Raw genomic sequence first — 72,089 nt, 5'->3', positions numbered from 1 at the left:
AACTCAAATACGCATAAAATAACGTCGAACCTTAAGTGTGCAGACCCTGCGGGTTCGAGAACTATGTAGACTTGAGCCGAGAGACTCCTCGGTCAATATCCAATAGCGGGACCTGGATGCCCATATTGGATCCTACATATTCTACGAAGATCTTATCGTTTGAACCTCAGTGCCAAGGATTCATATAATCCCGTATGTCATTCCCTTTGTCCTTCGGTATGTTACTTGCCCGAGATTCGATCGTCAGTATCCGCATACCTATTTCAATCTCGTTTACCGGCAAGTCTCTTTACTCGTTTCGTAATACAAGATCCCGTAACTTACACTAAGTCACATTGCTTGCAAGGCTTGTGTGTGATGTTGTATTACCGAGTGGGCCCCGAGATACCTCTCCGTCACACGGAGTGACAAATCGCAGTCTCGATCCATACTAACTCAACGAACACCTTCGGAGATACCTGTAGAGCATCTTTATAGTCACCCAGTTACGTTGCGACGTTTGATACACACAAAGCATTCCTCCGGTGTTCGTGAGTTATATTATCTCATGGTCATAGGAACAAATACTTGACACGCAGAAAACAGTAGCAACAAAATGACACGATCAACATGCTACGTCTATTAGTTTGGGTCTAGTCCATCACATGATTCTCCTAATGATGTGATCCCGTTATCAAGTGACAACACTTGCCTATGGCCAGGAAACCTTGACCATCTTTGATCAACGAGCTAGTCAACTAGAGGCTTACTAGGGACAGTGTTTTGTCTACGTATCCACACAAGTATTGTGTTTCCAATCAATAGAATTATAGCATGGATAATAAACCATTATCATGAACTAAGAAATATAATAATAACTAATTTATTATTGCCTCTAGGGCATATTTCCAACAATCTTTGCGCAGGTATTTTTCATATTTTCTAGAAATATTCTCCGTAAATTTTCAAGACGTTCCGAGAACTTTCATTTCTGCACAAAAACAACACCATGACAATTCTGCTGAAAACAACGTTAGTCCGGGTTAGTTCCATTCAAATCATGCAAATTAGAGTCCAAAACAAGGGCAAAAGAGTTTGGAAAAGTAGATACGATGGAGACGTATCAACTCCCCCAAGCTTAAAACCTTGCTTGTCCTCAAGCAACTCAGTTGACAAACTGAAAGAGAAAGAAAAACTTTGACAAACTCTGTTTGATCTTGTTGTTGCAACTATGTCTAACTCATAACCAGAATTTCAGCAAGATCACAAGTTAACCACATAAGCAAGTGACACAAAGGTCTCACGGTAAACTAATATCAATGGCATAAACAGCTAGCGAGCAAATAATAATGAGTTTCAGATACCAACAATTCAATAAAACAAGCATGAAGCAATATGAATAGGTGGTACCTCGCTAGCTCTTTCTGAGACCGCAAAACATAAATGCAGAGCACTTTCAAATATCAAGGGCTGACTAAACATTGTAATTCATAGCAACGAAGATCCAGTCATAGTCATACTCAATATCAATCAAAAGCAAGGCATAGAAATGACAGAGGTGCTCTCTAATTGGTGCTTATATAAGAAGAGGATGACTCAACAAGAAAATAAATAGACAGGCCCTTCGCAGAGGGAAGCATTGATTTGCAGAGGTGCCAGAGCTCAAGCTTTGAAAACAGAGATAATAATTTTTGGGTGGCACTACAGGAATCAGCTTCTTTGCCGTCTGCCATCACAGACGGCAAAGACAAAATCCTGGACGGCAAAGACAAAATAGCAGACGACAAAGATTCTCACGGCCAGCAAAATTTCTGCGTCAGCCTACGACGGCATAGGACCTTCTTTGCCGTCTGCCCCCCCCCCCCGCCCAAAGCGGACGACAAAGCTCTTTGTCGTCAGCTTTCCTTAGGAGCAGTCGGCAAAGTGCTCGAGACGGCAGCCGACAGGCGTTGCCTCCGTTAGGGGTTAACGGAGGCTTTGCCGTCTGCCTCTTCCTTTATCTTTGCCGTCTGCCTCCCCCTTTATCTTTGCCGTCTGCCTCCTCCTCCCCCCCCTCCACTCTTTGTCGTATTCCTTCCCCTCCATCTTTGTCGTCTGCCTACTCCTCCCCTCCCCCCTCCACTCTTTGTCGTCTGCCTCTCCCCCCTCCACTCTTTGCCGTCTGCCTCTCCACCCCTCCACTCTTTGCCGTCTGCCTCCTCCCCCCCCTCTGCGCCCTCTTCTTTGCCGTCTGCCCACCCTGGAGGCTGACGGCAAAGATCCTATATACACACCCCAGGATGCACATCTGGGTGCCACGTGGCAACTTTGCCATCTGCAAGCTGATGGCACAAGTCTTTGCCATCAGCTGGCAGACGGCAAAGAGCCCATATAGTACCTGTTTTTTTTGTTTTATATTATTTCACAGCACATATATATATATATATATATATTTGGCAACACATTTATATAATTCACCACACATATATGATATATAGTTCACCACACATATACTTGCCAACACATATATATAATTCACCACACATATATGATATACATATAAATCAATGTACATCCCCATATATCGGAAGAACCAACATACAAAGTATTGCACTGTTTATCCATATATACATATACATATAGTTCAACATTGTTCATCAACTCAAATAAAAACAAGATAATATACATATAAAGTTCATCCATCGACATTGTTCAACTCCATGAATGCCAGCTTCCATGCATGTAGTATATCCAATCTGCAAAAATGTGAATAAGAAAGTCAGAAGAAGAACAAAATATGATGTTTTTCAGCTAATTATGTCATTTTTAGCGGAAAACAAGCTAAGAATATAATATTCATGAGCTAACCAAGGTTCTTATGCCATTTTTAGCTTATTATGGCATTTTGGAGCTAAATGGGTTAATTAAAGCAAGGATAATATGAAAGAGGAGAAGAAAGAGGAGGAGGAGGAGAAGAAGAAGAAATCAAGGAGAAGGAGGAGGAGGAGAAGGACAAGAAGGTCCTTGGCCTTCTCCTCCTCCTCCTCCTTATCCTTCTTCTCTTCTTCTTCTTCTTCTTCTTCTTGTTTCTTTTCATTTTGCCTATTTCTTCTCCTCTTCTCCTCTTGTTGGAGCTAAATTACCTAATGTCTTCCCATCTATGTCGAACAATGTACCAAAAATAGCCTCTCCGATATTCTTTTCAGTGTGCATCATGTCGATATTGTGTGGAAGAAGGAGGTGTTTAAAGTAAGGCAGATCCCAGAAGCATGGCTTGTGAGTCCAGGCGTGTTTTGAATTATACCCCTTGAAATACCCTGGACGCTCTGGATCAGGCTCGAGGGCGTTTAACTGATCCAGGATCAGTTGGCCTGTGAACGGAGGTGGTGCCAAGTTTTTGACAACTTTACCTTTGGTAAAGTTCTTCTTGTCTTTTCTAAACTGATGGTCAGGATTCAGGAATTGTCTATGCAAGTCAAAGCAAGAATACTTCCGACCCTCCTGCAACCAATGAAACTGAAGAGCTGCCTTGCATTGGGGGCATGGGAACCTTCCATGCACACACCATCCAGAGAATACTACTGATAATTTACTAGGGCATGTTCTTATATGTGTAACTTATCTACATCAAATGTGAGCTCATTTCATTTATCCAATTCCTCTCAATAATTTTTACAAGTTTCTGTCCATAGAAGAGCATTGTGAAGGAAGTGCCACTTTGGCATGTCCAAATGGTATAAAAACGTACAATACTTTCCTATGCCCAAATCACCATCCTCCACCAAATTGTAGATCAATCCAAGCATTCATTTGAGCCCAGATTCAACATCCGTATTTTTGCCAAGTGTGGTACTTTGCAAACCAAGTGCCACCTAGACTCCTTCATTTGAGCTAAAAATTTGCCAAGACAGTCTCCTTAGTAGACGATCATCCTCACTCAAAAATCAGGCCCATTGGCCTTGTGAATTTCCCCCACCGCTAATCAAACACTTGGCTGTTAATTCATGTTTGAGCTTATTTCAGTCTTCTCGTGAGATTTTTCTATTGTATTATTCTTACTAACACCTAACGGGGGAGTGATAAACCCACCAGACATGCCTAGACTTCCCAGAACGCGCGACAATGTCACAGTCACGCGGTGACCACGCGGTTGGCATGCTCGTTTACACGCTCTAGAGTTGGGGCCCTCAGACACCATCCAAACCTCGATGTCTTGCCACCACACCATGTATCTATGATTAAATGGATACTTATGTACCTAAACATGAATTTTGGGAAAAATAAAGAGTAAAGTATAATGCAGCTGCAGTTCAAATTTGACGTGCTTCCATCTCAATCGGTGGAAATTTGTCTTTTTCAGGAGCGGTGGATAAAAGATTTTGAGACCCAACAATTAGGTCAATTGTGCATTAAATATGGACTAGTATTTTAGAAAACTGATTTTGTACAATTTTGCAACAAAATATGGTAGATCCTTCACAAAAAAATTGGGCATTAGAAAAATGGAAAATGCATTTTTCGTCCAAAGAAAATGAAAACTTCCTTAGGCAACATTGTTTTCCATTCCAATATGCACCATTGTGCATAATATGAGATTATTTGAACAAAATATGCAATGAATGTGGTCATAAGATTGATCATTTGGCTTGAAAGCCATGAATCTTCACACATGATAACTCATTTCTAAGAATATTTTTTTAAAATAATTGTCATATTACAAGTTTATTATTTTACCTGATAACTTTGTCACATATAATGACACAATGTGAAAGTTTTCCATTTTTTTGATTTGTTTTGAATTTTTCATGCCCATTTCAATATGCGGTAAAAACGGCGGGTATAACCGTTCCTACCTAGTGGTTGAATTATGGAAAACTTTCGGTGTTTCTCTGATTAAATAGATACTTCTATACCTAAAAATTCATTTTGGAAAACATAAAGAGCAAACTATAAGATAGCTGCAGTTCAAATTTGATCCGCTTCCACATGAACCGGCGAAAATTTGTCTTTTTTACAAGAGGTGGATAAAAGCTTTTGACACCCAACCATTTGGTCAATTGTATATTAAATATGTCCTAGTATTTTAGAAAAATGATTTGGTCCAATTTCGCAACAAATATATGGTAGTTTCTTCACAAAAAACTCATTTTGGGTACTCGAAAAATGAAAAATGAATTTTGCGTCCAAAGAAAATGAGAACTTCCTTAGCAAACATTGTTTTCCATTCCAATACGCACCCCTGTGCACAATATGAGATCATTTGAACAAACTATGCCATGAATTTAGCGATAAGATTGATCATTTGGTTTGAAAGCAATGAATCTTCACACATGATAGGTCATTTCTAAGAACACTTTTTAAAAATAATTGCTATATTACAAGTTTATTATTTTACCTGATAACTTTGTCACATATAATGACACAATGCGAAGGTTTTGCATTTACTTGGTATCAGTATTTTATATGTATCAGTAATTATATGGAGAAGATCCATAGGTTCAACATAATTTCAAGAGCATAAGGAGAATATCCATAAGTTCAACATAATTTCAAGATCATAAGGAGAAGATCCATAGGTTCACCATAGCAGTACATAAGTTCAATATCATAAAAGTGCAGATGCACTTGGATAAATAGTCAAATATGAACTCAGTTTTATAGGTTCAAAGAGCAATTGTTTTTTTATAGGGGAAAGGAAATAACAAAAAGTTGTTTGTTTTGTGAGAAAGGGTTCCTTTTTCATATACTTTCCCTCAATAAATAAAAAATTCAAAACAAAAACCGCTACTATTCAGATAAGAATGACACAACTGCAGTTTTACATTAAGGACGTACCCAAATTCTCGTAGTGGGCCAGCCCATCGTCGTACTTGAAGAATCCATTCATGCCCAATGCTTACATCACTAGTGGGGACAGGGCCTATAGACCCGGCCCGTAAGGGGCTTTAGTCCCGGTTGGTGTCCCGGGTCTTAACACGGACCGGGACTAAAGGATCCGTCTATTTATTTTGTTTGTTTGACCCCAAAAGGTACCTTATTTATTTATTTTTCAAATTTTATTTTTGAATATTCTTTGATTTGTTTTTAAGTTTTATTTCAATTTTTAAATCTTTGATTTATTTGACAATTTAATCTCTAATCACCCATCCTCACTGCTCTAGCGTAGATTACTCATTTCAAATCGTCTAACTTCTCGGCCGGTCACCCCTCCTTTCAGTGCTTCAGCCCGAGCACGCTTAACTTCCTAGTTCTATCGCCCCTAGTTGCCAAGTTTGCACTTGTTGTTCTCCTGACAATAGTAAGCTATCAATCCTAAACAACCTAGGTTTGATGTCATGTCACATGATTTAATTTTTTGAATTCAAACAATTATTAAAATAAACAAAATAAGTAATAATAATAGTGAATTTCAATGAGAACAACCTAAAGATTTTAAATAAAATTATTTTTTCTTATTTTTATGGAAAAAACTTCTTTTTGCCATAACTTTTTTTACATTTGGAATTTTGAGCATCTGAGAAAACTTCACCGGGCAAGCCCCGGTGAAATCGATTCCCAATTTTCTCTAGTTTTTTTTATATATTAAACTTTTTTTATGTCGTATGCAAAAGTTATGGCCGTTTTACATTTTTCCCTTTTTTGAAAAAACGGTCAAAATTCATATCTCAAAATTTGTATACCAACTAGGCACTAAAACCTAACTACATCTCAAAGGATTTTATTTTTTGAAGATTTTAGCATTTTTGTTTATTTTCTACAAAACTAAAAAAGACGGTCCAGGGAGGGTAGAGTTTGAAAATTTCAGAATCCCCTTCAGCCAAGAGTCCAATCATACCCGTCGACTACATTTGCTAGCACCGTCCCCGCCAGAATCACAACTAAGGTTAACCAAGCCAGATTTAACCCTTTCTAACTTTATTTGCTATGTTGAGCCAAATGACCCTGAAATTGAAAAGAACTATAATGAACTCTGAAAATGTTGAAACTTGGCATGGTATCATCATTTCATCAACATAGCTTGTGTTAAAAAGTTGAGAGGGTTACGACAAAAACTGGATGCACTTCGTGTACAAACTGGACCATCTCCTTCGAAGTATCACGGTTTCGGACGAAAACCCATCTGCTAGAAAGATATATTATTTTTTACTTATTTCAACTTTAGACATTGTATGCATTTTGTGCATTCAATATAAACCATTCAAAACCACATCCTAAATTTCGACCCTTTATAACTTCATTTGCTATTTTTCATGCATTTAATGATTTTTTGACCTAAATGACCTTGAAATTGAAAAGCCCGACAAATGAACTCTGAAAAGGTTGAAACTTGGCATCGTATCATCATCTCTCCCACATAGCATGTGCTAAAAAGTTGAGAGGGTTACGTCAAAAACTGGATGCACTTCGTGTACAAAATGAACAATCTCTTTCGAAGTATCAGGGTTTCGAACGAAAACTCATCTATTGCAAAGGGATTTCATTTTTTCGAACTTATTTGAACTCCATACTTTTTGTGTGTTTAAAATACACCATTTAAAGCCACATCATAAATTTTCAATATTTTCTGACTTCATTTGGTATTTTTCATGCATTTACTTACTTTTTTGAGCTAATTGACCCTGAAATTGAAAAGCACTACAAGTGAACTCTGAAAAGGTTGAAAGTTGGCATGGTATCATAGTTTCACCCACATGGCATGTGCTAAAAAGTTGAGAGAGTTACGATAAAAACTAGATGCACTTCGTGTACAAACTGGATCATCCTTCGAAGTATCAAGGTTTGAGACGAAAACCCATCTGCTACAAAGGCATTTTATTAAAATGATTTTAATTCCATACTTTTTATGCATTCAATATGCACCATACTATAACATGTTAAAATCTACAGAAAGTACTAACAAAAAATAATAAAGAACAACAATTAAATGGCTAAAACAACTATATAAGCAAAACAATATTGTTTTAATTAAAATCTAAATTTAAATTATTCTAAAAATAACCAAATAAATCTTACTGTGATAACAATCTAACAGATGACTAGGAGAAAAAAGAATTAAATTAAAAACTATTTGTAAACTCAAGTTATTCACAATTTGGGTTTGAAGCAAATTTGAACAAATTCAAATTTAAACCATTCAAATTTAAAAACTAATTGCACAAACAAAAACTAGACAAAATTTTGAATCTAATGAAAAAAGAATCACTCAAAAAAATTAAATATCCTAAAAGATATAAGCAATTTAAAACAGAAACTACAAACAGAAATAAAATTTAAAAACAGGAAAAAATAAAAATACAAAACCCCTTTAGTCCCGGTTCGTGTCTCGAACCGGGACTAAAGGTCTACCCTTTAGTCCCGGTACTAAAGCCTCCAAACCCTTTAGTCCCGGTTCGAGACACGAACCGGGACTAAAGGTCCCTTTTGAACCGGGAATAAAGACCGACCGGCGCCCTTGTCGTTCGAACCGGGACAAATGCTAACATTAGTCCCGGTTCGTAATGGAACCGGGACTAATGTGTGAATTGAGCTGGTACGGAAGCCCTTTTTTCTACTAGTGCATACTTTTTTTTGGGTGTATAGTGAAGTAACTATTGTACTACATTGCTTGGCATGCCCTCGTCTCGCCTCTAGCTCTCCGCTAATGGCCTGGCCCAACATTGTAGCTCCTTAGAGCAGTTTTGGAAAGGTTGCATGGACAGGTTTTGATCGGTTTTAAAACCTTCTCTGCGGTTTATTCTTCTTCCATGTTTCAATGTGATTTCCGTAACGATCTCATCTTTTTCTCAAATTGGTTTCTTTTTCTCTGTATGTCTTTTCTCTTTGTTCTTCATTTTTCAAATACATGTTAATGTTTTTTATACATGTTGAATATTTTCTTAAAACATGTTGAATACTTTTCTAAAATACGTGTTGAACATTTATCAATTCACATTGATGAAAATATGTAACACAAAACTTTTATTTATTAATGTGAAAAGCATTTTTTTAATGTTTAGACATTTTTTAAAACGCCATGAACATTTTTCTCAATGGTACGAAGTAGTATATTAAATTGTGTAAGAATTTTTCAAACATCTCATGAACATATTTTTTAAACCCATGAATATATTTTTTTTAGAAAAGGAGGTTTGCCTCCGGCCTCTGCATCAGGGCGATGCATCCAACCATTTTATTTAATGAAACGAAGCAAACATTCAGCGGTTCCGAACCAGGTCCAAAATAACAGAAAATTACATAAATGGATAATAAAAAGCCACAACCGGCTACAAATATAGGCCTAGATGCCTAATCATCTATCCTATTAGTGGACCGCCATCCAAACCGGTTGTATATATCTCGTGCTACCATCTCTCATCGGATAGACCAGGTAACCAAAGGCTCCCTGATTTTCACAGGTGTGAGTAACGACCATATACGGATCCACGCCGATGCCGTGTGGAGTACCTGCAAGAAATTGACATTTGATAATCTGTTAAAGTTCACATCATTTCTGCAATTCCAAATAGCCCAGATCAATGCACATGCTCCTATACGAATATGTGTGGCAATATACATGTTTACCCCATTTAGCCACGTCCCAAACAACGTATCAATGCTATCCGGTGGTGTAATGTTGAAAGCTATATGGACTGTTTGCCATAGAATTTTAGCAAGTGGGCAATGAAGAAAAAGGTGTTTGATAGTCTTCTCATGATCAGAGAAGGAACAACGTTTATCCCCGCCCCCCAATTTCTCTTAGCCAAATTATCTCTGGTTAGAATCACCTTCTTATGGACAAACCACATGAAAATTTTGATCCGTAAAGGGACTTTAACTTTCCAGATATTATTGGACTTGGGAATAGTAGATGTATTTATGATGCTTAAATACATGGACTTCACAGAAAACACTCCATTGGGCGTTAGCTTCCAATGAAACTTGTCCGCCTCCTCCGATAAGCAGACATCCATGAGTCTTGTAACTAAATGCAGCCATGCATCCCATCTATGTCCTATCAATGCTCTCCGGAACTGAATATTCAAAGGATTAGACTGTAATATTGTGGCAACGTATGGGTCCTTACGTTGAACAATATTATAGATAGATGGATAGTGTATGGCTAGAGGCAAGTCCCCCATCCATGTATCCTCCCAGAATCTAGTTGACTTCCCATCACCTACAACAAATCTTGATTTTTGAAAGAAGGTTGTTCTCACTGACATCAAGCCTTTCCAAAATGCTGAATCATTGGGATTTAGTAGCACCTGAGCTAGAGTTTTAGTTTGTAGGTACTTATTACGCAAAATTTATACCCACATAACCTCCGTCTCCATAGAAAGTCTGAACAGCCATTTGCTTAGCAGACATATATTCTTTACCTCTAAATTTTCAATTCCCAACCCTCCCTGATCTTTAGGCCTGCAAATAATATCCCACCTAGTAAGTCGGTATTTTTTCTTAATTTAGTCACTTTGCGAGAAGAACCGAGATCTATAAAAGTCTAATCTTTTTCGTACCCTGACTGGTACAAGAAAGAAGAAGGAAAGAAGGAACACATTGGCATGCTCGTGAGAACCGAGTTAATAAATTGTTAATGAAGCACACGACATTGGAATATATATATATATATATATATATATATATATATATATATATATATATATATTATTGTATGTCATTTTCAAATCAAGGAATTGAAAGTGTATGTACTGAAATGAAACACATGACAAACTTCTTAGTAGCACACCACACCACACCACACCAATCAACATGAAACAACACAAAAGGTAGTGAATTGAAACACATAACTAGCTAGGACTCATACGACTTAAACATCACCAGGGGTGTTAGGCATGGCAGCCTCTGGCCGGCTGATGAACCCGAGGTGGGTGAGTAACGCCCACAGAAGTGTTATCAGCTCGCCACCCCGCGCAATGGCCTCGGCATGGGCGGCGACATTGTCCGACGGGGCGGCATAGAGTATCATCTCAGACCAGAATTCTGCGAGGAGCTCCCATGCCACCTCTTCTCCTTCATTTCCCGCCAGCTCCACCAGCTTCTTCCCGAGCTCCGCACCATTCTTGAGCAGGTCGTGTGCCTCTTCAGACCCGGCACTCAGCGCCTGGACCAGCGCTTCAGGACTCAATGACGCCTGCCCGGTGTTGCCGGATGCCGCGAGTGCGCGCTTGGCTTTTTTCTTGATGCCCTTGTACAAGCTTTTGCACCACTCGTTGTTGTCGGGGAGTAGATCTGGGACATAGGCTACCAAGTAGGCACAATAGCGTGACAAGTGTGTGGCGGCAATCTCATTAGCAGAGTCAGCCTGGCGGAGTGGCTCCGATGTTCTCACTTCAAGGATGCTCGTGGCAATGTGGGCCACAAGCATGGTATCAGCTACACCTTTGACGCCATTCGATGTTGAGAGCGGATTGTTGTCGGCCTGCAGTTGTAGCCTTGTACAAAGGGATGCCACGCCATTGCTTCTGTTCTTCCAATTGGGGCTTCTAAGTGGCTTGAGGAGAGCTGCCTTCACTGCTCTTGGTACCTTCTTCCTGTGAAGCAGTGGGATGAGGCGTCCGAGAAGAGGCACTGGGGTTGTGCTTGGGTGGAGTGCCAAGACTGAGCATTGGTTCATTTTGTCCACCCAATGATTTAGCAGCTTGCATTTTCTACGCAGCACAAGGCTAAGCATCTTCTTCTTCCAATGTGATTTCTGCCACGAAGAAGCATGCCTAACATAGGAGCAGATCAGGAATACTTTAGTCCAGTTAGAGCAGATGTAACAAGCAATCTCCCGCACCTCCGAAAGCACAACTAGTGCCGCAAGCAAACCCACTGGGGCAAGATCGAAGAAAATATTTCCATATTGTATCTGGTTCGAAGAACTATAGAAAAAATCTTCATGTTCATTCTGGAACGAAGGATGGAAATTCAGAAAACACTGCATCTGTCCATGATGTGGCCATCCCATAAAAGCATACAGCAAAATCACAACTGTTATGAGCAATAGATATAATAAGCTCAAACCCATGGTTAGAAGTGAAATAGATATGCTCAAAATGGGTAGCCAACTGCTTGAATATGAGGTTGGGAGAGATGAATAATAATAATCATGAAGGAAAGAAAGCTCATGTGCAATCATCCCAAGTGATCTTTCATCATCAACATCCTGGAGCAACACGTGTGACAATAAGTTATGGGCCTTGATGAAACCAAACTCAGCAATTGTATGCCTTGTAAATCGACATCTTAACAACTTGAACAATGCAAACGAAAAGCATATATCTTTTAGCTGCTTGGTTGAATACCTCGGAAATATATCATCCTCTAACCTCCAAACTTTATCAGTGGTCACTAAATTGTTGTTGTCTATCCCTGTCCCATCAGCTTGGTTAAATAACCATTTGATACTATAACCATGAGGCTCCTTCTGTACCAATGTTGTGTCCTCTCCCGTAACTATGAGTGGAGGAAGGGAATGCTCACTTGTTAGCTTGGCTTTTAGTTGCTCCATGTATCCAACAATGAAATGAGGATTGCGCCCAAATGCTAATGACCTGCTTGCCCCATACCAAGCATAATATTTGAGAAGTAGCTTGGCAATGAGAAGAGAAAACAATGGAAGAACCGGTAATCCATTTGCAAGATCCATATGCTTTATGGACCATTGTCTCGTTGAATAATATCCCCCTCCTAGGTAGTACACGACAATGTACGAGGTCCATATTGCTTGAACAAGCAGTACAGTGCCAGGAAGGGTAATGTTTCGTCCTTTGTTGTCATCACCAGCAACTATTGTAGTGGTGTTGGCGCCAGCAATCTGAACAAGACTAGCCCATACGAACACAGTGTAAATGTGGCTACGTGTACTGCACCACCCTGGTATTATGTGTGCATCGGAGGAAATAGTGACAACACCTAGATTACTATCGACGGTAGAGACAACATAGGAGAGGATGGGCACGAACAAGGTGGTGGCACCAAGGAAGAGGAAGCTGGTAAGTGGATGGTGACGGTAGCGCTGACCATAGGCACCGATCCCAACAATAACTCCTATCACGATGGTGCTGGCCACCAGCAGAGCGTTCACTCTCATCAACTGCCCATCTATGTGCTTAGAGAAGTCAGTGGTTGCTTGGTCGGAGCAGTTTCCGACGCCCATAATCTGCTTAACACACATATCAAATTCAAACATCAGTACAAGTTGAAGATGTTGACAAACACGCAAAAAGAATACAACCATTCGTCCAATGATGCTATGCTGCAATGTAAGCATTCAATTGATTCACTGATAGAACAACATTAAGACCAAACTAGCTCATAGATTCTTGTACTAAAGGAAATGATAAGCTTACACAAGGGTGGCAATCGGACTGCTGGAGTACCAGAGTATTGTTTCCTTGAGCGTCGGTTTTCAACCATGCGTGCTACGAGGTCATGGAAATATGTGTGTTATCTATTGCTACTAGCAGTCCATCCTGACATTTGCAAATGCACCATTCTCCTGATATAACTAATATATGCCTTTTTTTTCCTTTTTGTCTTTTTCATTTTTTCCACTTTTCCTTTGTTCCCTTTATTCCTTGGATCTGGATGCTAGACATGTTCTTTATTCCATGGTTCTTTGTAAAAACAAAAGAGCAAAATAGCTTTGGTACGTATCTGTTCGTCTCACTCACACTTTTTCATGTACTCAAGATTACCTTCACCCGGTGGCTTGGACTACATGTTGCTATGCACAGGAGCTCCATAAGATTCAGCCCTTGTTGAAATACGCTGCACATCTTTCTCATTCGCTTACGCTTATAAATAAATGTGTTGGTCGGTTAATGCAATTCAATCAAAACGGCACGGAGTGACCAGCCCCGGATTTTTTGAGCTGAAAACAGCTGAGCATTTAAGCATGCAATTCAACATGGCTAAGGAGATCGGCGCCTAATTTAAGAAGTGAAATTTTTTAGTGTAGCCTCAATTGATATATGAATCCTCCCTGATCTTCCTTTTTCCTCATGCATGTGAAGATAAAATAAAATCGAAATGTACAATAAATAAACTATTTTTCTGCTGTTTCCAGATAAATATGGTTCTAGTTATGATTGTCCAAATGTATACCTTTTTGAGTTAGACCAAGTTTTCACCGTAAATAGAAAAAGGAAAAAAAAGGTTTCACAAATTAATAGAAAATAGACCAAGTTCTCAGAAGAATGCATCAACATGTACAAGATCAAATGAAGAGATTGTGAACATATATTTCATGATTGATCTGAATCTGATGGAACTGATTGGATGTTATAAATTTTGGTAGTTGAATCATATGCACACCGTCTCTCGTTTGTTAGCACATCAAATTCAATTGCGATGATTCCGCGCGCTGGCAAGATGTCCTATCGCTTTATGTCCGGCTGTGTGAGTGTGACTGTCAAGTGAGCTAAATTTGTGATACTTCCTCCATTCCACAATGTAGTGCGCATGCGCTTTGCGAGGTCTAAATTTCACCATAAATTTAACCAATGAGACAGATTGCGATGGGAGCAAAAGTTATATTATTGAATTCGTATATGAATGAAGTTTTTGATGGTACAGTTTTTCCTTCCGTTGCAATCATCCACATTGATTAAATCCATTGTTAAACTTAAAACTTAAAAACCGAGGACGCACTATATTATGGAATGGAGGGAGTAGAAGCTTTAGACAGTAGGAGAATCATGTGTTCCAAACTCCAAAGTGTGAACAATACGGTATTTGGCACTTTGGCCTCCCTTTGATCGATGTTGTCTTCGATCCCTGACGTACTCCCTTGTATCTAGTTGCCGGGCTTCATGGAGCCCTTTATTAGAAACGTTCAAAAATCACATTCTGAAGCTTTGAAAAATAAAAAATAAACCATACATTAACATATGGGTGTATACTATATGCATGTAAATTTTGAGGATAAAATACATTGATTCGTAAGATACACAAAAAAATGAAAATCATTGGTTTTATATAGGGAACGGTGCACAGTGCACCATGCTGTTCACTATTTTCAAAATTAGCAATTTTTCATCTTTGTCTAGCTCACGATGTCAATGTATTTTCTCATGAAAATTTGCACCCATGTACAGTATACATTTGCATGGCATTGTGTGCCTTTTTTCAGATTTTTTAAAAACTTCAAAATATCTGGTTGACTTTTTCAATAAGAACAAGCATCGACAAAATGCATTTCTTATCTATTTATTGACTTCTAGAAAATGAAAACCAGTTCAGGCTGGCTTTTGCTTGCTTGTTGAAAAAGTTTTTGATGGTATCTTTTCTGAAAACTGAGCTCATTTATACATAACCGTCCATTTGGACAATATGAACGGGCATTCTCCCTTGATAAAATAAAATAAACAATTAGACCTATATATATGTGATGATGACTAGTGGGTGCGACTTGTCTCACTTATAGCATGATATGGTGCAGCCTCACATCAAGCAATGCCAAAACTCGCGGGGAGGCCACCGCGATGGGATCCCGCGGCTGCAACCTAGATGCAGCTCCCGCGCCGCGCCATCGAAGACGAAGCGGGCGAGCAGGGAGAAGAGCTAACACGGGAAGGGTGAAATACCGTAGAACGATTGTTATGCGGTTTGAGTTCAAAAAAAACACGGGAAGGCTGGAGAGGAGGTAGAAGAAGTCCCGCCGTTGCCACAGGCCGGCTGAAGGCCGCCGTCAACGGCGGCAAGGAGAGGCCTAATCGCCCCCGAGTCGCCCCCGAGTCGCCTACGTGAGACGACGCGAGGGGGGGTGGGGAATCTTCACCACCCTGGTATTACTACCAATATTACATATATTTAACCCAAATGATAATGCCCACACGTGTGACATGTTTCTACTTTGCCCTCATGCCAACTCTTATTTTACCCAAATGATAATATCCATTCTGTTTTGCATGAATCTTCAAGGAATCTGTTGAAATTTCAGTGCAACGTAGGCATCATCGTGTTTGTGGGCGTTTGAGAGTTCGCCCACACGACCCGCATCGTGTGGTAGACAGCTACGATCTGTGGGCAAACCAGTTTCTGTCCACATAGTCACCACCTAGTCCACGCGTGTGTGGGCGAACTGTTTTTCGCCCACACAACGCTCGTCTGTTGCTAGATGGCAACTGTGTTTGTGCGTATGTGGCAACTAGGTAAACTCACATGGCAACTATGATTGATTGCTAGATGACAACTGCAGTTGCGCGTACGTGCCAACCTGATAAACATATGTGGCAACTATGATTAACATACATAACAATTATGGTTGGACCACATGTGACAACTAGTTAAACACATATGAAAACTATCTCCGGATAACTAAAGTGTCATCCCGGAGGTCACTATAGTTAACCAAAACAGAGCGAGTTGTCATGTTTTCTCAACTACATTTGCCACCTCGGATTACTAAAGTTGTCATTCTTGAGGGATAACTAAAGTGTCATCCCGCGGGTAACAAACGTAGTTGCACCACACGCAGGGATGGGAATGAATAATACTTGTTGGGAGTGTGGTCCAAAGTAGTTGCGCCTACACGCGTTTTAGAACCGAACAGGTTCCTCTTTCTTACATGACATGTTTAACAGCCATCGGCTTAGAACATAACCAATATAACTCCAAGACAATCTTCCTTGCCCTTGGCAAACAAAGAGAGAATCGGCTCAAGGGCATATGATGTGACTTGTGATATAGGCCTTCCAACCGCTTTTAACAAGATAATTAAGCTACTGTAATTTAATTTGTGGTAGCTTTAGAAACACCATCTATACTACTAGTAAATATATGTAATCTTGCAACAGACTGTAAATACTAGTAAATATATGTAATCCCGCTAGAGATCCGGTCAGCGGCACAAAGCATGGTGGTGGTCTTCAACATGGCCTTCACCTTCATCATCGCCCATATCTTCATCATGATGCTCTACCACTTCAAGTTCGGCCCCTTCTACTTCTTTGGCGTCTGCGAGCTCCTCATGACCGCCTTCATCTAGTTCTTCCTGCCGGAGACCAAGGGCATCCCCATCGAGGAGATGGGCCGGATCTAGGCCACGCATTGGTACTAGAAGCGCTTCCGTGCTTTGTTGAGGGCAATGGCAGACTCCGAAATGTCCACTTGACGTCATCCAACGCCGTATGACCAACATCGATGGACTGGCTCAGTCCATCATAGTTTTGATGATTGATCTCCTTTGGCTAGATATATATCCCTAGTGTGGTCGTTAGCTAGAGGATGTTTATCATAGAGTTAGTTATTAATTAGTTTGGGGAAAACCTAGTTAATTATGTGGATTAATGTTGATGCGTAGCAGGAATTGAACGACTCGACAAATTAATCTACTACTACTGTGCCGATCCTGGTAAATAATATACCACGACTTTGGTGTTTAGAGATTGAAGAGCGTCCATTTACGACGTACAAATCCATATATATGTAACCAAATGTTGGGAAGCAGTAAGTTATAATTATATGCCCTTAAGCAGCAACACAACACCAATCAAGATCAAATCAAACAATCAGAAATTGTAATGAAGCGAAACACATGACAACAACAGTTCTTTTAGTAGCACACCACACCACACCACACCAATCAAGATGAATCGAAAGAACAAAAAAGTAGTGAATCGAAACACATGACACGGGCAGTTTTTTAGTAGCACATCACACCAGACCACACAGCACCAATCAAGATGAACGACAGAACAGAAAAGTAGTGAATCGAAACACATGACTAGTAGTACTTGTGTACGACTTAAACATCACAACGAGCGTTGTTAGGCGTGGCGGGCTCTGGCCGGCTGATGATCCCGACGTGGGTGAGCAAGGCCCACAGGAGCGTTATCAGCTCCCCGCCCCGCGCAATGGCCTCGGCGTGAGCGTCCGAGGGGGCGGCATAGAGGATCATCTCGGACCAGAAGTCCATGAGGACCTCCCATGCCTCCTCTTCTCCTTTATCCTCCAACAGCTCAATCAGCTTCTTGCCGAGCTCTGCGCCATTCTTATGATCAAAGTAGGCGCAGTAGCGTGACAAGTGTGTGGCGGCGATCTTATGATCAAAGTCATCCTTCCCCGATCTACTCACTTCCAGGATGCTCGTGGCAATGTGAGCCACCAGCATTGTATTAGCAATACCTTTGACGCCATTGGACTGTGAGAAAGGGTTGTTGTCGGCCTGCAGTTGTAGCCTTGTGCATAGGGATGCCACGCCATTGCTTCGGTTCCTCAGTGGCTTGAGGACGGCAGTCTTCACAGCTGTCGGTACCTTCTTCCGGTCAAGCACAAGGATGAGGCGATGAAGAAGAGCCAGTGGAGTTGTTCTTGGGTTGAGGGTCAATACTGAGCACTGGTTCATTTTGTCCACCCAATGATTTAGCAGCTTGCATTTTCTGCGTAGCACAAGGCCTAGTAACTTGTTCTTCCAAGGTGATTGCTGCCAAGAAGAAGCATGCCTAACATAGTGGCAGATGAGGGATACTTTAGTCCACTTAGAGCAGATGTAAGAAGCAATCTCCCGCAGCTCGGAAAGCACAACTAGTGACGCAAGTAAAAATACGGGTACATCATCCAAGTACCACTTTCCATAATGTTTCCAGGTCAATGTATCACATTCCATGATACATTCAATCTGTGAATCATTCCATGAAGCTTCCCCCGGCATATAAAGAGTTTCATCCAACATATAGAACAAGCTCTAACCCATGCTTAAGAGAGACATAAATATGCTCAAAATGGGCAGCCAACTCCTCGAATATGAGGTTGTGAGAGATGAACAATAATAATCGTGAAGGAAAGAAAGCTCAAGTGTAATCACATCAAATGCTCTTTCATCATCACTATCCTGGAGCAACATGTGTGGCAATAAGTTATAGGCCTTCATGAAACAAGTCTCAACAATTGTATGCCTTGCAAATCGGCATCTTAGCAGCTTGAACAACGCGAATGAAAAGCATAAATCTTTAAACTGTTCCCTTGAAGACCTCGGAAGCATGTCATCCTGCAACTGCCAAACTTTGTCAATGGTCACTAAGCTGTTGTTTTCAATCCTTGCCCCATCAGCTTGGTTGGATAACAATTTGAGACTGTAACCACAAGGCACCCTTTTAAGATTTATCAATCTTATGTCCTCTCCTGCAACTATGAGTGGAGGAAGGGAATGCTCAGTTGTTGGCCCGACATGCTGCTTTTCATCTTTTAGCTGCTCCATGTATCCAACAATGAGATGTGGATTGCGCCCAAATGCTAACGAACTTCTTGCACTGTACCATGCATAATATTTGAGAAGGAGTTTAGCAACGATAAGAGCAAAGGATGGAAGAAGGACCAATACGTCTCCGGGCTCCACATTCTTTAGCGACCATTGTCTCGGTGAATAAAAATCCTTTCCTAGCAAATTAACGGCAAGGTAGGAAGTCCATATTGCTTGAACAAGCAGTACTGTGGCAGGAGGGGTGATGTTGCGACCTTCCTTATCATCACCAGCAACTATTGCAGTGGTGTTGAGGCCAGCAATCTGAATAAGACTAGCCCATACGAAGACAGAGATGATGTGGTCCTGTGTGTGACAACTCCCTGATATGATGTGTGGACCAGAGAAAATGGCGATGACATCTTGATTACCAATGGTAGAGTTAACATACGAGAGGATGGGCAGGAACAAGGTGTTGCACTGGTGGAAAAACAGGCTTCCGTCCAGCCCCATAAGTCGCGAAGCTGTAGGAACCGCGACTAATGGGACGTTTAGTCGCGCTTCTGGAGGTGAACCGCGACCAAAGGCCTAGGCCCAGGGCGCTCGGTGGCCAGCTGGTGCACGTGAGGGGCTTTAGTCGCGGTTGGCCAGGACAACCGCGACTAAAGGCCTTCGGGCACCTTTAGTCACGGTTTGCCAGGCCAACCGCAACTAAAGCCCCTCCCCTATATATACCCATCCAGCAGCCAACACTTAGCCATTTAGAGCCATTCTCTTCACACTTAGGGTTTAGGTTTGCTTTTGGTTCCTCTTATGCACATAAGGTGTTTGATGAAATGCCCCAAGAGCATGAAACAAACATGACATGAAGTGTTGGAGCCACACTCCTCGATCGCGGTTAGCAACTTGATGAACCTTTGATGTGTCATTGATAAAATATGCATGTGTGTAGTTCATTGTTTAATTTATATTGTTTGTAGCTAGTTAGTTTAACAAATGCATGATGGTTAATTATATATTTTATATTATAATAATGCAGATGAATCGGCAATGGATGTACGTTAACCGACTCTCCGGCGAGTTCACTACGGGTTTGAAAGATTTCCTCGTAGTGGCTAATGCGAACAAGCGGGGGGGTTTTGTTATCTGTCCATGTGTTAACTGTAAGAATCAGAAGGGTTACTCTTCCTCAAGAGATGTTCACATGCATCTGCTTCGGCACGGTTTCATGCCAAGCTATAATTGTTGGACCAAGCATGGAGAAAGAGGGGTTATAATGGAAGAAGATGAAGAAGGGGATGATTTCATCGATGAAAGCTATCTTGCTCATTTCGGTGATACTTTCATGGAGGATGCTGAAGGTGAAGGGGAAGGTGAAGAAGAGGCACGTGATGATCCCGTTGATGATCTTGGTCGGACCATTGCTGATGCACGGAGATGCTGCGAAACTGAAAAGGAGAGGGAGAATTTGGATCGCATGTTAGAGGATCACAGAAAGGCGCTGTACCCCGGATGCGATGATGGTCTGAAAAAGCTGGGCTGCACACTGGATTTGCTGAAATGGAAGGCAGAGGCAGGTGTAGCTGACTCGGCATTTGAAAACTTGCTGAAAATGTTGAAGAATATGTTTCCAAAGGATAACGAGTTGCCCACCAGTACGTACGAAGCAAAGAAGGTTGTCTGCCCTCTAGGTTTAGAGGTTCTGAAGATACATGCATGCATCAACGACTGCATCCTCTACCGCGGTGAATACGAGAATTTGAATGAATGCCCGGTATGCACTGCATTGCGTTATAAGATCAGAGGCGATGACCCTGGTGACGATGTTGAGGGCCAGAAACCCAGGAAGAGGGTTCCCGCCAAGGTGATGTGGTATGCTCCTATAATACCACGGTTGAAACGTCTGTTCAGGAACAAAGAGCATGCCAAGTTGTTGCGATGGCACAAAGAGGACCGTAAGTCGGACGGGGAGTTGAGACACACCGCAGATGGAACGCAATGGAGAAAGATCGACAGATGGTTCAAAGATTTTGCAGCTGACGCAAGGAACATAAGATTTGCTCTAAGTACGGATGGCATGAATCCTTTTGGCGAGCAGAGCTCCAGCCATAGCACCTGGCCCGTGACTCTATGCATCTACAACCTTCCTCCTTGGTTGTGCATGAAGCGAAAGTTCATTATGATGCCAGTGCTCATCCAAGGTCCGAAGCAACCCGGCAACGACATCGATGTGTACCTAAGGCCATTAGTTGATGAACTTTTACAGCTGTGGGGTGGTGTCCGTGTGTGGGATGAGCACAAACAAGAGGAATTTGACCTACGAGCGTTGCTTTTCGTAACCATCAACGATTGGCCTGCTCTTAGTAACCTTTCGGGACTGTCAAATAAGGGATACAATGCATGCACGCACTGCTTACATGAGACTGAAAGTGTACATTTGCCAAATTGTAAGAAGAACGTGTACCTTGGGCATCGTCGATTTCTTTCGAAAATTCATCCAGTAAGAAAGAAAGGCAAGCATTACAACGGCAAGGAAGATCACCGGCCGAAGCCTGCGGAACGCACTGGTGCTGAGGTATTTGATATGGTCAAGGATTTGAAAGTCATCTTTGGAAAGGGTCCTGGCGGACAATCAGTTCCGAAGGGAGCTGACGGGCACGCAGCCATGTGGAAGAAGAAATCTATATTCTGGGAGCTAGAATATTGGAAAGTCCTAGATGTCCGCTCTGCAATCGACGTGATGCACGTTACGAAGAATATTTGCGTGAACCTCCTAAGCTTCTTGGGCGTGTATGGGAAGACAAATGATACAAAGGAAGCACGGCAGGACCAGCAACGTTTGAAAGACCCTGATGACCGGCATCCGGAATGGTTTCAAGGTCGTGCCAGCTACGCTCTGACCAAAGAAGAGAAGGTCATCTTTTTTGAATGCCTGAGCAGTATGAAGGTCCCTTCTGGATTCTCGTCCAATATAAAGGGAATAATAAACATGGCGGAGAAAAAGTTCCAAAACCTGAAGTCTCACGACTGCCACGTGATTATGACGCAATTGCTTCCGATTGCTTTGAGGGGGCTCCTGCCGGAAAATGTTCGAGTAGCCATTGTGAAGCTATGTGCATTCCTCAATGCAATCTCTCAGAAGGTAATCAATCCAGAAGTTCTACCACGGTTACAGAACGATGTGATCCAATGTCTTGTCAGTTTCGAGTTGGTGTTCCCGCCATCCTTCTTCAATATTATGACGCACCTCCTGGTTCACCTAGTCGAAGAGATTTTCGTTCTCGGTCCTGTATTTCTACACAATATGTTCCCCTTCGAGAGGTTCATGGGAGTATTAAAGAAATATGTTCGTAACCGTGCTAGGCCAGAAGGAAGCATCGCCAAGGGCTATGGAAATGAGGAGGTAATTGAGTTTTGTGTTGACTTTGTTCCTGACCTTAAGCCGATTGGTCTTCCTCGATCGCGGCACGAGGGGAGACTAAGTGGAAAAGGCACGATCGGAAGGAAATCAACGATATGTATGGACGGCCATTCTCTGACTGAAGCACACCACACTGTACTGACCAATTCCAGCTTGGTGGCTCCGTACTTTGAGAAACACAAGAATATTTTACGCTCTGACAACCCGGGGAAGCCTGAATCCTGGATTAGGAAGGCCCACATGGAGACTTTCGGCAGTTGGTTGAGAAAACATTTAATGAATGACAATGATGTTGTAGATCAGCTGTACATGTTGGCCAAGACACCATCTTCGACTATAACGACTTTCCAAGGGTACGAGATAAATGGGAATACATTTTACACGATCGCCCAAGATAAAAAGAGCACCAACCAAAACAGTGGTGTCCGCTTTGATGCAGCAACCGAGAATGGGCAAGAGGTCACATATTATGGTTACATAGAGGAGATATGGGAACTTGACTATGGACCCTCCTTTAAGGTCCCTTTGTTCCGGTGCAAATGGTTCAAGCTAACAGGAGGTGGGGTAAAGGTGGACCAGCAATACGGAATGACAATGGTGGATTTCAACAATCTTGGTTACCTTGACGAACCATTCGTCCTAGCGAAAGATGTCGCTCAGGTTTTCTATGTGAAGGACATGAGTAGCAAACCGAGGAAACGGAAAGATAAGAAAACGATCAGTACATCATGCGATGATCCAAAGCGCCACATTGTTCTTTCAGGGAAAAGAAACATCGTGGGAGTGGAGGACAAGACAGACATGTCAGAAGATTATAATATGTTTGCTGAAATTCCGCCCTTCAAAGTGAACACCGACCCAAGCATTAAGTTAAATGATGAGGATGCTCCATGGATACGGCACAATCGTAAGCAAGCAGGGACACAAGGGAAGAAATGATGTGTAATAATTTATTGTACCAAACTTTGTTGAATGGATCATGTGAATTATATTACCCGTGATGTGTTTGGTGTCCATTTTCGAATGATTCGAGATACCACTGATGATACATGAAATTTGGAGTGATTTAGTCATACTCCTTCCTAGGCGTATAATATGCATACTCGTAGTCTTCATAGCCGCCGTCGTCGTTGTAGTGGTAGTCGTCGCCTTCTAAGTTGCCGCCGTCGTCGTCGCTGCTGTCGTCGCTGTCGTCGGGCGGCGCTCGTGGCTCGAACTGAGGGTAGCGCAGGCGGGGGATATCGCCGGCCGTGATGTAGTCCATGACGCTCTGCAGAGTCCGGCCGTACCACCATAGCCGACGGCCGGCCTCGTGGAAGTTCCCAGGAGGCAGACCGTCCTCCTCATACCTGGCGAGCGCCCTCTCACGCCGATTGATGAAGAAGGCGTCCCAAGTATGCTGGTTATCGGGATGCCAGCGGGGATTCATCCGCTGCTCCGGCGTGAGGTCGAGGTAGTAGTGGTTCGTGATGGCCGCCCGGCGCGCAGTACCCTGAGGGACGGGAGGGACCGGCACGCCGCCGGCGCTTAGGCTCCAGCCGGTGGGGACGCGGTAGCCCGGTGGACAAGGGTAGTTCGAGGCGCAAAGCTCCTCCACCTGCTGGTAGGTTAGAGTGGGTGCGGTGGAAGCCATGAGAGAGTGATGAGAGATTGTAGAGATGTGATAATGCTGGCCAAGCCGGGCTACATATATGTAGTGAGAAATGGCGGGAAAAATGGGAGCGGGAAGACAGGAGGCGGGAAGACAGGAGGCGGGAAGAAAGTGGCGGGAAGAAAGAGGCGGGAAGACAGGGAAGAAATGGCGGGAAGAAGAGGAATCCAGAGCTGGTCATCTAACCTTTAGTCCCGGCTGGTTGGTGCAACCGGGACTAAAGGCCAGACCAACCGCGACTAAAGGTCGTTGCGCGCGGGGAACGCAAAAACGACCTCTCAGCGGGCGGATAGGAGAAGAAAGGGACGGCGCGCTCACGGCTCGGGCGAGAGGCCTCTCAGCGGGGCATCACAGCCACCGCACCAGGCAGGCGTGAGCAAGATGGGTCGAGGCCGAAGGCCGGCCCAGGCCGGGGGGGAGAGAGGCTGTGGCCAATGTTCCCTTTAAATGGATTCTCTTTTTTCTGTCCCGTTTTAGGCAGATTCAATGTATTGTCTCTATGCATATTTTTCCTACGAAAATATGCTTAGAAAACAGAAAATAAAATGTTTGAAGTTTCTATAAAAGCAATGATGATTTTTCTGAAAAGAAAAAGATAAAAGGTTCTGAAAATAAAAGAAGATTTGGGGGGGGGCCTTTAGTCGCGGTTGGTCTGGCAAACCGCGACTAAAGGTTACCCTTTAGTCGCGGGTCGCCTCCCCAACCGCGACTAAAGGGGGGGGGGGCGCGGGAACGCAAAAAACCCGCCAAAAACCCTTTAGTCGCGGTTGGGGAGGCGACCCGCGACTAAAGGGTACCTTTAGTCGCGGGTCTCGTCCCCAACCGCGACTAAAGGGGGGGGCTATAAATACAAGTGCGGGTCGCCTCCCCTGCCGCCGTCTTCTCCATCTCTCTCGTCTTCTCCGATTCTCTGCCGCGCGCGCCGAAGGCCTGCCGCCGCCGTCGCCCTCGCCCTCGTCGACGCCGCCCGCCGTCGCCCTCGCCGTCGTCGCCGCCCGCCGTCGCCCTCGCCCGCGACTAAAGGGTTCACCCCTATCCTTTCATCTTTCCCGCGCCGCGCCCGCCTTCCTCGCTTCCTGTCGCCGCCTTCCTCGCTTCCTCCGCTCGAAGCATTGCGCTCGTCGCTGCGCTCATAGCCGCCCTCGTCCCCGCGCCCATCGATGCCGACAGGGCTCGCAGAAAAAGAACGTCTTGGAAGAACGTCTTGGAAGAACGTCTTGGAAGAAAAAGAACGTCTTGGAAGAACGTCTTGGAAGAACGTCTTGGAAGAAAAAGAACGTCTTGGAAGAACGTCTTGGAAGAAAAAGAACGTCTTGGAAGAACGTCTTGGAAGAAAAAGAACGTCTTGGAAGAAAAAGAACAGAGACTATCTATTTAAAAGTTTCATCGAATATAAAAAGTTTCATCGAATATGAAAAAGAACAGAGACTATCAAATATGAAAAAGTTTCATCGAATATAAAAAGATCATCGAGTTAAAAAATCATCAATTTAAATAATTAATCAATCTAAATTGAAAAAAATTAGCGAATTTGGAAAAGTTCACCATTTTTGGTTGAGTTTAAGACTATCTATTTTGGTTGAGTTATTGCAGGACATGATTTTGGGAATGTATCAATTATCTTTTAGATTATTTCAAGTTACTTTATTTGTGTAGTTTAAATTATGTGTGGGATCAATTGTGAGTATCAAAAAATCAACAGAAAACCAAGAAGAGAGGGAGTCATGGGACGAAAAAACAAAGGGAGTAGGAGAGGCAACGGAACCAACTCCTCTTTTAATAATGAGATACTTACATAATATTTACTCCCTCCGTTTTTAAATAATTATAGTCAAAAAAAGATAGTCTAGTTTTTTTAACTACAATTATTTAGGAACAAAGAAAGTATTTTATCGATGCACCTGCACAGTCCCGGGTCTCATACTCGTGTGGTTAGTACACACGGCAGTGATGAGAAAAAAAGTATGGTCCCGGGTCTCCCTCTCCGTGACGCCGTCGTCTGCCGCCCCGTCTCGCGCTCTACCGCGACACCCTCTCCCACCCCTTCCTCGCCCCCTCCTTTTGCCACCGCCCTTTCGCCACCGCCACCGCCACCGCCCCCCTTCTTCACTTAATTAATTTGTTTTTACTACGTGTTTTCAGGACTGACATAATGGCGGACGATAGAGCTGACCCGATTATGGACAACTATGATCCGGACGGTGAAGCACATATGTTCGGCATCATAAACGGCGATATTCTATATGTGCCGACCGGAGAAGAAGAAGATGATATCTCTTCTTATCTGAACCTTGACGGTGAAGATGAAGGGCGCCGTCAGCAAGATGATGCCGAACAAACGTCGATAAACGACGATCTTCAAATGGAAGTAGCAACCACCTCCGGCGCCGAGGTATATATATACATTGAGCCTCTGGTGATACAAACTAACTGATTTGAATAAATATGTGTGTACTAACGCGCGCGACTCTCTTTCTTATTTTAGCCCTCGGCCGGATCGTCGAAACAATCGAGTACGTCGTCAAAGCGTGGCGCAACCAAGACGATGAAACAAGGAGAAACATGCACCATCGAGGTTGTCGACAGTGCAACCGGCAGGCCGCTGGAGCCCCGCAAGAACGCCACCAAGTTTGTCAGCCAATGCGGAGCCGTTGTTAGAGACAACGTCTCGATCACCGTCCAGGAGTGGAATGAGCCAAAGAAGGCACGAATTGCTGCAGGTTTCACTTTTGTCGATAAGAGAACAAAAAAAGATTGCTTCAAGAAGCTTATGGAACATTTCGTTCTACCTCCGGAATACAACAAATTCGATGAGGAGGGTAACAAGATTGAGGAAAACAAGGAGAGGAGGAGGCTAGTCAAACAGTTCGCTCTTCATAAGATGGCCGACGCATTCCGGAAATTCAAGCAAAATCTAGCCCATGACTTTGTCAAGCAGAACAAGACTCCGGATTTCAAAGGACAATATGAGAAACTGAAACATGATTGGCCAGAATTTGTGAAGCAAAAGAAATCGGAGCAGTTCATTCAAATATCGAAAAAAATAAGGAAAATGCGGCTAAGAAGGAGTACAATCATATTATGGGGCCAGGAGGGTATCGCATTTTGTTGCCTAGGTTGGAGAAGATGGAGAACGAGCTGAGGGCGCGAGGAATCCGTCCAGGTACGGAGGGATGGGACCCAAGGGCCAAAAGCTGGTGGTACGGGCATGGGGGAACGCTGAACCCGGAGACAGGGGAGTGTGTTTACCGGGGCAAATTAATTAAACCCACCCAAGCCCTTATTGACGCAATGAGGGATGCTCAAGAGGGGAAGATCAAGTTCAACAGAGAGAACGACGCGCTGACAAAAGCCCTCGGGAATCCTGAACACGGAGGACGTGTACGAGGCATGGGGCACATTCCGTGGAAAATAGGGTTCCCCCAGAACGATGACCCGTACGGTTACAGAAGCCGTAAGAGAAAGATGGATCGGGAAGCAGATGTTGTGGCGCGGTTGGCATCGGAAATGGATGTGATGAAGAAAACCATGAGTGTACTAGTAGCCGAAAGAGATGCAGCTCGGGTGCAGCATGAAGATCATCCAGCGGATCTCGGAAGCCAGCAGCGGAGAAGCAGCGTGGCTTCCACGGAGGCCCCACCGGCTGGTGCAGATGCACCGACGATCGAAATTAATGCACCGGAGCCTCTGGTGGTCGAAATTACTGCACCGGAGCCTCTGGTGGTCGAAATTACTGCACCGGAGCCTCCTCGCTACCCCGTGGACGATATAAAGGAGATGAAAGAATGTCATCTGTATTATCCTATCGGGAACATGTCCATGAAGGTAGCCATCGACAGTGCTTTACCATGTTTACCTGGAGCACTCCACCACAACAACCCCATTCAAGATGGCTATGCTCGTGTCACGGTGGAGGACATAGTCCAAGGGTTTGAGGACCTGGAGATTGACATTGCTACACCTGAAGGGGAGAAAAGACTTGGAGATGTCAAGCGCCATTTCATTCTATGCCAAAAGAAGTTTATCAAGTTTCCAGGCGAGGCGCCAAGGACAACAAGTCCACCCCCCTACGGTGGTGGTGGTGGCGGTGGCGGTGGTGGTGGTGGTGGTGGTGGTGGTGGCGGTTCACCTACACCTCCGTCACGTCAGCCGACGCCCCCCAGTCCACAACGTCCGGCGGGTGATCAGACGCCGCCCCCCAGTCCTCGTCCGGCGGGTGATCAGACGCCGCCCCCCAATCCACCTCCGGCAAAGAAGCAGAAGCAGAAGCAGTCCTGGATTATTAACCCGGACCCTTATGTACCTAAGACCACAAAGGTACCGGAGCCATCACTGAAGCCTCTCCCCACAAGGCCTTGGGAACGTAGTGCCGAGGAAGTCGACGCGGCCGCGGCTGCTGATTTGGAGAAATGGAAGGCGGACTGCAAGAAGAAAAGAGAGCCCGAGCCCAAGCCAGTATTTTCTGATGAGCAAAAGAAGTGGGCTAAGTCATTTTTGAGCACACCGTCCCAAGCCGCGAAGAATCTGCCTGACGACTATGCACGTGAACTTCGCAGGCAGGCACTCATGTTCAAGGAGAACAAAGAGCGGGAGAAGGCCGAAAGTAAAAAAAGCGGGAAACAAGTTGCCCAGCTCGGGGAACAAAGTAAACAATCGATTGCCCCGCTTATAGTGGAAGCCGCCGGTCCGGATGCCCCCGAGATCATACAAGCTGCGGCAGCACAGGGATTGACTGCAACGAGTGCCAGAGAACAAGCGGCCAACTTAGGTATTACTCTTCGTGAACTGTTAGGCCTTGATGAGGCGCCAGTGAAGGAGGTAGTAATTACATATGTCAAGAATGGGCCTCTCGTCGAGCCTGCGCAGGAAAAGGATCTACCTCCACAAATGAAAGGTCTGCTGAAATGGTACAAGGGTTACATAAAAAATAAAAACGCCAAAGATTATATTTATGCGGAAGTTAGACATGAGCATCACTTCAAACATTACTATGTACAAATTGAACTGAGTGAATTGTTCCAGCTTTTCAATCTGCGCGATCTCGACAAATCTATCATCAGTTGCTACGTTCTGTAAGTGATTTATTTCTACCCCATCTCGTTCATATTGCCTGCACTATATATATGTCCTAACTATATTGTTGTGTCCGCTATTATACATGCAGAATGAAGATTAAGGAATGCAGAGTAAGGAACATCCATGATGTTGGGTTCATTGACCCACACATCGTTAATGGACATGTGTTGGAGCATCACCCCGCCGACATGGAGGCAGACCTGTGGCAGTTTCTTACAAAGCAGGAACTCAAAAGTGATATTCTATTTCCTTACCATTTTGGGTGAGTGTTTCTGTCTTGAGCACATTCTCTTTTGTTTACTCCATGCATGGTATGTGGCCGGCTAATCGATGAGTTATGCATGACGTACTGTGCATGTATCGTGTCCGCAGGTTCCACTGGATTCTGCTAGTAATTAAAGTTAACACCTCAGAATGTCTCGTCCACGACTCTCTGAATATGGATCCAAAGCTTTGGGGCGGCATGAGAAGAATGCTGCAGAAGTAATTATTTTCATTCATTTGCGCTCTATATCGATCGGCCTATTTCGTTCATTTCCTAATATCAAGTAACTAATAACTCTCTTGTTCATTTAATTTTCTTTGCCTCGTAGGGTTTGGAGACGGTTCGTAGATACAAAGGTCGGTGAATTCAAAAAAGAGCTAGAATTCAAAAGGTCAAAGCCTAAGAATGCTGGGGATATTCAGCCAGCGGGGACCAATCTATGTGGATACTATGTCTGTGAGATGATCCGGAGATACACCTCTGAGCGGGTTCCGAGTGATACCAATGCGGGGAGGAATAACCTCCGGATGATGCTTAGTCCAGAAGCTCGCTTTCGACCACTTCAAGAGGAACTAGCTGGATGGTTCAGCAGGGAAGTCCTCCATCCTAAAGGAGAACACCATTACGAGGACGTAGAACTTTATATGCATTAAATTATGTATGGAAACTTGTTCAAAATTGTATATGGTCATCCGATGATATTGAATATATATTGTATATTCCTCTTGAATTCTTTTTGGTTCTAATTTCAAATTTGTTTGAAATTGTACATTCATATGCATGTATGTAGTACCGTAGAATATATGAAATTCCTTCAAAATTAAAATAAAGCACAAAAGAAATAAAACAATACAAATTAAAAAGAAAACAGGTTTAGGGGGGGGGGGGGGGCGCGCGCGCTAAAACCCTAAACCTGTGGCGGCCTTTAGTCGCGGTTGGCCAGAAGAACCGCGACTAAAGGTCCTCCGCCCCGACGGCCGCCTGGCGCCCACGTGGACGGGCCTTTAGTCGCGGTTCTTAAGAAACCGCGACTAAAGGTGGGGGGCTTTAGTCGCGCTTAGTTGGTCGCGGTTGCGCAACCGCGACTAATGGCAGTTGCGAACCGCGACCAAAGGCCTTTTTTCCACCAGTGTTGGCACCAACGAAGAGGAAGCCGGTCAGGGGATGGTGACGGAAGCGCTGACCATAGGCACCGATCCCGACCATAACTCCTATCACGATGGTGCTCGCCACCAGAAGAGCATTCACTCGCACCAATTGCCCATCTATGTGATTAGAGAAGTCACGGATTGCTTCATCAGAGCAGTTTCCGGTGCCCATGATCTGCTTAACACACATGCCAAATCCAACGTCAACACATATTGAATTTGTTGATAAATAATTAAATATGCATGCAAAAAATAATATGTACAGTGCTACGTATGATACTAGTATACTGCAATCATACGTATTTAAATTAATAATCAACCACCAATACGAGAACAATCAGCTCATACTAAATTGCTGTACTAGCAGCTCAAACAAAAAAAAATAGATTGGTTGTTGTGCTAACAAGATTAGATTTAGGAGTAAAGGAAATTACCTCACACAAGGGTAGCAATCGGACTGCTGGAGACGTCAATCCGGACTGCTGGAGTACAAGCATGCGTGCTACTAAGTGGTCATGGAGACATTTGCTGATGCAGCCTTACCATGCCAGACGTAATTAATAAATCATGTGATTTTCCCTCTTTCATGTCTTCCACTACGTACTTTGTTATTAGGCAGGTTCTTTATTCCTTTGTTCTTTGCTGAAAAGGAAAGCTCTTGTACAATATACACTCTTTTGTCTCATATACACATCTAATGTAGTAGCTGATTCAGTGCTGTATAAACGTCGGTGCTCGATCTCTCCGGCTCATATTAATTCTCTAGGAGCAAGAACGAACTTATATTAGACAAGTTTCACCTATGAGCAAGAACGATTGCTTCGAAGCAAGGGGAGTACATGTCTATTTCACGATCGGATTTGAACCACCCACTATACATTTACAGCATGTTTTTTCATTTATGTTGTCCCTCCTAGCTGGTGTAAATCAACTTTGCATTTGAAGTTACATAGTATCTGTGATGTGATGTGAGCATCTTTAAAAGGAATTCCAGATTCCTGACGTACGGCTTGTAGGGCTGGTTAGCGCATGTGTCTCCTCCTTTGCCTACCTAGCCTGGATCAGGTGGCGTCCTGTGCATTGTTAGTGTAAAAATGGAACCCCCTGCTACAGATCATCGGAGACAAGAAAGGAGAGAGGAAGAGACAACACACAAGATTTCCCGGTGCACGAACACCTTGTCGCCCGAACGGCTATTTGTGTATTCCGGCGAGCTCGTACTCACCCCCACTTGTTACAATGTCCAACACTAGGATTTTATACCACGCACACGAAGGACATGCTCTCCGCGCTCCTGCCTGCTCGCGCCCACGACCTAGCACGCTCTGGCGGCGTCCTCCGCGCGCGCCTGCAACGCCCACGACGCACCGAACCCTCCCGATCGCTACGCTCCCCTAGACGTAGTATCTAACAGACACGCACGCACACGGCGCCACCCTACCCTGGCGGCCCGCGCACACTGTGCACGCACACACGCACGCCACTGCCGCGGACCCGACGCACCAGACGCACCTGGTGGGCGCCCACACACGCACGAGGCGCGCTAGCTCGCCGCCGCGGCTTATTCCAACGCAACACTCACCCCCTAAGCCGTGGCTTAGAGTAGCGTGGCGTTCTCGACGTCGACGTCTCCCATCAACGCATGTTCCTCCACCGTCGGCCCCTTCCTCCGATGAGAATCCTTCTTGAAATGACCCCGCTCGTCGTAGTGGTAGTAGCGCCCGCGTCGGTTCTACCGGACGCTTGACGCCACGCTCTTGCCGTCGTCGTCGTCGTCCCGCACACTGCCTCGCCGGCGCTCCCCCGCACGCCACCGCTCCGCGGTGAGCATCAGCTGCTCCACGCCATGGTCGGCACCGTCCTGCCCGCGCCGACGCAGCCGCTCGTCGAAGGCTTTCAAGCGACCAAGGGCGTCCTCGAACACCATGGGCGAGACATCGCAGAATTGCTCGATTCCGGCCACCGCCACGTACATGCGATCCGGCACGGCGTTGAGCAATTTGTTTACCATCGCGGCGTCGTCCAGGGTCGATCCGAGCCCCGCGTAACGCGCCGCCATCCCGCTGATCTTCCCCGCAAATGCGTCCAGGGACTCGCCGTCGTCCATGCGCAGCCGCTCGAAGTCGCCTCGGAGCGTGGCCAGCCGCTCCACCCGCACGCGATCGGCTCCGACTAACCGCACCTTGAGAGAGTCCCATACCTCCCTCGCGTTCGCTGCAAACTGCATCAGCAAGTCTTCCGGCAGTGCCGTGAGCAACATCGCCCGCGCCGTCTTGCACTTCCTGGTGTCCACTGCTGCTCCATCCGCCTGCTGCACCACGCCACACAGCCCCCCGACATCAAGGATAGCCTCCACCTTGATTGACCAGGAGGTGTAGCCCGTTGGTACCAGCGGCAGGAGATGCATCGAACCCGACGCACCGCCGCCCCGCCGCCCCCGTACGGGACTATCGACATGGCCGCCGGCGCGTGATGTGACCTCGCTCTGATACGAGATGTTAGTGCAAAAATGGAACCCCCTACCGCCGGCGGTCACCGGAGACAAGAAGGCAGAGAGGAAGAGACAACACACAAGTTTTCCCGGTGCACGAACATCTTGCCTCCCGAACGGCTACCTGTGTATTCCGGCGAGCTCGTACTCCACCCCCACCTGTTACAATGTCCAACACTAGGGTTTTATACCCAGGCACACGACGGACATGCTCTCCGCACTCCTGCCTGCTCACGCCCACGACCTAGCACGCTCTGGCCGCGTCCTCCGCGCGCGCCCGCAACTCCCGCGACGCACCGAACCCTCCCGGTCGCTACGCTCCCCTAGACCTAGTCTGTAACAGACACGCACGCACACGGCGCCACCCTACCCTGGCGGCCCGCGCACACCACGCACGCACACACAGGCATGCCACTTCCGCGGACCCGACGCACCAGACATACCCGGTGCGCGCCCACACACGCACGAGGCGCGCTAGCTCGCCGCCGCGGCTTATTCCAACGCAACATGCATATGCAAGATAGGAAATAGCTTTGCTTTAGACAGTATGAGAATCATGCATGTGTTTCCAAGTGTGTACAATACAATACGGTCTTGCCATTGGCACTTTGGCCGCTCTTTGATTCGATGCTCTTTGGCGATTAATTAAGCTCGGAATCTCCTTTTGATATAGCTTCTGTGTTGCTCCATCTCTTTTATATATTTCGGCCTTACTTCTCACTTTACGTATCCATTGGAATCTCATATATGTTGTGGTCTTTCCGTAGCTCTAGTACGTCACTGATATATCTTGGTTAATTCGGTTAAACATTCGGGTTTTAGGTATATGCAAAAAACAAAAGTGGAACTTCAAAACAGTCAGGAAATTTCATGCCGAAAGTCATAAACCATAAAAAAAATATAAAATTCGTTTGGTTTCGTTTTTTTTGTTCAATTTTAAAATGCACAGAGTGAGATCAGACCGTACTGTTCAACATTGGGTGGAACAATGGTGTTGGGTATGTGAAAAGTATATGAATCGTCTCTACCCCCATACATGGGAGCGACGATGTTATATATTGATCAGGAGAGCCAACTCTCGGTAGGTTACACAGATCGATCTACTTGAGACCGTTGGAGATACTACAGGAGGGAGATCGAGATAAACAAGATAACAACTAGTTTAAACTACCTCCTGAATACAACCTTGTCTTGCAAGGCAAGCCTTCGGGTATAACTATCTAGAGATAAGACTCTAGAGATAAGATGTGTTTCAACACCCTCCCATAATCAAAACTTTCCTAAGTTGAGATTACGTTTAAACACTTCAAATAACTTTGTAGAAAAGCCTTTGTAAACCCATCGGTGACTTGATCGCCGATTATTTGCTTGCAACTCTCTCTCACAAAATGATAGTCGATCTCTATATGCTTAGTCCTAACATGAAAAACAGGATTTGCTAACACATAAGTGGCACCAAGATTGTCACACCAAAGACATGGAGTTTGTGTGCGGTGCTGGCAGTCCCCGGCAATGACACCAGAAAAGAACTGCTTCCAGTTGCTCAACAATTAGCAATTGTCTTGCAATGGCCCACCAGCGTGTGGGATCGCGGCAGTTTTCGAGGGTAGAGTATTCAACCCAAATTTGTTGGTTCGACACGATGGGAGTGAAAGGATATTCTTCAGTATTAGCAGTTGAGGTGTCAGCTCAACCACACCTGAAAGATTAGTATCTGCAAGCAGGATATAAGCAGCAAAGGTAGTATGATAGCAACGGTGCCAGAAACGATCTGTTGACAAGGCAGACTATTCCTAACTGAAGTATCAATGGCGCCAGAAAAGTATTGTAGCAGGTAGCAGCAGTGTAATGAGTAACAGCAGTGGCAAGGAGCAACAGTAGTGACAGCAGTAGCAAGTAGCAGCAGTAGCGACTAACAGCAGTAGCAAGAAGCAACAGTAGTGGCAGCAGCAGCAGGACAAAGCAAGTAACAGTGGCAGTGGGACAAACTCGTAGGCAATGGATCGGTGATTTGCTGGATGACATTCATCATGCAACAGTTATAACACGGAGAGATATGTGGCTAGCTCCCGTTCGTCGATGTGATGTAGGCATGCATTCCGTGTGTAGTCATACGTGCTTAGGGAAAAGAACTTGCATGACATTTATTGTCCATCCCTCCCGTGGCAGCGGGGTCCAAAGGGATACTACGGGATAACACATTAAGGTTCTCCTTTTAATAAAGAACCGGACCAACGCATTAGCACTTGGTGAACACATGAACTCCTCAAACTATGGTCATCACCGGGAGTGGTTCCGGTTATTGTCACTCCGGGGTTGCCGGTTCATAACACATAGTAGGTAACTACAACTTGCAAGATCGGATCTAAAACACACATATATTGGTGACAACATAATAATTTCAGATCTGAAATCATGGCACTCGGGCCCTAGTGACAAGCATTAAGCATGGCAAAGTAGTAGCAACATCAATCTCAGAACATAGTGGATACTAGGGATCAATCCCCGTCAAAACTAACTCGATTACATGATAGATCTCATCCTACTCATCACCACCCAGCGAGCCTACGAATAGATTACTCACGAACGATGAAGAGCTTCATGGAATTGGAGAGGGAAGAAGGTTGATGATGACGATGGCCACGATCTCCTTGATCTGGAGCCCAAAACGGACTCCAGATCTGCCCTCCAGGGCAAGAACGGGATGTGGCGGCGCCTCTGGATCGTAAAACGCGATGAAATCTTCTCTCTTGATTTTTTCCGGGACGAAATGGAATAAATAGCGCTGGAATTGGGGGCGGCAGAGCCACGTGGGCCACACAAGCCTGGTCGCCGCGGCCAGGGGGAGGCCGCGGCCACAGGGCTTGTGGCCCACTGGCCCGTACCCTCTGGTGGATCTTTGTTGGGGAACGTCGCATGGGAAACATTCGTCATTCCCGGTACATTCCCGGTAACTCTGAAAATCTTCCGGTAATCAAATGAGGTCATCCTATATATCAATCTTCGTTTCCGGACCATTCCGGAAACCCTCGTGACGTCCGTGATCTCATCCGGGACTCCGAACAACATTCGGTAACCAACCATATAACTCAAATACGCATAAAATAACGTCGAACCTTAAGTGTGCAGACCCTGCGGGTTCGAGAACTATGTAGACTTGAGCCGAGAGACTCCTCGGTCAATATCCAATAGCGGGACCTGGATGCCCATATTGGATCCTACATATTCTACGAAGATCTTATCGTTTGAACCTCAGTGCCAAGGATTCATATAATCCCGTATGTCATTCACTTTGTCCTTCGGTATGTTACTTGCCCGAGATTCGATCGTCAGTATCCGCATACCTATTTCAATCTCGTTTACCGGCAAGTCTCTTTACTCGTTCCGTAATACAAGATCCCGTAACTTACACTAAGTCACATTGCTTGCAAGGCTTGTGTGTGATATTGTATTACCGAGTGGGCCCCGAGATACCTCTCCGTCACACGGAGTGACAAATCCCAGTCTCGATCCATACTAACTCAACGAACACCTTCGGAGATACCTGTAGAGCATCTTTATAGTCACCCAGTTACATTGCGACGTTTGATACACACAAAGCATTCCTCCGGTGTTCGTGAGTTATATTATCTCATGGTCATAGGAACAAATACTTGACACGCAGAAAACAGTAGCAACAAAATGACACGATCAACATGCTACGTCTATTAGTTTGGGTCTAGTCCATCACATGATTCTCCTAATGATGTGATCCCGTTATCAAGTGACAACACTTGCCTATGGCCAGGAAACCTTGACCATCTTTGATCAACGAGCTAGTCAACTAGAGGCTTACTAGGGACAGTGTTTTGTCTACGTATCCACACAAGTATTGTGTTTCCAATCAATAGAATTATAGCATGGATAATAAACCATTATCATGAACTAAGAAATATAATAATAACTAATTTATTATTGCCTCTAGGGCATATTTCCAACAATCTTTGCGCAGGTATTTTTCATATTTTCTAGAAATATTCTCCGTAAATTTTCAAGACGTTCCGAGAACTTTCATTTCTGCACAAAAACAACACCATGACAATTCTGCTGAAAACAACGTTAGTCCGGGTTAGTTCCATTCAAATCATGCAAATTAGAGTCCAAAACAAGGGCAAAAGAGTTTGGAAAAGTAGATACGATGGAGACGTATCAACTCCCCCAAGCTTAAAACCTTGCTTGTCCTCAAGCAACTCAGTTGACAAACTGAAAGAGAAAGAAAAACTTTGACAAACTCTGTTTGATCTTGTTGTTGCAACTATGTCTAACTCATAACCAGAATTTCAGCAAGATCACAAGTTAACCACATAAGCAAGTGACACAAAGGTCTCACGGTAAACTAATATCAATGGCATAAACAGCTAGCGAGCAAATAATAATGAGTTTCAGATACCAACAATTCAATAAAACAAGCATGAAGCAATATGAATAGGTGGTACCTCGCTAGCTCTTTCTGAGACCGCAAAACATAAATGCAGAGCACTTTCAAATATCAAGGGCTGACTAAACATTGTAATTCATAGCAACGAAGATCCAGTCATAGTCATACTCAATATCAATCAAAAGCAAGGCATAGAAATGACAGAGGTGCTCTCTAATTGGTGCTTATATAAGAAGAGGATGACTCAACAAGAAAATAAATAGACAGGCCCTTCGCAGAGGGAAGCATTGATTTGCAGAGGTGCCAGAGCTCAAGCTTTGAAAACAGAGATAATAATTTTTGGGTGGCACTACAGGAATCAGCTTCTTTGCCGTCTGCCATCACAGACGGCAAAGACAAAATCCTGGACGGCAAAGACAAAACAGCAGACGACAAAGATTCTCACGGCCGGCAAAATTTCTGCGTCAGCCTACGACGGCATAGGACCTTCTTTGCCGTCTGCCCCCCCCCCCCCCCAAAGCGGACGACAAAGCTCTTTGTCGTCAGCTTTCCTTAGGAGCAGTCGGCAAAGTGCTCGAGACGGCAGCCGACAGGCGTTGCCTCCGTTAGGGGTTAACGGAGGCTTTGCCGTCTGCCTCTTCCTTTATCTTTGCCGTCTGCCTCCCCCTTTATCTTTGCCGTCTGCCTCCTCCTCCCCCCCTCCACTCTTTGTCGTCTTCCTTCCCCTCCATCTTTGTCGTCTGCCTACTCCTCCCCTCCCCCCTCCACTCTTTGTCGTCTGCCTCTCCCCCCCTCCACTCTTTGCCGTCTGCCTCTCCACCCCTCCACTCTTTGCCGTCTGCCTCCTCCCCCCCTCTGCGCCCTCTTCTTTGCCGTCTGCCCACCCTGGAGGCTGACGGCAAAGATCCTATATACACACCCCAGGATGCACATCTGGGTGCCATGTGGCAACTTTGCCATCTGCAAGCTGATGGCACAAGTCTTTGCCATCAGCTGGCAGACGGCAAAGAGCCCATATAGTACCTGTTTTTTTTGTTTTATATTATTTCACAGCACATATATATATATATATATATTTGGCAACACATTTATATAATTCACCACACATATATGATATATAGTTCACCACACATATACTTGCCAACACATATATATAATTCACCACACATATATGATATACATATAAATCAATGTACATCCCCATATATCGGAAGAACCAACATACAAAGTATTGCACTGTTTATCCATATATACATATACATATAGTTCGACATTGTTCATCAACTCAAATAAAAACAAGATAATATACATATAAAGTTCATCCATCGACATTGTTCAACTCCATGAATGCCAGCTTCCATGCATGTAGTATATCCAATCTGCAAAAATGTGAATAAGAAAGTCAGAAGAAGAACAAAATATGATGTTTTTCAGCTAATTATGTCATTTTTAGCGGAAAACAAGCTAAGAATATAATATTCATGAGCTAACCAAGGTTCTTATGCCATTTTTAGCTTATTATGGCATTTTGGAGCTAAATGGGTTAATTAAAGCAAGGATAATATGAAAGAGGAGAAGAAAGAGGAGGAGGAGGAGAAGAAGAAGAAATCAAGCAGAAGGAGGAGAAGGAGGAGGAGGAGAAGGACAAGAAGGTCCTTGGCCTTCTCCTCCTCCTCCTCCTCCTTATCCTTCTTCTCTTCTTCTTCTTCTTCTTCTTCTTCTTCTTGTTTCTTTTCATTTTGCCTATTTCTTCTCCTCTTCTCCTCTTGTTGGAGCTAAATTACCTAATGTCTTCCCATCTATGTCGAACAATGTACCAAAAATAGCCTCTCCGATATTCTTTTCAGTGTGCATCATGTCGATATTGTGTGGAAGAAGGAGGTGTTTAAAGTAAGGCAGATCCCAGAAGCATGGCTTGTGAGTCCAGGCGTGTTTTGAATTATACCCCTTGAAATACCCTGGACGCTCTGGATCAGGCTCGAGGGCGTTTAACTGATCCAGGATCAGTTGGCCTGTGAACGGAGGTGGTGCCAAGTTTTTGACAACTTTACCTTTGGTAAAGTTCTTCTTGTCTTTTCTAAACTGATGGTCAGGATTCAGGAATTGTCTATGCAAGTCAAAGCAAGAATACTTCCGACCCTCCTGCAACCAATGAAACTGAAGAGCTGCCTTGCATTGGGGGCATGGGAACCTTCCATGCACACACCATCCAGAGAATACTACTGATAATTTACTAGGGCATGTTCTTATATGTGTAACTTATCTACATCAAATGTGAGCTCATTTCATTTATCCAATTCCTCTCAATAATTTTTACAAGTTTCTGTCCATAGAAGAGCATTGTGAAGGAAGTGCCACTTTGGCATGTCCAAATGGTATAAAAATGTACAGTACTTTCCTATGCCCAAATCACCATCCTCCACCAAATTGTAGATCAATCCAAGCATTCATTTGAGCCTAGATTCAACATCCGTATTTTTGCCAAGTGTGGTACTTTGCAAACCAAGTGCCACCTAGACTCCTTCATTTGAGCTAAAAATTTGCCAAGACAGTCTCCTTAGTAGACGATCATCCTCACTCAAAAATCAGGCCCATTGGCCTTGTGAATTTCCCCCACCGCTAATCAAACACTTGGCTGTTAATTCATGTTTGAGCTTATTTCAGTCTTCTCGTGAGATTTTTCTATTGTATTATTCTTACTAACACCTAACGGGGGAGTGATAAACCCACCAGACATGCCTAGACTTCCCAGAACGCGCGACAATGTCACAGTCACGCGGTGACCACGCGGTTGGCATGCTCGTTTACACGCTCTGGAGTTGGGGCCCTCAGACACCATCCAAACCTCGATGTCTTGCCACCACACCATGTATCTATGATTAAATGGATACTTATGTACCTAAACATGAATTTTGGGAAAAATAAAGAGTAAAGTATAATGCAGCTGCAGTTCAAATTTGACGTGCTTCCATCTCAATCGGTGGAAATTTGTCTTTTTCAGGAGCGGTGGATAAAAGATTTTGAGACCCAACAATTAGGTCAATTGTGCATTAAATATGGACTAGTATTTTAGAAAACTGATTTTGTACAATTTTGCAACAAAATATGGTAGATCCTTCACAAAAAAATTGGGCATTAGAAAAATGGAAAATGCATTTTTCGTCCAAAGAAAATGAAAACTTCCTTAGGCAACATTGTTTTCCATTCCAATATGCACCATTGTGCATAATATGAGATTATTTGAACAAACTATGCAATGAATGTGGTCATAAGATTGATCATTTGGCTTGAAAGCCATGAATCTTCACACATGATAACTCATTTCTAAGAATATTTTTTTAAAATAATTGTCATATTACAAGTTTATTATTTTACCTGATAACTTTGTCACATATAATGACACAATGTGAAAGTTTTCCATTTTTTTGATTTGTTTTGAATTTTTCATGCCCATTTCAATATGCGGTAAAAACGGCGGGTATAACCGTTCCTACCTAGTGGTTGAATTATGGAAAACTTTCGGTGTTTCTCTGATTAAATAGATACTTCTATACCTAAAAATTCATTTTGGAAAACATAAAGAGCAAACTATAAGATAGCTGCAGTTCAAATTTGATCCGCTTCCACATGAACCGGCGAAAATTTGTCTTTTTTACAAGAGGTGGATAAAAGCTTTTGACACCCAACCATTTGGTCAATTGTATATTAAATATGTCCTAGTATTTTAGAAAAATGATTTGGTCCAATTTCGCAACAAATATATGGTAGTTTCTTCACAAAAAACTCATTTTGGGTACTCGAAAAATGAAAAATGAATTTTGCGTCCAAAGAAAATGAGAACTTCCTTAGCAAACATTGTTTTCCATTCCAATACGCACCCCTGTGCACAATATGAGATCATTTGAACAAACTATGCCATGAATTTAGCGATAAGATTGATCATTTGGTTTGAAAGCAATGAATCTTCACACATGATAGCTCATTTCTAAGAACACTTTTTAAAAATAATTGCTATATTACAAGTTTATTATTTTACCTGATAACTTTGTCACATATAATGACACAATGCGAAGGTTTTGCATTTACTTGGTATCAGTATTTTATATGTATCAGTAATTATATGGAGAAGATCCATAGGTTCAACATAATTTCAAGAGCATAAGGAGAATATCCATAGGTTCAACATAATTTCAAGATCATAAGGAGAAGATCCATAGGTTCACCATAGCAGTACATAAGTTCAATATCATAAAAGTGCAGATGCACTTGGATAAATAGTCAAATATGAACTCAGTTTTATAGGTTCAAAGAGCAATTGTTTTTTTATAGGGGAAAGGAAATAACAAAAAGTTGTTTGTTTTGTGAGAAAGGGTTCCTTTTTCATATACTTTCCCTCAATAAATAAAAAATTCAAAACAAAAACCGCTACTATTCAGATAAGAATGACACAACTGCAGTTTTACATTAAGGACGTACCCAAATTCTCGTAGTGGGCCAGCCCATCGTCGTACTTGAAGAATCCATTCATGCCCAATGCTTACATCACTAGTGGGGACAGGGCCTATAGACCCGGCCCGTAAGGGGCTTTAGTCCCGGTTCACCAACCGGGACCAAAGAGGCGGGACTAAAGGCCTAACCTTTAGTCCCGGCCCTATTCCAAGCCGGGACCAAAGGTGCTCGACGTGGGCGCCTCGGAGCGCCCTCAGGGGACCGGGACTAAAGGATCCGTCTATTTATTTTGTTTGTTTGACCCCAAAAGGTACCTTATTTATTTATATTTCAAATTTTATTTTTGAATATTCTTTGATTTGTTTTTAAGTTTTATTTCAATTTTTAAATCTTTGATTTATTTGACAATTTAATCTCTAATCACCCATCCTCACTGCTCTAGCGTAGATTACTCATTTCAAATCGTCTAACTTCTCGGCCGGTCACCCCTCCTTTCAGTGCTTCAGCCCGAGCACGCTTAACTTCCTAGTTCTATCGCCCCTAGTTGCCAAGTTTGCACTTGTTGTCCTCCTGACAATAGTAAGCTATCAATCCTAAACAACCTAGGTTTGATGTCATGTCACATGATTTAATTTTTTGAATTCAAACAATTATTAAAATAAACAAAATAAGTAATAATAATAGTGAATTTCAATGAGAACAACCTAAAGATTTTAAATAAAATTATTTTTTCTTATTTTTATGGAAAAAACTTCTTTTTGCCATAACTTTTTTTACATTTGGAATTTTGAGCATCTGAGAAAACTTCACCGGGCAAGCCCCGGTGAAATCGATTCCCAATTTTCTCTAGTTTTTTTTATATATTAAACTTTTTTTACATCGTATGCAAAAGTTATGGCCGTTTTACATTTTTCCCTTTTTTGAAGAAACGGTCAAAATTCATATCTCAAAATTTGTATACCAACTAGGCACTAAAACCTAACTACATCTCAAAGGATTTTATTTTTTGAAGATTTTAGCATTTTTGTTTATTTTCTACAAAACTAAAAAAGACGGTCCAGGGAGGGTAGAGTTTGAAAATTTCAGAATCCCCTTCAGCCAAGAGTCCAATCATACCCGTCGACTACATTTGCTAGCACCGTCCCCGCCAGAATCACAACTAAGGTTAACCAAGCCAGATTTAACCCTTTCTAACTTTATTTGCTATGTTGAGCCAAATGACCCTGAAATTGAAAAGAACTATAATGAACTCTGAAAATGTTGAAACTTGGCATGGTATCATCATTTCATCAACATAGCTTGTGTTAAAAAGTTGAGAGGGTTACGACAAAAACTGGATGCACTTCGTGTACAAACTGGACCATCTCCTTCGAAGTATCACGGTTTCGGACGAAAACCCATCTGCTAGAAAGATATATTATTTTTTACTTATTTCAACTTTAGACATTGTATGCATTTTGTGCATTCAATATAAACCATTCAAAACCACATCCTAAATTTCGACCCTTTATAACTTCATTTGCTATTTTTCATGCATTTAATGATTTTTTGACCTAAATGACCTTGAAATTGAAAAGCCCGACAAATGAACTCTGAAAAGGTTGAAACTTGGCATCGTATCATCATCTCTCCCACATAGCATGTGCTAAAAAGTTGAGAGGGTTACGTCAAAAACTGGATGCACTTCGTGTACAAAATGAACAATCTCTTTCGAAGTATCAGGGTTTCGAACGAAAACTCATCTATTGCAAAGGGATTTCATTTTTTCGAACTTATTTGAACTCCATACTTTTTGTGTGTTTAAAATACACCATTTAAAGCCACATCATAAATTTTCAATATTTTCTGACTTCATTTGGTATTTTTCATGCATTTACTTACTTTTTTGAGCTAATTGACCCTGAAATTGAAAAGCACCACAAGTGAACTCTGAAAAGGTTGAAAGTTAGCATGGTATCATAGTTTCACCCACATGGCATGTGCTAAAAAGTTGAGAGAGTTACGATAAAAACTAGATGCACTTCGTGTACAAACTGGATCATCCTTCGAAGTATCAAGGTTTGAGACGAAAACCCATCTGCTACAAAGGCATTTTATTAAAATGATTTTAATTCCATACTTTTTATGCATTCAATATGCACCATACTATAACATGTTAAAATCTACAGAAAGTACTAACAAAAAATAATAAAGAACAACAATTAAATGGCTAAAACAACTATATAAGCAAAACAATATTGTTTTAATTAAAATCTAAATTTAAATTATTCTAAAAATAACCAAATAAATCTTACTGTGATAACAATCTAACAGATGACTAGGAGAAAAAAGAATTAAATTAAAAACTATTTGTAAACTCAAGTTATTCACAATTTGGGTTTGAAGAAAATTTGAACAAATTCAAATGTAAACCATTCAAATTTAAAAACTAATTGCACAAACAAAAACTAGACAAAATTTTGAATCTAATGCAAAAAGAATCACTCAAAAAAATTAAATATCCTAAAAGATATAAGCAATTTAAAACAGAAACTACAAACAGAAATAAAATTTAAAAACAGGAAAAAATAAAAATACAAAACCCCTTTAGTCCCGGTTCGTGTCTCGAACCGGGACTAAAGGTCTACCCTTTAGTCCCGGTACTAAAGCCTCCAAACCCTTTAGTCCCGGTTCGAGACACGAACCGGGACTAAAGGTCCCTTTTGAACCGGGAATAAAGACCGACCGGCGCCCTTGTCGTTCGAACCGGGACAAATGCTAACATTAGTCCCGGTTCGTAATGGAACCGGGACTAATGTGTAAATTGAGCTGGGACGGAAGCCCTTTTTTCTGCTAGTGCATACTTTTTTTTGGTGTATGGTGAAGTAACTATTGTACTACATTGCTTGGCATGCCCTCGTCTCGCTTCTAGCTCTCCGCTAATGGCCTGGCCCAACATTGTAGCTCCTTAGAGCAGTTTTGGAAAGGTTGCATGGACAGGTTTTGATCGGTTTTAAAACCTTCTCTGCGGTTTATTCTTCTTCCATGTTTCAATGTGATTTCCGTAACGATCTCATCTTTTTCTCAAATTGGTTTCTTTTTCTCTGTATGTCTTTTCTCTTTGTTCTTCATTTTTCAAATACATGTTAATGTTTTTTATACATGTTGAATATTTTCTTAAAACATGTTGAATACTTTTCTAAAATACGTGTTGAACATTTATCAATTCACATTGATGAAAATATGTAACACAAAACTTTTATTTATTAATGTGAAAAGCATTTTTTTAATGTTTAGACATTTTTTAAAACGCCATGAACATTTTTCTCAATGGTACGAAGTAGTATATTAAATTGTGTAAGAATTTTTCAAACATCTCATGAACATATTTTTTAAACCCATGAATATATTTTTTTTAGAAAAGGAGGTTTGCCTCCGGCCTCTGCATCAGGGCGATGCATCCAACCATTTTATTTAATGAAACGAAGCAAACATTCAGCGGTTCCGAACCAGGTCCAAAATAACAGAAAATTACATAAATGGATAATAAAAAGCCACAACCGGCTACAAATATAGGCCTAGATGCCTAATCATCTATCCTATTAGTGGACCGCCATCCAAACCGGTTGTATATATCTCGTGCTACCATCTCTCATCGGATAGACCAGGTAACCAAAGGCTCCCTGATTTTCACAGGTGTGAGTAACGACCATATACGGATCCACGCCGATGCCGTGTGGAGTACCTGCAAGAAATTGACATTTGATAATCTGTTAAAGTTCACATCATTTCTGCAATTCCAAATAGCCCAGATCAATGCACATGCTCCTATACGAATATGTGTGGCAATATACATGTTTACCCCATTTAGCCACGTCCCAAACAACGTATCAATGCTATCCGGTGGTGTAATGTTGAAAGCTATATGGACTGTTTGCCATAGAATTTTAGCAAGTGGGCAATGAAGAAAAAGGTGTTTGATAGTCTTCTCATGATCAGAGAAGGAACAACGTTTATCCCCGCCCCCCAATTTCTCTTAGCCAAATTATCTCTGGTTAGAATCACCTTCTTATGGACAAACCACATGAAAATTTTGATCCGTAAAGGGACTTTAACTTTCCAGATATTATTGGACTTGGGAATAGTAGATGTATTTATGAAGCTTAAATACATGGACTTCACAGAAAACACTCCATTGGGCGTTAGCTTCCAATGAAACTTGTCCGCCTCCTCCGATAAGCAGACATCCATGAGTCTTGTAACTAAATGCAGCCATGCATCCCATCTATGTCCTATCAATGCTCTCCGGAACTGAATATTCAGAGGATTAGACTGTAATATTATGGCAACGTATGGGTCCTTACGTTGAACAATATTATAGATAGATGGATAGTGTATGGCTAGAGGCAAGTCCCCCATCCATGTATCCTCCCAGAATCTAGTTGACTTCCCATCACCTACAACAAATCTTGATTTTTGAAAGAAGGTTGTTCTCACTGACATCAAGCCTTTCCAAAATGCTGAATCATTGGGATTTAGTAGCACCTGAGCTAGAGTTTTAGTTTGTAGGTACTTATTACGCAAAATTTATACCCACATAACCTCCGTCTCCATAGAAAGTCTGAACAGCCATTTGCTTAGCAGACATCTATTCTTTACCTCTAAATTTTCAATTCCCAACCCTCCCTGATCTTTAGGCCTGCAAATAATATCCCACCTAGTAAGTCGGTATTTTTTCTTAATTTAGTCACTTTGCGAGAAGAACCGAGATCTATAAAAGTCTAATCTTTTTCGTACCCTGACTGGTACAAGAAAGAAGAAGGAAAGAAGGAACACATTGGCATGCTCGTGAGAACCGAGTTAATAAATTGTTAATGAAGCACACGACATTGGAATATATATATATATATATATATATATATATATATATATATATATATATATTATTGTATGTCATTTTCAAATCAAGGAATTGAAAGTGTATGTACTGAAATGAAACACATGACAAACTTCTTAGTAGCACACCACACCACACCACACCAATCAACATGAAACAACACAAAAGGTAGTGAATTGAAACACATAACTAGCTAGGACTCATACGACTTAAACATCACCAGGGGTGTTAGGCATGGCAGCCTCTGGCCGGCTAATGAACCCGAGGTGGGTGAGTAACGCCCACAGAAGTGTTATCAGCTCGCCACCCCGCGCAATGGCCTCGGCATGGGCGGCGACATTGTCCGACGGGGCGGCATAGAGTATCATCTCAGACCAGAATTCTGCGAGGAGCTCCCATGCCACCTCTTCTCCTTCATTTCCCGCCAGCTCCACCAGCTTCTTCCCGAGCTCCGCACCATTCTTGAGCAGGTCGTGTGCCTCTTCAGACCCGGCACTCAGCGCCTGGACCAGCGCTTCAGGACTCAATGACGCCTGCCCGGTGTTGCCGGATGCCGCGAGTGCGCGCTTGGCTTTTTTCTTGATGCCCTTGTACAAGCTTTTGCACCACTCGTTGTTGTCGGGGAGTAGATCTGGGACATAGGCTACCAAGTAGGCACAATAGCGTGACAAGTGTGTGGCGGCAATCTCATTAGCAGAGTCAGCCTGGCGGAGTGGCTCCGATGTTCTCACTTCAAGGATGCTCGTGGCAATGTGGGCCACAAGCATGGTATCAGCTACACCTTTGACGCCATTCGATGTTGAGAGCGGATTGTTGTCGGCCTGCAGTTGTAGCCTTGTACAAAGGGATGCCACGCCATTGCTTCTGTTCTTCCAATTGGGGCTTCTAAGTGGCTTGAGGAGAGCTGCCTTCACTGCTCTTGGTACCTTCTTCCTGTGAAGCAGTGGGATGAGGCGTCCGAGAAGAGGCACTGGGGTTGTGCTTGGGTGGAGTGCCAAGACTGAGCATTGGTTCATTTTGTCCACCCAATGATTTAGCAGCTTGCATTTTCTACGCAGCACAAGGCTAAGCATCTTCTTCTTCCAATGTGATTTCTGCCACAAAGAAGCATGCCTAACATAGGAGCAGATCAGGAATACTTTAGTCCAGTTAGAGCAGATGTAACAAGCAATCTCCCGCACCTCCGAAAGCACAACTAGTGCCGCAAGCAAACCCACTGGGGCAAGATCGAAGAAAATATTTCCATATTGTATCTGGTTCGAAGAACTATAGAAAAAATCTTCATGTTCATTCTGGAACGAAGGATGGAAATTCAGAAAACACTGCATCTGTCCATGATGTGGCCATCCCATAAAAGCATACAGCAAAATCACAACTGTTATGAGCAATAGATATAATAAGCTCAAACCCATGGTTAGAAGTGAAATAGATATGCTCAAAATGGGTAGCCAACTGCTTGAATATGAGGTTGGGAGAGATGAATAATAATAATCATGAAGGAAAGAAAGCTCATGTGCAATCATCCCAAGTGGTCTTTCATCATCAACATCCTGGAGCAACACGTGTGACAATAAGTTATGGGCCTTGATGAAACCAAACTCAGCAATTGTATGCCTTGTAAATCGACATCTTAACAACTTGAACAATGCAAACGAAAAGCATATATCTTTTAGCTGCTTGGTTGAATACCTCGGAAATATATCATCCTCTAACCTCCAAACTTTATCAGTGGTCACTAAATTGTTGTTGTCTATCCCTGTCCCATCAGCTTGGTTAAATAACCATTTGATACTATAACCATGAGGCTCCTTCTGTACCAATGTTGTGTCCTCTCCCGTAACTATGAGTGGAGGAAGGGAATGCTCACTTGTTAGCTTGGCTTTTAGTTGCTCCATGTATCCAACAATGAAATGAGGATTGCGCCCAAATGCTAATGACCTGCTTGCCCCATACCAAGCATAATATTTGAGAAGTAGCTTGGCAATGAGAAGAGAAAACAATGGAAGAACCGGTAATCCATTTGCAAGATCCATATGCTTTATGGACCATTGTCTCGTTGAATAATATCCCCCTCCTAGGTAGTACACGACAATGTACGAGGTCCATATTGCTTGAACAAGCAGTACAGTGCCAGGAAGGGTAATGTTTAGTCCTTTGTTGTCATCACCAGCAACTATTGTAGTGGTGTTGGCGCCAGCAATCTGAACAAGACTAGCCCATACGAACACAGTGTAAATGTGGCTACGTGTACTGCACCACCCTGGTATTATGTGTGCATCGGAGGAAATAGTGACAACACCTAGATTACTATCGACGGTAGAGACAACATAGGAGAGGATGGGCACGAACAAGGTGGTGGCACCAAGGAAGAGGAAGCTGGTAAGTGGATGGTGACGGTAGCGCTGACCATAGGCACCGATCCCAACAATAACTCCTATCACGATGGTGCTGGCCACCAGCAGAGCGTTCACTCTCATCAACTGCCCATCTATGTGCTTAGAGAAGTCAGTGATTGCTTGGTCGGAGCAGTTTCCGACGCCCATAATCTGCTTAACACACATATCAAATTCAAACATCAGTACAAGTTGAAGATGTTGACAAACACGCAAAAAGAATACAACCATTCGTCCAATGATGCTATGCTGCAATGTAAGCATTCAATTGATTCACTGATAGAACAACATTAAGACCAAACTAGCTCATAGATTCTTGTACTAAAGGAAATGATAAGCTTACACAAGGGTGGCAATCGGACTGCTGGAGTACCAGAGTATTGTTTCCTTGAGCGTCGGTTTTCAACCATGCGTGCTACGAGGTCATGGAAATATGTGTGTTATCTATTGCTACTAGCAGTCCATCCTGACATTTGCAAATGCACCATTCTCCTGATATAACTAATATATGCCTTTTTTTTCCTTTTTGTCTTTTTCATTTTTTCCACTTTTCCTTTGTTCCCTTTATTCCTTGGATCTGGATGCTAGACATGTTCTTTATTCCATGGTTCTTTGTAAAAACAAAAGAGCAAAATAGCTTTGGTACGTATCTGTTCGTCTCACTCACACTTTTTCATGTACTCAAGATTACCTTCACCCGGTGGCTTGGACTACATGTTGCTATGCACAGGAGCTCCATAAGAGTCAGCCCTTGTTGAAATACGCTGCACATCTTTCTCATTCGCTTACGCTTATAAATAAATGTGTTGGTCGGTTAATGCAATTTAATCAAAACGGCACGGAGTGACCAGCCCGGATTTTTTTGAGCTGAAAACAGCTGAGCATTTAAGCATGCAATTCAACATGGCTAAGGAGATCGACGCCTAATTTAAGAAGTGAAATTTTTTAGTGTAGCCTCAATTGATATATGAATCCTCCCTGATCTTCCTTTTTCCTCATGCATGTGAAGATAAAATAAAATCAAAATGTACAATAAATAAACTATTTTTCTGCTGTTTCCAGATAAATATGGTTCTAGTTATGATTGTCCAAATGTATTACCTTTTTGAGTTAGACCAAGTTTTGACCCGCAAATAGAAAAAGGAAAAAAGGGTTTGACCAAGTTCTCAGAACAATGCATCAACGTGTACAAGATGAAATGAAGAGATTGTGAACATATGTTTCATGATTGATCTGAATTCGATGTTATAAATGTTGGTACTTGACGCACATCGTCTCTCATTTGTTAGCACATCAATTTCAATTGCAATGATTCCGCGCGTGGGCAAGATGCCTCTCTCGTTTGTGATATATAAGCCTTGATTAAAGTTATTGCAGCGAGCACCTAGCTTTCTCTTTCGTGTACTGCTAATATACTCACACCTAGCTTTATGTCCGGCTGTGTGAGTGTGACTGTCAAGTGAGCTAAATTTGTGATACTCCCTCCATTCCACAATGTAGTGCGCATGCGTTTTGCGAGATCTAAATTTCACCATAAATTTAACCAATGAGGCCGATTGTGATGGAAGCAAAAGTTATATTATTGAATCCGTATATGAATAAAGTTTTTGATGGTACAGTTTTTCCTTCCGTTGCAATCATCCACATTGATTAAATTCATTGTTTAACTTAAAAATTAAAAACCGAGGACGCACTATATTATGGAATGGAGGGAGTAGAAGCTTTAGACAGTAGGAGAATCATGTGTTCCAAACTCCAAAGTGTGAACAATACGGTATTTGGCACTTTGGCCTCCCTTTGATCGATGCTGTCTTCGGTCCCTGACGTACTCCCTTGTGCCCCGCGCTCCCTCCGCGCCCGCCCAGGCCGCCGTCGCGCCCCGCCCGCCCAGGCCGCCGTCGCGCCCCGCCCCCGCGCTCCCTCCGCGCCCCGGCCGTCGCGCCCCCGCGCCCGCCCAGGCCGCCGTCGCGCCCCTCCCGCCCCGTCCGCCATCGCGCCCCGCCCGCCCAGGCCGCCGTCGCGCCCCGCCCCCACGCCCGCCCCGTCCGCCGCGCCAGCCGCCCCGCCCGCCCCGGCCGCTGCCGCGCCCACCGCGCCCGCCCCGGCCACCGCGTTAGCCGCCCCTCCCCTTCCCTCTCCTGCCGCAGAAGGAGCTCGCCGCGGCGGCGCCGCAGCAGCAGCAGCGCGCGAGCGCCAGCAGCCGGCGCGCGCGGTCCTGGCTGTATTCCGATTTTGAGGGTTCTAGTCTTTGCCCCTGTTTTTCAACCCTTAAAAGTGTCAAAAATGTGCAATTCTCAACCCTTAAAACTGGTTTTTGTTTTAAGGGTTTGAGGGTTCTACTAGACATGCTCTAATCGCCCCCGAGTCGCCTACGTGAGACGACGCGAGGGGGGGGAGGGGAATCTTCACCACCCTGGTATTACTACCAAGATTACATATATTTAACCCAAATGATAATGTCCACACGTGTGACATGTTTGTACTTTGCCCACACGCGTCGATCCACGTTGATTCTGTTTTGCACGAATCCTAAAGGAATTTGTTGAAATTTCAGTGCAACGTAGGCATCATCGTGTTTGTGGGCGTTGGAGAGTTCGACCACACGACCCGGCAGCGCGTGGTAGACATCTACGATGTGTGGGCAAACCAGTTTCTGTCCACACAGTCACCACCTAGTCCACGCGTGTGTGGGCGAACTGTGCTTCGCCCACTTGATGCTCGTCTGTTGCTAGATGGCAACTGTAGTTGTGCGTACGTCGCAACTATGATGGGCAACTATGATTCATTGCTAGATGGCAAGTGCAATTGCGCGTACGTGCCAACCGGATAAGCATACGTGACAACTATGATTAACATACATAGCAATTATGGTTGGACCACATGTGACAACTAGTTAAACACATATGACAACTATCTCCGGATAACTAAAGTGTCATCCCGCAGGTCACTATAGTTAACTAAAACAGAGAGAGTTGTCATGTTTTCTCAACTACATTTGCCATCTCGGGTTACTAAAATTTTCATTCCCGAGGGGTAACTAAAGTTTCATCTCGCGGGTAACTAACTTAGCTGCGTCATGTATGTGAGAAGATATGCTCCGTGCCACACGCGGGGATGGGAATGAATAATACTTGTTTGGAGTGTGGTCCGAAGTAGTTGCGCCTACACGCGTTTTTGAACCGAACCGGCTCCTCTTTCGTACATGACATGTTTAACAGCCATGGGCTTTAGAACATAACCAATATAACTCCAAGATAATCTTCCTTGCCCTTGTGAAACAAAGAGAGAATCGACTCAAGGGCGTGTGATGTGACTTGTGATATAGGCCTTCCGACCGCTTTTAACAAGATAATTAAGCTACTGTAATTTAATTTGTGGTAGCTTTAGAAACACCATCTATACTACTAGTAAATATATGTAATCTTGCAACAGACTTTAAATACTAGTAAATATATGTAATCCCGCTAGAGATCCGGTCGGCGGCACAGAGCATGGTGGTGGTCTTCAACATGGCCTTCACCTTCATCATCGCCCAGATCTTCATCATGATGCTCTACCACTTCAAGTTCGGCCCCTTCTACTTCTTTGGCGTCCGCGAGCTCCTCATGACCGCCTTCATCTAGTTCTTCCTGCCGGAGACCAAGGGCATCCCCATCAAGGAGATGGACCGGATCTGCGCCACGCATTGGTACTAGAGATAGTGAAGCGCTTTGTTAAGGGCAATGGCAGACTTGAAATCTCCACTTGACGTCATCCAACGCCGTATGACCAACATCGATGGACTGCCTCAGTCCATCATAGTTTTGATGATTGATCTCCTTTGGCTAGATATATATCCCTAGTGTGGTCGTTAGCTAGAGGATGTTTATCATAGAGTTAGTTATTAATTAGTTTCGGGAAAACCTAGTTAATTATGTGTATTAATGTTGATGCGTAGCAGGAATTGAACGACTCGACAAATTAATCTACTACTGCTGTGATGATCCTGGTAAATAATATACCACGACTTTGGTGTTTAGAGATTGAAGAGCGTCCATTTACGACGTACAAATCCATATATATGTAACCAAATGTTGGGAAGCAGTAAGTTAATTATATGCCCTTAAGCAGCAACACAACACCAATCAAGATCAAATCAAACAATCAGAAATTGTAATGAAGCGAAACACATGACAAAAACAGTTCTTTTAGTAGCACACCACACCACACCACACCAATCAAGATGAATCGAAAGAACAAAAAAGTAGTGAATCGAAACACATGACACGGGCAGTTTTTTAGTAGCACACCACACCAAACCACACAGCACCAATCAAGATGAACGACAGAACAGAAAAGTAGTGAATCGAAACACATGACTAGTAGTACTTGAGTACTAATTAGACATCACCAGGGTGTTCTTAGGCGTGGCGGGCTCTGGCCGGCTGATCATCCAGACGTGGGTGAGCAAGGCCCACAGGAGTGTTATCAGCTCGCCGCCTCGCGCAATGGCATCGGCGTGAGCGTCCGACGGGGCGGCATAGAGGATCATCTCGGACCAGAAGTCCATGAGGACCTCCCATGCCTCCTCTTCTCCTTTATCCTCCAACAGCTCAATCAGCTTCTTGCCGAGCTCTGCGCCATTCTTATGATCAAAGTAGGCGCAGTAGTGTGACAAGTGTGTGGCGGCGATCTTATGATCAAAGTCAGCCTTCCCCGATCTACTCACTTCCAGGATGCTCGTGGCAATGTGAGCCACCAGCATTGTATTAGCAATACCTTTGACGCCATTGGACTGTGAGAAAAGGGTTGTTGTCGGCCTGTAGTTGTAGCCTTGTGCATAGGGATGCCACGCCATTGCTTCGGTTCCTCAGTGGCTTGAGGACGGCAGTCTTCACAACTGTCGGTACCTTCTTCCGGTCAAGCACAGGGATGAGGCGATGAAGAAGAGCCAGTGGAGTTGTTCTTGGGTTGAGGGTCAATACTGAGCACTGGTTCATTTTGTCCACCCAATGATTTAGCAGCTTGCATTTTCTGCGTAGCACAAGGCCTAGTAACTTGTTCTTCCAAGGTGATTGCTGCCAAGAAGAAGCATGCCTAACATAGTGGTGGATGAGGGATACTTTAGTCCAGTTAGAGCAGATGTAAGAAGCAATCTCCCGTAGCTCGGAAAGCACAACTAGTGACGCAAGTAAAAATACGGGTACATCATCCAAGTACCACTTTCCATAATGTTTCCAGGTCAATGTATCACATTCAATGCTACATTCAATCTGTGAATCATTCCATGAAGCTTCCCCCGGCATATGAAGAGTTTCATCCAACATATAGAACAAGCTCCAACCCATGCTTAAGAGAGATATAAATATGCTCAAAATGGGCAGCAACTCCTCGAATATGAGGTTGTGAAAGATGAACAATAATAATCGTGAAGGAAAGAAAGCTCAAGTGTAATCACACCAAATGCTCTTTCATCATCACTATCCTGGAGCAACATGTGTGGAAATAAGTTATAGGCCTTCATGAAACAAGTCTCAACAATTGTATGCCTTGCAAATCGGCATCTTAGCAGCTTGAACAACGCGAATGAAAAGCATAAATCTTTAAACTGTTCCCTTGAAGACATCGGAAACATGTCATCCTGCAACTGCCAAACTTTTTCAATGATCACTAAGCTGTTGTTTTCAATCCTTGCCCCATCAGCTTGGTTGGATAACAATTTGAGACTGTAACCACTGTTGGGGAACGTCGCATGGGAAACAAAAAAATTCCTACGCGCACGAAGATCTATCATGGTGATGTCCATCTACGAGAGGGGATGAGTGATCTACGTACCCTTGTAGATCGTACAGCAGAAGCGTTAGTGAACGCGGTTGATGTAGTGGAACGTCCTCACGTCCCTCGATCCGCCCCGCGAACAATCCCGCGATCAGTCCCACGATCTAGTACCGAACGGACGGCACCTCCGCGTTCAGCACACGTACGGCTCGACGATGATCTCGGCCTTCTTGATCCAGCAAGAGAGACGGAGAGGTAGAAGAGTTCTCCGGCAGCGTGACGGTGCTCCGGAGGTTGGTGATGACCTTGTCTCAGCAGGGCTCCGCCCGAGCTCCGCAGAAACGCGATCTAGAGGAAAAACCGTGGAGGTATGTGGTCGGGCTGCCGTGGAAAAGTCGTCTCAAATCAGCCCTAAAACCTCCGTATATATAGGTGGGAGGGAGGGGAGGAGGCAGCCTCAAAACCTAAAGGTTTGGCCGAAATTGGAGGTGGAGGAGTCCTACTCCAATCCTACTTGGAGTAGGATTCCACCTTCCCACTTGGAAACTCTTTCCACCTTGTGTTTTTTCCTTCTCAAACCTTATGGGCCTTAGTGGGAACTTATTCCAGCCCACTAGGGGCTGGTTTATCTCTTCCCATAGCCCATGAGACCCCTTGGGGCGTGACACCCCTCCCGATGGTCCCCGGCACCCCTCCCGGCACTCCCGGTACACTACCGATGAGCCCGAAACTTTTCCGGTAATGCACGAAAACCTTCCGGTAACCAAATGAGGTCATCCTATATATCAATCTTTGTTTCCGGACCATTCCGGAAACCCTCGTGACGTCTGTGATCTCATCCGGGACTCCGAACAACATTCGGTAACCAACCATATAACTCAAATACGCATAAAACAACGTCGAACCTTAAGTGTGCAGACCCTGCGGGTTCGAGAACTATGTAGACATGACCTGAGAGACTCCTTGGTCAATATCCAATAACGGGACCTGGATGCCCATATTGGATCCTACATATTCTACGAAGATCTTATCGTTTGAACCTCAGTGCCAAGGATTCATATAATCCCGTATGTCATTCCCTTTGTCCTTCGGTATGTTACTTGCCCGAGATTCGATCGTTAGTATCCGCGTACCTATTTCAATCTCGTTTACCGGCAAGTCTTTTTTCTCGTTCCGTAATACAAGATCCCGCAACTTACATTAAGTTACATTGCTTGCAAGGCTTGTGTGTGATGTTGTATTACCGAGTGGGCCCCGAGATACCTCTCCGTCACACGGAGTGACAAATCCCAGTCTCGATCCATACTAACTCAACGAACACCTTCGGAGATACCTGTAGAGCATCTTTATAGTCACCCAATTACGTTGCGACGTTTGATACACACAAAGGATTCCTCCGGTGTCCGTGAGTTATATGATCTCATGGTCATAGGAATAAATACTTGACACGCAGAAAACAGTAGCAACAAAATGACACGATCAACATGCTACGTCTATTAGTTTGGGTCTAGTGCATCACATGATTCTCCTAATGATGTGATCCCGTTATCAAGTGACAACACTTGCCTATGGCCAGGAAACCTTGACCATCTTTGATCAACGAGCTAGTCAACTAGAGGCTTACTAGGGACAGTGTTTTGTCTATGTATCCACACAAGTATTGTGTTTCCAATCAATACAATTATAGCATGGATAATAAACGATTATCATGAACTAAGAAATATAATAATAACTAATTTATTATTGCCTCTAGGGCATATTTCCAACAGTCTCCCACTTGCACTAGAGTCAATAATCTAGTTCACATCACCATGTGATTCCAACGAATCCAACACCCATATAGTTATGGGGTCTGATCACGTCTTGCTCGTGAGAGAGGTTTTAGTCAACGGTTCTGCAACTTTCAGATCCGTGCGTTCTTTACAAATCTTTATGTCATCTTATAGATGCTGCTACTACGTGCTATTCGGAAATGCTCCAAATATCTACTCTACTATATGAATCCGTTTCACTACTCATAGTTATTCGGATTAGTGTCAAAGCTTGCATCGACGTAACCCTTTACGACAAACTCTTTAACCACCTCCATAATCGAGAAAAATTCCTTAGTCCATTTGTTACTAAGGATAAATTTTGACCGCTGCTAGTGATTCAATCATGGATCACTCTTTGTACCTCTCAACAGACTTTGAGTCAAGGCACACATCAGGTGTGGTACACAGCATGGCATACTTTAGATTCTACGGCTAAGGCATAGAAGACGACCTTTGTCTATTCTCTTTATTCTGCCGTGGTCGGGTTTTGAGTCTTACTCAAATTCACACCTTACAACGCAACCAAGAACTCCTTCTTTACTGATCTTTTTTGAACTCCTTCAAAAACTTGTCAAGGCATGCATCTTGTTGAAACTTCTATTAAGCGCTTTCGATCTATCTCCATAGATCTTTGATGCTCAACGTTCAAGTAGCGCAATCTAGGTATTCCTTTGAAAAACTCCTTTCAAACAACCTTGTATGCTTTACAGAAATTCTACATTACTTCTGATCCACAATATGTCAACCACATATACTTATCAGAAATTCTATAGTGCTCCCACTCACTTCTTTGGAAATACAAGTTTCTCATAAACCTTGTACAAACCCAAAATCTTTGATCATCTCATCAAAGTATATATATTCCAACTCCGAGATGCTTGCACCAGTCCATTGAAGGATCGCTGGAGCTTGCATACTTGCTAGTATCTTTAGGATCGACAAAACCTCCTGGTTGTATCACATACAATGTTTGCTCAAGGAAACCGTCGAGCAAACAATGTTTTGACATCCTACGTGCAATATTTCATAAATAATGCATCAACAACTAACATAATTCTAACATACCTTTAGCATCGCTACGAGTGAGAAAGTCTCATCATAGTCAACTGTTTGATCTCGTCGAAAACATCTTTGCGACAAGTCGAGCTTTTCTTAATAGTGACCTATCACCATCATCGTCTGTTTTCCTTTAAAGATCCATCTTTACTCAATAGTCCTATGACCATCAAGTAATTCTTCCAAAGTGTACACTTTGTTTTCATCCATGGATCCTCTCTCGAATTTCATGGCTTCCAGCCATTCGTCGGAATCTGCGCCCACCATTGCTTTCTCCATAACTCGTAGGTTCACTGTTGCTCAACAACATGACCTCCAAGACAGGGTTACCGTACTACTCTGCAGCAGTACGCGACCTTGTCGACCTACAAGGTTTGTAGTAACTTGATTCGAAGCTCAATGATCACCATCATCAGCTTCCACTTCAATTGGTGTAGGCGCCACAGGAACAACTTCCTGCGCCCTGCTACACACTGGTTGAAGTGATGGTTCAGTAACCTCATCAAGTTCTACTACCCTCCCACTCAATTCTTTCGAGAGAAACCTTTCCTCAAGAAAGGATCCGTTTCTAGAAACAAACACTTTGCTTTCGGATCTGAGATAGGAGATGTACCCAACTGTTTTGGATACCCTATGAAGAAGCATTTATCCGCTTTGGGTTCGAGCTTATCAGACTGAAACTTTTTCACATAAGTGTCGAAACCCCAAACTTTCAAGAAACGACAGTTTAGATTTCTCTAAACCTCGGTCTATATTGTGTCATCTCAACGGAAATACGCGGTGCCCTATTTAAAGTGAGTGCGGTTGTCTCTAATGCATAACCCATAAACGATAGTGGTAATTCGATAAGAGACATCATAGTATGCACCATACCAAATAGTGCGTGGCTATGACGTTCAGACACATCATCACACTATGATGTTCCAGGTGGCATGAACTGCGAAACAATTTCCACATTGTCTTAACTGCGTACCAAAACTCGTAACTCAGATATTCATTTCTATGATCATATCGTAGACAGTTTATCCTCTTGTTACGACGAACTTCACTCTGAAACGGATTTGAACTTTTCAATATTTCAGACTTGTGATTCATTAAGTAAATACTCCTGTATCTACTCAAATCGTAAGTGAAGTAAGAACATAATGATATCCACTGCGTGCCTCAGTACCCATTGGACTGCATACATCAAAATGTATCACTTCCAACAAGTTACTATCTTATTTCATCTCAATGAAAACAAGGCCTTTCTCATGTGGTATGGTTTGCATGTCACTAGTGATTCGAAATCAGGTGAGTACAAAGATCCATCAGCATGGAGCCTCTTCATGCAATTTATACTAACATGACTCAAGCGGCAGTGCCACAAGTAAGTGGTACTATCATCATTAACTCGTATCTTTTTGGCACCAATATTATGAACATGTGTAACACTACAATCGAGATTCAATAAACCATTGAAGGTGATTATTCAAGAAAATAGAGTAACCATTATTCTCTTTAAATGAATAATCGTATTGCAATAAACACGATCCAATCATGTTCATGCTTAACGCAAGCACCAAATAACAATTATTTAGGTTTAACACCAATCCCGATGGTAGAGGGAGCGTGCGACGTTTGATCATATCAACCTTGGAAACACTTCCAACACGTATCGTCACCTCACCTTTAGGTAGTCTCCGTTTATGCCGTAGCTTTCATTTCGTGTTACTAATCACTTAGCAACCGAACCGGTATCCAATACCCTCATGCTACTAGGAGTACTAGTAAAGTACACATCAACATCATGTATATCTAATATACTTCTCTTGACTTTTGCCAGCGTTCTTATCTACCAAGTATCTAGAGTTGCTCCGCCTCAGTGACTGTTCCCCTCATTACAGAAGCACTTAGTCTCGGGTTTGGGTTTAATCTTGGGTCTCTTCATTAGTGCAGCAACTGTTTTGCTGTTTCATGAAGTATCCCTTCTATCCCTTGCCTTTCTTGAAACTTAGTGGTTTTACAAACCATCAACTATTGATGCTCCTTCTTGATTTCTACTTTCGTAGTGTCAAACATCACGAATCACTCAAGGATCATTGTATGTATCCTTGATATGTTATAGTTCATCACGAAGCTCTCACAGCTTGGTGGCAGTGACTTTGGAGAACTATCACTATCTCATCTGGCAGATTAACTCCCACTTGATTCAAGCGATTGTCGTACTCAGACAATCTGAGCACACGCTCAACGATTGAGCCTTTCTCCTTTACTTTGTGGACAAAGAATCTTGTCGGAGGTCTCGTACCTCTTAACAAGGGCACAAGCATGAAATCACAATTTCATCTCTTTAGAACATCACTTATGTTCCGTGACGTTTTACAACGTTTTCGGCGCCTTGCTTCTAAGCCATTAAGTATTTGCACTGAACTATCGTGTAGTCATCAGAAACGTGTATGTCGAATGTTCATAGCATCCACAGACGACGCTCGAGGTGCAGCACACCGAGTGGTGTATTAAGGACATAAGCCTTCTGTGCAGCAACGAGGACAATCCTCGGTTTTACAGACTCAGTCTGCAAAGTTTGCTACTATCAACTTTCAACTAAATTTTCTCTAGGAACATATAAAATAGTAGAGCTGTAGCGCAAGCTACATCGTAATTCGCAAAGACCATTAGACTATGTTCATGACAATTAGTTCAATTAATCATATTACTTAAGAACTCCCACTCAAAAAGTACATCTCTCTAGTCATTTGAGTGGTACATGATCCAAATCCACTATCTCAAGTCCGATCATCACGTGAGTCGAGAATAGTTTCAGTGGTAAGCATCTCTATGCTAATCATATCAACTATATGATTCATGCTCGACCTTTCGGTCTCATGTGTTCCGAGGCCATGTCTGCACATGCTAGGCTCGTCAAGCTTAACCCGAGTGTTCCGCGTGCGCAACTGTTTTGCACCCGTTGTATGTGAACGTTGAGTCTATCACACCCGATCATCACGTGGTGTCTCGAAACGACGAACTGTAGCAACGGTGCACAGTCGGGGAGAACACAATTTCGTCTTGAAATTTTAGTGAGAGATCACCTCATAATGCTACCGTCGTTCTAAGCAAAATAAGGTGCATAAAAGGATTAACATCACATGCAATTTATAAGTGACATGATATGGCCATCATCACGTGCTTCTTGATCTCCATCACCAAAGCACCGGCACGATCTTCTTGTCACCGGCGTCACACCATGATCTCCATCATCATGATCTCCATCAACGTGTCGCCATCGGGGTTGTCGTGCTACTCATGCTATTACTACTAAAGCTACGTCCTAGCAAAATAGTAAACGCATCTGCAAGCACAAACGTTAGTTATAAAGACAACCCTATGGCTCCTGCCGGTTGCCGTACCATCGACGTGCAAGTCGATATTATCTATTACAACATGATCATCTCATACATCCAGTATATCACATCACATCGTTGGCCATATCACATCACAAGCATACCCTGCAAAAACAAGTTAGACGTCCTCTAATTTTGTTGTTGCATGTTTTACGTGGTGACCATGGGTATCTAGTAGGATCGCATCTTACTTATGCAAACACCACAACGGAGATATATGAGTTGCTATTTAACCTCATCCAAGGACCTCCTCGGTCAAATCCGATTCAACTAAACTTGGAGAAACCGACACTTGCCAGTCATCTTTGAGCAACGGGGTTACTCGTAGCGATGAAACCAGTCTCTCGTAAGCGTACGAGTAATGTCGGTCCAAGCCGCTTCAATCCAACAATACCGCGGAATCAAGAAAAGACTAAGGAGGGCAGCAAAGCGCACATCACCGCCCACAAAAACTTTTGTGTTCTACTCGAGAAGACATCTACGCATGAACCTAGCTCTGATACCACTGTTGGGGAACGTCGCATGGGAAACAAAAATTTTCCTACGCGCACGAAGACCTATCATGGTGATGTCCATCTATGAGAGGGCATGAGTGATCTACGTACCCTTGTAGATCGTACAGCAGAAGCGTTAGTGAACGCGGTTGATGTAGTGGAACGTCCTCACGTCCCTCGATCCGCCCCGCGAACAATCCCGCGATCAGTCCCACGATCTAGTACCGAACGGACGGCACCTCCGCGTTCAGCACACGTACGGCTCGACGATGATCTCGGCCTTCTTGATCCAGCAAGAGAGACGGAGAGGTAGAAGAGTTCTCCGGCAGCGTGACGGCACTCCGGAGGTTGGTGATGACCTTGTCTCAGCAGGGCTCCGCCCGAGCTCCGCAGAAACGAGATCTAGAGGAAAAACCGTGGAGGTATGTGGTCGGGCTGTCGTGGAAAAGTCGTCTCAAATCAGCCCTAAAACCTCCGTATATATAGGTGGGAGGGAGGGGAGGAGGCAGCCTCAAAACCTAAAGGTTTGGCCGAAATTGGAGGTGAGGAGTCCTACTCCAATCCTACTTGGAGTAGGATTCCACCTTCCCACTTGGAAACTCTTTCCACCTTGTGTTTTTTCCTTCTCAAACCTTATGGGCCTTAGTGGGAACTTATTCCAGCCCACGAGGGGCTGGTTTATCTCTTCCCATAGCCCATGAGACCCCTTGGGGTGTGACACCCCTCCCGATGGTCCCCGGCAACCCTGCCGGCACTCCCGGTACACTACCGATGAGCCCGAAACTTTTCCGGTAATGCACGAAAACCTTCCGGTAACCAAATGAGGTCATCCTATATATCAATCTTCGTTTCCGGACCATTCCGGAAACCCTCGTGACGTCCGTGATCTCATCCGGGACTCCGAACAACATTCGGTAACCAACCATATAACTCAAATACGCATAAAACAACGTCGAACCTTAAGTGTGCAGACCCTGCGGGTTCGAGAACTATGTAGACATGACCTGAGAGACTCCTTGGTCAATATCCAATAGCGGGACCTGGATGCCCATATTGGATCCTACATATTCTACGAAGATCTTATCGTTTGAACCTCAGTGCCAAGGATTCATATAATCCCGTATGTCATTCCCTTTGTCCTTCGGTATGTTACTTGCCCGAGATTCGATCGTTAGTATCCGCGTACCTATTTCAATCTCGTTTACCGGCAAGTCTCTTTACTCGTTCCATAATACAAGATCCCGCAACTTACATTAAGTTACATTGCTTGCAAGGCTTGTGTGTGATGTTGTATTACCGAGTGGGCCCCGAGATACCTCTCCGTCACACGGAGTGACAAATCCCAGTCTCGATCCATACTAACTCAACGAACACCTTCGGAGATACCTGTAGAGCATCTTTCTAGTCACCCAATTACGTTGCGACGTTTGATACACACAAAGCATTCCTCCGGTGTCCGTGAGTTATATGATCTCATGGTCATAGGAATAAATACTTGACACGCAGAAAACAGTAGCAAGAAAATGACACGATCAACATGCTACGTCTATTAGTTTGGCTCTAGTCCATCACATGATTCTCCTAATGATGTGATCCCGTTATCAAGTGACAACACTTGCCTATGGCCAGGAAACCTTGACCATCTTTGATCAACGAGCTAGTCAACTAGAGGCTTACTAGGGACAGTGTTTTGTCTATGTATCCACACAAGTATTGTGTTTCCAATCAATACAATTATAGCATGGATAATAAACGATTATCATGAACTAAGAAATATAATAATAACTAATTTATTATTGCCTCTAGGGCATATTTCCAACAACCACAAGGCACCCTTTTATAATTTATCAATCTTATGTCCTCTCCTGCAACTATGAGTGGAGGAAGGGAATGCTCAGTTGCTGGCCCGACATGCTGCTTTTCATCTTTTAGCTGCTCCATGTATACAACAATGAGATGTGGATTGCGCCCAAATGCTAACGAACTTCTTGCACTGTACCATGCATAATATTTGAGGAGTTTAGCAACGATAAGAGCAAAGGATGGAAGAAGGACCAATACCTCTCCGGGCTCCACATTCTTTAGCGACCATTGTCTCGGTGAATAAAAATCCTTTCCTAGCAAATTAACGGCAAGGTAGGAAGTCCATATTGCTTGAACAAGCAGTACTGTGGCAGGAGGGGTGATGTTGCGACCTTCCTTATCATCACCAGCAACTATTGCAGTGGTGTTGAGGCCAGCAATCTGAATAAGACTAGCCCATACGAAGACAGAGATGATGTGGTCCTGTGTGTGACAACTCCCTGATATGATGTGTGGACCAGAGAAAATGGCGATGACATCTTGATTACCAATGGTAGAGTTAACATACGAGAGGATGGGCAGGAACAAGGTGTTGGCACCAACGAAGAGGAAGCCGGTCAGGGGATGGTGACGGAAGCGCTGACCATAGGCACCGATCCCGACCATAACTCCTATCACGATGGTGCTCGCCACCAGAAGAGCATTCACTCGCACCAATTGCCCATCTATGTGATTAGAGAAGTCACGGATTGCTTCATCAGAGCAGTTTCCGGTGCCCATGATCTGCTTAACACACATGCCAAATCCAACGTCAACACATATTGAATTTGTTGATAAATAATTAAATATGCATGCAAAAAATAATATGTACAGTGCTACGTATGATACTAGTATACTGCAATCATACGTATTTAAATTAATAATCAACCACCAATACGAGAACAATCAGCTCATACTAAATTGCTGTACTAGCAGCTCAAACAAAAAAAAATAGATTGGTTGTTGTGCTAACAAGATTAGATTTAGGAGTAAAGGAAATTACCTCACACAAGGGTAGCAATCGGACTGCTGGAGACGTCAATCCGGACTGCTGGAGTACAAGCATGCGTGCTACTAAGTGGTCATGGAGACATTTGCTGATGCAGCCTTACCATGCCAGACGTAATTAATAAATCATGTCATTTTCCCTCTTTCATGTCTTCCACTACGTACTTTGTTATTAGGCAGGTTCTTTATTCCTTTGTTCTTTGCTGAAAAGGAAAGCTCTTGTACAATATACACTCTTTTGTCTCATATACACATCTAATGTAGTAGCTGATTCAGTGCTGTATAAACGTCGGTGCTCGATCTCTCCGGCTCATATTAATTCTCTAGGAGCAAGAACGAACTTATATTAGACAAGTTTCACCTATGAGCAAGAACGATTGCTTCGAAGCAAGGGGAGTACATGTCTATTTCACGATCGGATTTGAACCACCCACTATACATTTACAGCATGTTTTTTCATTTATGTTGTCCCTCCTAGCTGGTGTAAATCAACTTTGCATTTGAAGTTACATAGTATCTGTGATGTGATGTGAGCATCTTTAAAAGGAATTCCAGATTCCTGACGTACGGCTTGTAGGGCTGGTTAGCGCATGTGTCTCCTCCTTTGCCTACCTAGCCTGGATCAGGTGGCGTCCTGTGCATTGTTAGTGTAAAAATGGAACCCCCTGCTACAGATCATCGGAGACAAGAAAGGAGAGAGGAAGAGACAACACACAAGATTTCCCGGTGCACGAACACCTTGTCGCCCGAACGGCTATTTGTGTATTCCGGCGAGCTCGTACTCACCCCCACTTGTTACAATGTCCAACACTAGGATTTTATACCACGCACACGAAGGACATGCTCTCCGCGCTCCTGCCTGCTCGCGCCCATGACCTAGCACGCTCTGGCGGCGTCCTCCGCGCGCGCCTGCAACGCCCACGACGCACCGAACCCTCCCGATCGCTACGCTCCCCTAGACGTAGTATCTAACAGACACGCACGCACACGGCGCCACCCTACCCTGACGGCCCGCGCACACTGTGCACGCACACACGCACGCCACTGCCGCGGACCCGACGCACCAGACGCACCTGGTGGGCGCCCACACACGCACGAAGCGCGCTAGCTCGCCGCCGCGGCTTATTCCAACGCAACACTCACCCCCTAAGCCGTGGCTTAGAGTAGCGCGGCGTTCTCGACGTCGACGTCTCCCATCAACGCATATTCCTCCGCCGTCGGCCCCTTCCTCCGATGAGAATCCTTCTTGAAATGACCCCGCTCGTCGTAGTGGTAGCAGCGCCCGCGTCGGTTCTACCGGACGCTTGACGCCACGCTCTTGCCGTCGTCGTCGTCGTCCCGCACACTGCCTCGCCGGCGCTCCCGCGCACGCCACCGCTCCGCGGTGAGCATTAGCTGCTCCACGCCATGGTCGGCACCGTCCTGCCCGCGCCGACGCAGCCGCTCGTCGAAGGCTTTCAAGCGACCAAGGGCGTCCTCAAACACCATGGGCGAGACATCGCAGAATTGCTCGATTCCGGCCACCGCCACGTACATGCGATCCGGCACGGCGTTGAGCAATTTGTTTACCATCGCGGCGTCGTCCAGGGTCGATCCGAGCCCCGCGTAACGCGCCGCCATCCCGCTGATCTTCCCCGCAAATGCGTCCAGGGACTCGCCGTCGTCCATGCGCAGCCGCTCGAAGTCGCCTCGGAGCATGGCCAGCCGCTCCACCCGCACGCGATCGGCTCCGACTAACCGCACCTTGAGAGAGTCCCATACCTCCCTCGCGTTCGCCGCAAACTGCATCAGCAAGTCTTCCGGCAGTGCCGTGAGCAACATCGCCCGCGCCGTCTTGCACTTCCTGGTGTCCACTGCTGCTCCATCCGCCTGCTGCACCACGCCACACAGCCCCCCGACATCAAGGATAGCCTCCACCTTGATTGACCAGGAGGTGTAGCCCGTTGGTACCAGCGGCAGGAGATGCATCGAACCCGACGCACCGCCGCCCCGCCGCCCCCGTACGGGACTATCGACATGGCCGCCGGCGCGTGATGTGACCTCGCTCTGATACGAGATGTTAGTGCAAAAATGGAACCCCCTACCGCCGGCGATCACCGGAGACAAGAAGGCAGAGAGGAAGAGACAACACACAAGTTTTCCCGGTGCACGAACATCTTGCCTCCCGAACGGCTACCTGTGTATTCCGGCGAGCTCGTACTCCACCCCCACCTGTTACAATGTCCAACACTAGGATTTTATACCCAGGCACACGACGGACATGCTCTCCGCACTCCTGCCTGCTCGCGCCCACGACCTAGCACGCTCTGGCCGCGTCCTCCGCGCGCGCCCGCAACTCCCGCGACGCACCGAACCCTCCCGGTCGCTACGCTCCCCTAGACCTAGTCTGTAACAGACACGCACGCACACGGCGCCACCCTACCCTGGCGGCCCGCGCACACGACGCACGCACACACGCATGCCACTTCCGCGGACCCGACGCACCAGACTTACCCGGTGCGCGCCCACACACGCACGAGACGCGCTAGCTCGCCGCCGCGGCTTATTCCAACGCAACATGCATATGCAAGATAGGAAATAGCTTTGCTTTAGACAGTATGAGAATCATGCATGTGTTTCCAAGTGTGTACAATACAATACGGTCTTGCCATTGGCACTTTGGCCGCTCTTTGATTCGATGCTCTTTGGCGATTAATTAAGCTCGGAATCTCCTTTTGATATAGCTTCTGTGTTGCTCCATCTCTTTTATATATTTCGGCCTTACTTCTCACTTTACGTATCCATTGGAATCTCATATATGTTGTGGTCTTTCCGTAGCTCTAGTACGTCACTGATATATCTTGGTTAATTCGGTTAAACATTCGGGTTTTAGGTATATGCAAAAAACAAAAGTGGAACTTCAAAACAGTCAGGAAATTTCATGCCGAAAGTCATAAACCATAAAAAAAATATAAAATTCGTTTGGTTTCGTTTTTTTTTGTTCAATTTTAAAATGCACAGAGTGAGATCAGACCGTACTGTTCAACATTGGGTGGAACAATGGTGTTGGGTATGTGAAAAGTATATGAATCGTCTCTACCCCCATACATGGGAGCGACGATGTTATATATTGATCAGGAGAGCCAACTCTCGGTAGGTTACACAGATCGATCTACTTGAGACCGTTGGAGATACTACAGGAGGGAGATCGAGATAAACAAGATAACAACTAGTTTAAACTACCTCCTGAATACAACCTTGTCTTGCAAGGCAAGCCTTCGGGTATAACTATCTAGAGATAAGACTCTAGAGATAAGATGTGTTTCAACACCCTCCCATAATCAAAACTTTCCTAAGTTGAGATTACGTTTAAACACTTCAAATAACTTTGTAGAAAAGCCTTTGTAAACCCATCGGTGACTTGATCGCCGATTATTTGCTTGCAACTCTCTCTCTCACAAAATGATAGTCGATCTCTATATGCTTAGTCCTAACATGAAAAACAGGATTTGCTAACACATAAGTGGCACCAAGATTGTCACACCAAAGACATGGAGTTTGTGTGCGGTGCTGGCAGTCCCCGGCAATGACACCAGAAAAGAACTGCTTCCAGTTGCTCAACAATTAGCAATTGTCTTGCAATGGCCCACCAGCGTGTGGGATCGCGGCAGTTTTCGAGGGTAGAGTATTCAACCCAAATTTGTTGGTTCGACACGATGGGAGTGAAAGGATATTCTTCAGTATTAGCAGTTGAGGTGTCAGCTCAACCACACCTGAAAGATTAGTATCTGCAAGCAGGATATAAGCAGCAAAGGTAGTATGATAGCAACGGTGCCAGAAACGATCTGTTGACAAGGCAGACTATTCCTAACTGAAGTATCAATGGCGCCAGAAAAGTATTGTAGCAGGTAGCAGCAGTGTAATGAGTAACAGTAGTGGCAAGGAACAACAGTAGTGACAGCAGTAGCAAGTAGCAGCAGTAGCGACTAACAGCAGTAGCAAGAAGCAACAGTAGTGGCAGCAGCAGCAGGACAAAGCAAGTAACAGTGGCAGTGGGACAAACTCGTAGGCAATGGATCGGTGATTTGCTGGATGACATTCATCATGCAACAGTTATAACACAAAGAGATATGTGGCTAGCTCCCGTTCGTCGATGTGATGTAGGCATGCATTCCGTGTGTAGTCATACGTGCTTAGGGAAAAGAACTTGCATGACATCTATTGTCCATCCCTCCCGTGGCAGCGGGGTCCAAAGGGATACTACGGGATAACACATTAAGGTTCTCCTTTTAATAAAGAACCGGACCAACGCATTAGCACTTGGTGAACACATGAACTCCTCAAACTATGGTCATCACCGGGAGTGGTTCCGGTTATTGTCACTCCGGGGTTGCCGGTTCATAACACATAGTAGGTAACTACAACTTGCAAGATCGGATCTAAAACACACATATATTGGTGACAACATAATAATTTCAGATCTGAAATCATGGCACTCGGGCCCTAGTGACAAGCATTAAGCATGGCAAAGTAGTAGCAACATCAATCTCAGAACATAGTGGATACTAGGGATCAATCCCCGTCAAAACTAACTCGATTACATGATAGATCTCATCCTACTCATCACCACCCAGCGAGCCTACGAATAGATTACTCACGAACGATGAAGAGCTTCATGGAATTGGAGAGGGAAGAAGGTTGATGATGACGATGGCCACGATCTCCTTGATCTGGAGCCCAAAACGGACTCCAGATCTGCCCTCCAGGGCAAGAACGGGATGTGGCGGCGCCTCTGGATCGTAAAACGCGATGAAATCTTCTCTCTTGATTTTTTCCGGGACGAAATGGAATAAATAGCGCTGGAATTGGGGGCGGCAGAGCCACGTGGGCCCCACAAGCCTGGTCGCCGCGGCCAGGGGGAGGCCGCGGCCACAGGGCTTGTGGCCCACTAGCCCGTCCCCTCTGGTGGATCTTTGTTGGGGAACGTCGCATGGGAAACATTCGTCATTCCCGGTACATTCCCGGTAACTCCGAAAATCTTCCGGTAATCAAATGAGGTCATCCTATATATCAATCTTCGTTTCCGGACCATTCCGGAAACCCTCGTGACGTCCGTGATCTCATCCGGGACTCCGAACAACATTCGGTAACCAACCATATAACTCAAATACGCATAAAATAACGTCGAACCTTAAGTGTGCAGACCCTGCGGGTTCGAGAACTATGTAGACTTGAGCCGAGAGACTCCTCGGTCAATATCCAATAGCGGGACCTGGATGCCCATATTGGATCCTACATATTCTACGAAGATCTTATCGTTTGAACCTCAGTGCCAAGGATTCATATAATCCCGTATGTCATTCCCTTTGTCCTTCGGTATGTTACTTGCCCGAGATTCGATCGTCAGTATCCGCATACCTATTTCAATCTCGTTTACCGGCAAGTCTCTTTACTCGTTTCGTAATACAAGATCCCGTAACTTACACTAAGTCACATTGCTTGCAAGGCTTGTGTGTGATGTTGTATTACCGAGTGGGCCCCGAGATACCTCTCCGTCACACGGAGTGACAAATCGCAGTCTCGATCCATACTAACTCAACGAACACCTTCGGAGATACCTGTAGAGCATCTTTATAGTCACCCAGTTACGTTGCGACGTTTGATACACACAAAGCATTCCTCCGGTGTTCGTGAGTTATATTATCTCATGGTCATAGGAACAAATACTTGACACGCAGAAAACAGTAGCAACAAAATGACACGATCAACATGCTACGTCTATTAGTTTGGGTCTAGTCCATCACATGATTCTCCTAATGATGTGATCCCGTTATCAAGTGACAACACTTGCCTATGGCCAGGAAACCTTGACCATCTTTGATCAACGAGCTAGTCAACTAGAGGCTTACTAGGGACAGTGTTTTGTCTACGTATCCACACAAGTATTGTGTTTCCAATCAATAGAATTATAGCATGGATAATAAACCATTATCATGAACTAAGAAATATAATAATAACTAATTTATTATTGCCTCTAGGGCATATTTCCAACAATCTTTGCGCAGGTATTTTTCATATTTTCTAGAAATATTCTCCGTAAATTTTCAAGACGTTCCGAGAACTTTCATTTCTGCACAAAAACAACACCATGACAATTCTGCTGAAAACAACGTTAGTCCGGGTTAGTTCCATTCAAATCATGCAAATTAGAGTCCAAAACAAGGGCAAAAGAGTTTGGAAAAGTAGATACGATGGAGACGTATCAACTCCCCCAAGCTTAAAACCTTGCTTGTCCTCAAGCAACTCAGTTGACAAACTGAAAGAGAAAGAAAAACTTTGACAAACTCTGTTTGATCTTGTTGTTGCAACTATGTCTAACTCATAACCAGAATTTCAGCAAGATCACAAGTTAACCACATAAGCAAGTGACACAAAGGTCTCACGGTAAACTAATATCAATGGCATAAACAGCTAGCGAGCAAATAATAATGAGTTTCAGATACCAACAATTCAATAAAACAAGCATGAAGCAATATGAATAGGTGGTACCTCGCTAGCTCTTTCTGAGACCGCAAAACATAAATGCAGAGCACTTTCAAATATCAAGGGCTGACTAAACATTGTAATTCATAGCAACGAAGATCCAGTCATAGTCATACTCAATATCAATCAAAAGCAAGGCATAGAAATGACAGAGGTGCTCTCTAATTGGTGCTTATATAAGAAGAGGATGACTCAACAAGAAAATAAATAGACAGGCCCTTCGCAGAGGGAAGCATTGATTTGCAGAGGTGCCAGAGCTCAAGCTTTGAAAACAGAGATAATAATTTTTGGGTGGCACTACAGGAATCAGCTTCTTTGCCGTCTGCCATCACAGACGGCAAAGACAAAATCCTGGACGGCAAAGACAAAACAGCAGACGACAAAGATTCTCACGGCCGGCAAAATTTCTGCGTCAGCCTACGACGGCATAGGACCTTCTTTGCCGTCTGCCCCCCCCCCAAAGCGGACGACAAAGCTCTTTGTCGTCAGCTTTCCTTAGGAGCAGTCGGCAAAGTGCTCGAGACGGCAGCCGACAGGCGTTGCCTCCGTTAGGGGTTAACGGAGGCTTTGCCGTCTGCCTCTTCCTTTATCTTTGCCGTCTGCCTCCCCCTTTATCTTTGCCGTCTGCCTCCTCCTCCCCCCCTCCACTCTTTGTCGTATTCCTTCCCCTCCATCTTTGTCGTCTGCCTACTCCTCCCCTCCCCCCTCCACTCTTTGTCGTCTGCCTCTCCCCCCTCCACTCTTTGCCGTCTGCCTCTCCACCCCTCCACTCTTTGCCGTCTGCCTCCTCCCCCCCCTCTGCGCCCTCTTCTTTGCCGTCTGCCCACCCTGGAGGCTGACGGCAAAGATCCTATATACACACCCCAGGATGCACATCTGGGTGCCATGTGGCAACTT

The 72,089-nt window shown here is 44.1% G+C and overlaps 2 protein-coding genes and 1 pseudogene across 2 annotated transcripts; all 3 read right to left on the bottom strand.

Annotated features, from left to right (window-relative positions):
* Nucleotides 1-10,652: 10,652 nt before the first annotated feature.
* LOC123399050 lies at nucleotides 10,653-13,213 on the bottom strand. Its single transcript, XM_045093479.1, has one exon. It carries the CDS (start codon nucleotides 13,211-13,213, stop codon nucleotides 10,766-10,768), a length of 2,448 nt encoding a protein of 815 aa, XP_044949414.1. The 3' UTR covers nucleotides 10,653-10,765.
* Nucleotides 13,214-47,016: 33,803 nt separating this feature from the next.
* Nucleotides 47,017-49,577, bottom strand: LOC123399090. The gene has a single exon (XM_045093511.1). The coding sequence runs from the start codon at nucleotides 49,575-49,577 to the stop codon at nucleotides 47,130-47,132; it is 2,448 nt and encodes an 815-aa protein (XP_044949446.1). The 3' UTR covers nucleotides 47,017-47,129.
* Nucleotides 49,578-53,688: 4,111 nt separating this feature from the next.
* Nucleotides 53,689-64,421, bottom strand: LOC123452402 (annotated as a pseudogene).
* Between the last annotated feature and the right edge of the window lie 7,668 nt (nucleotides 64,422-72,089).

The sequence above is a fragment of the Hordeum vulgare genome, chromosome 5H (assembly GCF_904849725.1).
Source record: "Hordeum vulgare subsp. vulgare chromosome 5H, MorexV3_pseudomolecules_assembly, whole genome shotgun sequence".
NCBI classification, from domain to species: Eukaryota; Viridiplantae; Streptophyta; class Magnoliopsida; order Poales; family Poaceae; genus Hordeum; species Hordeum vulgare.
This window is presented reverse-complemented; position numbering and strand designations above follow the sequence as displayed.

Bases quoted from the DNA above. Each gene is read 5' to 3' on its own strand.
- LOC123399050 (XM_045093479.1), bottom strand. From the start codon at position 13,213: ATGCTTACATTGCAGCATAGCATCATTGGACGAATGGTTGTATTCTTT.
- LOC123399090 (XM_045093511.1), bottom strand. From the start codon at position 49,577: ATGCTTACATTGCAGCATAGCATCATTGGACGAATGGTTGTATTCTTT.